At 42.1% G+C, this 52,225-nt stretch overlaps 1 protein-coding gene across 1 annotated transcript; it reads right to left on the bottom strand.

Annotated features, from left to right (window-relative positions):
* Positions 1–1,471: 1,471 nt before the first annotated feature.
* On the bottom strand, positions 1,472–38,040 carry LOC120025916 (endothelial differentiation-related factor 1 homolog). Its single transcript, XM_038970634.1, has 5 exons — positions 37,783–38,040; positions 3,289–3,340; positions 2,990–3,150; positions 2,201–2,294; positions 1,472–2,043 (listed from the first exon to the last, which is right to left on the bottom strand). The coding sequence occupies exons 1-5, from the start codon at positions 37,858–37,860 to the stop codon at positions 1,982–1,984; spliced, it is 447 nt and encodes a 148-aa protein (XP_038826562.1). The 5' UTR covers positions 37,861–38,040; the 3' UTR covers positions 1,472–1,981.
* Positions 38,041–52,225: the final 14,185 nt, after the last annotated feature.

Below are 52,225 nucleotides of genomic sequence, written 5' to 3'. Positions count from 1 at the left end.
ACATAATATAGAACATTAACAGACAACAGTTCAAGGACAAAGCTACATACATTTAAAAACGGCACACATAGCCAACATATCAATACATACATAAAAATATCTAGGTCAAATAGGGGAGAGGTGTTATGCTGTGAGGTTTGCTTTATGTTGTTTTAAACCAGGTTTGCTGTTCATTTGAGCAATATGAGATGGGAGTTCCATGCAATAATGGCTCTATATAATACTGTACGCTTTCTTGAATTTGGGGACTATGAAAAGACCCCTGGTGGCATGTCTGGTGGGGAAATTGTGTGTGAGCTATTTGTTAATTGACTTTGCAAACAATTTAGAATTTTCAACACGTTTCTTATAAAAATAAGTGATGCAGTCAGTCAGTCAAAACATTATTACGGACAGATCTCTTCCCCATCTTTACAACCATTGAATCTATATTTCTTGCCATGACAGTTTACAATCTAAGGTAACACGGAGTAAACTCATATCTTGGAACAGCACCTTCAATGGGAAGTATTGAACAAGTATTGAGAACCTTTGATGTTGGATGTGTTGAACACTGGTTGACCCCAACCCACACAACTCATGGTTACAAGAGAAACGTATGGCCCTACTCATAATTCACCCACAGAACCCACATTTAGGGCTGGATTAAATCCGTAACGCTAAAGTTCAGCGCTCTTGCGCAATTTACATTTAAAGGTCATTTCCAATTGAGCCAACATATACAGCGTTTACCATGAATGCGTCTCCGCAAACACAGGAAAATTGCCTTTAAAATCAGCGCTGCGGATTGAATCCAGCCCTTTGTTTCATTTCCCTTTACTTGGCATAATGCTTTCTTTGCAGAAAAAAAGCATAGAAAATCATGGTTGTTTTAAATACATTGTACATCAGGGGTAGGCAACTAGATAGGACCTTTCCAACAAGTCCGTTTGTAAAATTTCTGCCCTGCTAGATCTGCCCCGGTCAACTGTAAGTGCTGTTATTGTGACGTGGAAACATCTAGGATCAACAACGGCTCAGCTGCGAAGTGGTAGGCCACACAAGCTCACAAACTGCCTCTGGAAGCAACGTCAGCACAAGAAATGTAGAGGCTGTTATAGCAAAGGGAGGACCAAGTCCATATTAATGGCCATCATTTCCGAATGAGATGTTCGACGAGCAGGTGTCCACATACACTACATGACCAAAAGCATATTTTTCTTCCCATTTGTGGGAATATTTGGAACAAATTTCCTAAATTAAACTAATCTTTAGTTGAATTCCTGGTGATTTTTGTCTTTAAAAAAAAAAACGAAAATCACCTCCTCAATTATTTTTCGACCTTCGTCTCTCCCGAGCCCGTACGGGAGTTGTAGCGATGAGACAAGACAGTAACTACTAACAATTGGATACAACGAAATTGGGGAGAAAAAGGGGGTAAAAAAAGAATGTGTTATGTTTTCTTCAAAATTACCAACAGATGACACACAAGTAAACTGTCAAACTTTATTTGAAGATCAAAACCAAGCTACAGCAGTAGGACATGTCCATATCATAGTGACGCAAAGTGTGTGAAAAGGCTGCAATCAAGCACTTTCAAAATGGATAAAAAGAACATGTTCCGAAATTTTTTTATGTTAGAGTCAATGCACATGGCCACGGTAAAATTCACCTTGTCTTTCAACCATCCCCCAAAAAAGTTAAAGAAATTTTTTCATTTCAGAGCACTTTTGGTTAGCAAGTTTTGCAATGCATTCAGTCGTTTATTCATTGATTATAAGAAGTAATTTGTGATGATTTGTCAGTATATGCAGCTTGCAACGTGGTGGATCACCAGGTCCTGTAGCAGGACACAGGTGGAGATCAGCCCAGGTAGAGGAGGGTGATAGGGGAGAGAGGGGGGTTTGGAGAGTTAAGGGAGGCAGGGTCATAGCGGGAGTAGGAAGGTGGGGATAGAGATGGGGGACAGGGGGAAGGGGGGGCTGATTTCGAGGCTTTGTCCTCATTTCTTCTTGGGTTTTGCCTCCAGAGGCAGTCCAATATCTTTCCCGCGCAGCTTCAAACCTGAGAACAAAAATGTTTGACGTCAGACAAACAAGGACCAATGATAAAATGAAAAGTACTGATGAATAAGGTGGCATTATGCTACTCGGAAACATGATAAAACATAGGGGTTGATTATTAACAATGTCAGTGACAGTCTGTCCCAGATTCCACTCACCGATTGCCCTCTCAATTTTGCCCATGACCTGATTGTTGGGAATTGCTTTTCCACACTCATAGTCTGCAATGACCTGAGGCTTCTCATTAATTTTCTGAAAGTCAAAGCCAAAAGAGACATCAGAAGAAATCAGTAACCTAAAAACATAATATTTAGACCTACAGTCAAAAACTGTTGAAGTGTCAGTCATCAGAGGCAATCTCATTTAAGCTACATATACACATGATTAGATACATCTAGAAAGTGTCCTCCTCTCCTCATCTACAGCTGTACAGATGTGAATGTATTGGACATTGTTTTCACCTACCCTGTGTTTTCAGATAAGTACAGATGTAGAGGAGACGAGGAGAGTAAGCCACAGAAATTCTGACTACAGAAATGCAATGTCCTTATGCTGTGGTATTCAAAGTCGAGGGGAACTGCAGTGGGCCCCCCCCCCCCAAAATAAAAAATGAATACATATGAATAGTACGGATTATTGTATGGGGTAATATACAAAAGTTTTTGAGAAAGATCATAAAAAATATGAGCAAATATATTTATTGGTTTCTTTTCACTTTGATAAGGGATTAAAATGTAATGAATTGAGGGTTATTTGTTAATGAAAAAATCTAAAATGTACCAATTTTAAGGTTGTGTCATAATATTTGGGGTGGGGTGGTCACAAAACGTTATTGCTAAAAACATTGGGTCCCCAGAATTTCTGGCCGAAAAATTGAGATCCTCACTGAAAAAAGTTTAATACCACTGTCCTAATGAGTCATGTGGGTCTGCAGCAGCTTTACTCACAGTGGCCAGATCTTTCTGGGTGAGGCCGCTGTTCTGGCGGCCCTGCTGGATAACCTTTCCCACCTCCAGGGAGACCCTCAGGTGCTGCAGCTCCTCTGTCTCCCGGTCCAGCTTGGCGGTGTTCTTGGTCACCAGGTGCTGCTTGTTCTGCCCTGCAGACCCTGTGGACACAGATGAATTGGCGTGGTTAGTAAACAAGCCATAGCATAATTTCATTCAGAAATCAATGCATCATGTTCCAGACCAAGTAGGGGAGATGGTGGATTGCACTTGAATTGCTATTTATAATAAAGGCTTACATTTCTTGGTAGTATCGAGGTCTTCTCCACGTCTCTGTGCAGCTGTGATAGCCTAGATATAACATAGTACATTATTCAACACTTTACTATACCATTCCATAACAAAGGGATACATTTAGCTAGTATAGATGAGTAGTCCAGGCCAGGAGGCGGATACAACACAGAATCCAAACACAGGCCAGCTACAAAAACAAACGTTTTTAAATGGTGTTAATTAACAAAAATTCAGGAGAGAACTTTGAGGATCTGGGGACACATGCCAAATCTTTTCAGTCTCGTGAGGGGGAAAAGGTGTTGCAGTGCCCTCTTCACAACTGTCTTGGTGTGTTTGGACCATGATGGTGTCCACATCACCAAGGAACTTGAAACTCTCGACCCGCTCCACTACAGCCTCGTCGATGTTAATGGGGGCCTGTTTGGCCCGCCTTTTCCTGTAGTCCACGATCATCTCCAATGTCTTGCTCACGTTGAGGGAGAGGTTGTTATCCTGGCACCACACTGCCAGGTCTCTGACCTCCTCCCTATAGGCTCTCTCATCATTGTCAGTGATCAGTGACACTGTTGTGTCGTCCGCAAACTTAATGATGGTGCTGGGGTCGTGCTTGGCCACGCAGTCCAGTTGCAGACGGAGGTGTTTAGTCCCAGGGACCTTAGCTTAGTGATGAGCTTTGTGGGCACTATGGTGTTGAACGCTGAGCTGTAGTCAATGAACAGCATTCTCACATACAGTTGAAGTCGGAAGTTTACGTACACTTAGGTTGGAGTCATTAAAACTCGTTTTTCAATCACTCCACAAATTTCTTGTTAACAAACTATAGTTTTGGTAAGTCGGTTAGGACATCTACTTTGTGCATGACACACGTAATTCTTCCAACAATCGTTTACAGACAGATTATTTCAATGTTTCACAAATCCAGTGGATCAGAAGTTTACATACACTAAGTTGACTGTGCCTTTAAACAGCTTGGAAATTCCAGAAAATGATGTCATGGCTTTAGAAGCTTCTGATAGGCTAATTGACATCATTTGAGTCAATTGGAGGTGTACCTGTGGATGTATTTCAAGGCCTACCTTCAAACTCAGTGCCTCTTCCCTTGACATCATGGGAAAATCAAAAGAAATCAGCCAAGACCTCAGAAAAAAAATTGTAGACCTCCACAAGTCTGGTTCATCCTTGGGAGCAATTTCCAAATGCGTGAAGGTACCACGTTCATCTGTACAAACAATAGTACGTACGTATGAACACCATGGGACCACGCAGCCATCATACCGCTCAGGAAGGAGATGCGTTCTGTCTCCTAGAGATGAACGTACTTTGGTGCGAAAAGTGCAAATCAATCCCGGAACAGCAGCAAAGGACCATATGAAGATGCTGGAGGAAACAGTTACAAAAGTATATATATCCACAGTAAAACAAGTCCTATAACGACATAACCTGAAAGGCCGCTCAGCAAGGAAGAAGCCACTGCTCCAAAACCGCCATAAAAAAGCCAGACTACGGTTTGCAACTGCACATTGGGACAAAGATCGTACTTTTTGGAGAAATGTCCTCTGGTCTGATGAAACAAAAAAATAACTGTTTGGCCATAATGACCATCGTTATGTTTGGAGGAAAAAGTGGGAGGCTTGCAAGCCGATGAACACCGTCCCAACCGTGAAGCATGGGGGTGGCAGCATCATGTTCTGGGGGTGCTTTGCTGCAGGAGGGACTGATGCACTTCACAAAATAGATGAGGCAACATGAGGAAAATTATGTGGATATATTGAAGCAACATCTCAAGACATCAGTCAGGAAGTTTAAGCTTGGTCGCAAATGGGTCTTCCAAATGGACAATGACCCCAAGCATACTTCCAAAGTTGTGGCAAAATAGCTTAACTTTTTATGGCTGCAGGGGCAGTATTGAGTAGCTCTGTTTAAGGTGCCCATTTCAAACGGCCTCGTACTCAATTCTTGCTCGTACAATATGCATATTATTGTTATTATTGGATAGAAAACACTCTCTAGTTTCTATAGCCGTTTGAATTATGTCTCTGAGTGGAACAGAACTCATTCTACAGCACTTTTCCTGATATGGAGTGAGATTTCAGAAATCTTGGCCCCTGCTCCCAGGTCAGTTCATAAGTCCCTGTGAAAGCTATGATGCTACAAACACTGCCTACGCCTTCCTCTAGATGTCAGTAAGAGGTGACAATTTGAATGGAGTCGATTGCGCAATCAGGGCCTGTATAAAAGGCCAAAGACCGGATGTACCGTTCTTTTCCTGCTGCGCCTGACGCACGATGTACGTCGGACCTGCTCTCTTTCCAAGCTTGGGTTTAGCCAGTAATATTTCGCCGGTCATGTTTTTACTCGTTATAGGTGTTAAAAACATCATAAGGTAGTTAATTTAAACCGTTTTATAGCAATTTATATCCGTTTAGTGCGATTTTGAGGCATTGCTTTGTGTTGCACTTTGAAGCGCCGGGCACATTTCGGGGTCCCGGTCGAACGTTAGTGGGCATTTCGACGGACAAGAGGACATCTTTCGACCAAAAGAAGATTAGACCCAAGAAAGGATACATTGCCCAAGATTCTGATGGAAGATCACCTCATAGTAAGAAATATTTAAGATGATAAATCGTTGTTCTGTCGAAATTTTTTAAACGCATATTCCGCCATTTTCTTTGGTATAGCTTCGCTTGGCGAACCCTGTATTGCACAGTAAGGATAATTTTAGAAATGTAATTCAGCGATTGCATTAAGAACTAATTTGTCTTTCGATAGCTGTCCAACTTATATTTTTTTAGTCAAGTTTATGAATAGTTATGCATGAGACAAGATCACTGTTAAAGATGGCGCCCGACATTTTCAGGCTAGTTTTGCTAGTATTGTCATTGTATAACCACGTTTTTTTGTGGCTAAATATGCACATTTTCGAACAAACTCTATATGTATGTTGTAATATGATGTTACAGGAGTGTCATCGGAAGAATTCTGAGAAGGTTAGTGAAAAATTTTATATATTTTGGCGATGATTACGTTATCGCTCTCTTTGGCTTGAATCAATGCTCGGGTAACGTTTGCACATGTGGTATGCTAATATAACGATTTATTGTGTTTTCGCTGTAAAACACTTAGAACATCTGAAATATTGTCTGAATTCACAAGATCTGTGTCTTTCCATTGCTGTGAGCTGTGTATTTTTAAGAAATGTTTTATGATTAGTAATTAGGTAATTCTCGTTGCTCTCTGTATTTATTCTAGTCGAGTTGTGATGGTGGGTGCAATTGTAAACTATGATTTATACCTGAAATATGCACATTTTTCTAACAAAACCTATCCTATACAATAAATATGTTATCAGACTGTCATCTGATGAGGTTTTTTCTTGGTTAGTGGCTATCAATATCTTTATTTGGCCGAATTGGTGATAGCACCTGATGGAGTAAGAAACTGATGGAGTTAGAAAAGTGGTGTCTTTTGCTAACGTGGTTAGCTAATAGATTTACATATTTTGTCTTCCCTGTAAAACATTTTAAAAATCTGAAATGGTGGCTTTATTCACAAGATCTGTATCTTTCATTTGGTGTCTTGGACTTGTTAATGTGTGAAAGTTAAATATTTAAAAAAAAAAATTTTTTTGAATTTCGCGCCCTGCACTTTGAGCTGGATGTTGTCATAGGTGTACCGACCTCGGGCTTGCAGCCATAAGAGGTTATTAAGGACAACAAAGTCAAGGTATTGGAGTGGCCATCACAAAGTCCTGACCTCAATCCTATAGAACATTAGTGGGCAGAACTGAAGAAGCGTGTGCGAGCAAGGAGGCACACAAACCTGACTCAGTTACACCAGCTCTGTCAGGAGGAATGGGCCAAAATTCACCCAGCTGATTGTGGGAAGCTTGTGGAAGGCTACCCAAAATGTTAGACCCAAGTTTAAATTGTTTAAGGCAATGCTACCAAATACTAATTGAGTGTATGTAAACGTCTGACCCACTGGGAATGTGATGAAAGAAATAGAAGCTGAAATAAATCACTCTACTATTATTCTGACATTTCATATTCTTAAAATAAAGTGGTGATTCTAACTGACCTAAAACTGGGATTTTTTTTACAAGGATTAAATGTCAGGAATTGTGAAAAACTGAGTTTAAATGTATTTGGCAAGATGTATGTAAACTTCCGACTTCAACTGTAGGTGTTGCTTTTGTCCAGGTGGGAAAGGGCAGTGTGGAGTGCGATTGAGATTGCCTCATATGTGGATCTGTTGGGGCAGTATGCAAATTAGAGTGGGTCTAAGGTTTCCGGGATGATGGTGTTGATGTGAGCCATGACCAGCCTTATTAAAGCACTTCATGGCTACTGACATGAGTGCTACGGTGCAATAGTCATTTAGGCAGGTTACCTTTACCTTCTTGGGCACACTCGTAACAACCTAAGCATTACGAAACTTCTCTTCAATCAATAAACCTCACGTCATCAATAACCATTATTCTTTGTTGTTGACCAAATTAGTCATTGACCTCCATCCAAAAGCCTTTGCTTTGTGGGCAAAAAAAAACAGCACCTGCTGTAGGGAGACAGATGGGCCTCTCTTACCTCTTCCTGTCAGCTTGAATGCAACCACTAACTAGTTGTCTTGAACACAGCTCCCTAGCAACCCAACACACACCAGCTGCTACTAATTCAGCCTCCACACCTGTTTGCAACACTTACACTAGCTGCCTTGAACGCAGGTCCTCAACAAGTATCAGCTGCAACTCATTGCTATTCAGCCTCCACACACCTGTCACTTTCCTTAAATCGCCACTGCCATCCTACTTCAAATATGACCGAACTAACATTCCTCTTTGTTCTGCAGTGCATGTTGCGTGACACTGTGCAATGCTAGCCTTATAAAGTTTTGCTGAGCAAGTTAATTGTAATGATGGGGAAACTAAGCTTCCTGACGCATTGAGCATTTCCAGCCAATTGTCACAAATAGGTTCATTACTTGAGGCTTTGATCCACAGTGTACAGTGCCAACTTATAGATGTTGCACAGGCCGTAGTGCGTGCGCAGGGTAGCCCATCTTCTACTGAAACCAATACCAAACCAGTCAGGTGGAAGTTAGACAAAATAAAGCTGCTTCTGATAGTGATACAAGCATCGGCACACTGCTTCAAAGTAAACTGCTTAGGAATTTCGACGCATGCCTTGGCTTGCCGGTATCAAAGGTAACATCACTAATCTTTTGTTGAATCTCTCACCTGCTCCCATCAAGTCTCATTCACTAACCTCTACTCAGTGGTAAAGTACTTAAGTAAAAATACTTGAAAGTACTACATATCTGTACTTTACTATTTATATTTGACAAATTGTACTAAAGAAAATTTAACTTTACTTATTCTGAATGCTTAGCAGGACAATAAAATGGTACCATCCCTACAGCCTTATCTGGTGGACTCACTAAATGCATGCTTTGTTTGTAAATTATGTCCGAGTGTTGGAGCATGCCCCTGGCTATCTGTAAATGTAAAAAAAAAAAAAAAAAAAAAAAAAAAATGTTTTTGCTTTAATACTTTGAATTACTTTGCTTTAATACTTTAAAATTATTTACACTTTTGATACTATAGCATGGAATCAATTACTTTGATACTTAAGTCTATTTAAAAACAGACCTCCCAAGTGGTGCAGCGGTCTAAGGCACTGCATCACAGTGCTAGCGGCATCACTACAGATCTGGGTTTGATACCGGGCTGTGTCGCAGCCGGCCGCGACCGGGAGACCCATGAGGCGGCGCACAATTGGCCCAGCATACTGCTTCCTCTACCCCATCCTCTCACCAGCGCTGCAACTGATTTTTTTTGCCTGCTCTGGCCTCCAGGCTACCTTGCCTGTGCTCGCTCCCCGCCTCAGGTTTCACTGGCCCCGTGACCACTGCTCCAACAGCAGCTCACCCGCTATCTGCCAGTGTTGACCTCTTTTCCCTCAGATTTCGCTAACCTCCCATCTCACAGACCTTGCCTGCGATATTGTCAGACTCTGGTTCCCCTTCCCAGCTGCGACCCTGTCCCAGTTCAGTGAACCGACTGCCTCTGTTCAGTATTCAATGCTGGCCACTCTTACTCTGGCCTCCTAGCCTGCGCTTCCTCCCCTTCAGGTCCCGCTTGCCCCATGTCCGCTGCTATTGCAGCGGCTCACCCCCTCTCTCTACCAGTGACGTCCCCCTCCTCCCCTTAGGTCTCACTGGCCCTGTGACCACTGCAGCGGCTCACCCCTCTGCCAGTGACGACCTCGCTCCTCACCTCGGGCCCAGTGCAGCGGCTCACCCTCTACCACTGCCGTCCTCTCGCCCCACCTCAGGCCCCGCTGGCCCGTGACCACTGCTCTCATGGTGACACACCCACCCTCTCCACCAGTGACAACCTCCATCTTCGCCACTGGTCCTGTGACAGTCATCCCTGCAGTGCCTCACATTCTATTGTCGGCAACATCCGCTCAGCCAGCTATATGTGCCTGCTGCGGATCGGCCTGTTACTCACAGCTGTGACCTTCGCTCAAATCAGTGAGCCGATTGCCTGTCTCAGTTTCTTCTTCTACCCAACTGTGACGTAGAAGTCCGTCACTGGCCGCGGGCAGCATTTGGTACTTTAACGCACGCACACATTCATCACTCCTCCCTGCTCCGTTATCAGATAACTTAACAATGTGGGTCGACACACAAGTTAACTTCTCTGTCTTACTACATACATTTCACACTTATGTCAGTGTTCATAGTTAATATAAGCAATATTTATTATACTTATCGATGTTGTGGATGAGCGCGTTTGTTTGTTCTGTTCCTCTCTCTCCATCTCTGTAGCTTCCGGGTATGCTGGATAAGGACCCGAGCTAAGGGAATTGGGCTGACTTTGTAGTGCCTGTCCCAAATGGCTCATTAATGTAAAATGGGCATATTGAAAGACAGTCAGTAGTGATGTAATTTTGTAAATGTTATATTGTGATATTGTTTCATAAAACATGTTGCAATGTATATACTTTAGTATGTTTAGTTAAATGGAAAATGTAGGTTTGTATAGGTAATTGCTCAATTAATTAGGGTTAATTGTTCTGAGGGGAGGGGCTAGCCCTACAAAAGGAGCCTCTCTTTCAGTTCATGGGAAGGCATTTTGGATTGAGCTGTGGATGGGGTAGCATTGTTTTTAGCTGGCCCATAAGGTATATGTTTGGCAGTACTGTTGTTTTTGTTCCGGAATCACTTTGTAAATAAACACCCTTGCACAGAATAACTTTTGCGGCTTCGCCATCTTTTTTATTTTGATAGAGGTTAGGTTTTCCAGTTTAGCCTTCTGGCCTACTCTAAGTGATATATGGTGGCAGTGGTGGGATGGCGCACCGCAAATCAGTTAATTCCAACAAGAGAGTTAAAGGAATGCGTACAGGATTACGTTCTCAGCAGCAGCATCAACTGCCAGAAAAAGTACCTGAAGTTGAAACGGGGTGGAATACCATGGAATCGTCTGGTGAAGAAGAGGTCAAGTATGAGAAACTAGGAGCCCGACCAAGGGGCCAAACACAACCAGAACCATTTGAGCTACCGGTTGAACCAGCAGATACAGCCATAAAAGACCAGCTGACTGAAGGAGCAGTTCGGGGACCAGAACCACACCCAACCATGGTAGCCCTTTTCCAGCAACTTTTCACCTGCCTTGAGAGGGACGAAGACCTCAAGCAGGAGTTACGGGGCCTACGCCAATCTATCCTCACAGCTCCTCAACAAGCGGAACTCGTCAGTGAGAGCCCAAGATTGGGTCTGCCAACACTAGGACGACAAAGGCTCGACGCAGCAGGCTCCCCAAGCAGTAATGAGGCCAGCACCAGGAGACCAGTCCAGCAGTGTTAACATCCATCTTCCAGCATTCCTGAGGAAGAAGCCAAAGATGCCCTCATACCAGCAGGGGGAGGACATTGAAAACTACCTGCTGAGGTTTGAGCGCATGGCCAAGACGTGGCAGTGGCCGGAGGTAGAGTGGGCCTGCAGGCTTGTCCCATTGCTAACGGGCAAGGCCTTAGAGGCTTACACAGCAATGGATGAGGGGCTGTCCAACGTCTACAAGGCCTTGAAGGAGGCGCTGCTGGTGAAGTTCGACATCTCCCCAGAGACCTACCGTCAACGCTTCAGAGCTGCATCGACGCCACCGGGTGAGTCGCCGACAGAGACGTACCACCGCCTCAAGGGTCTCTACCGACGATGGGTTCGACCGGAGAAGACACAGGACGAAATCGGTGAGGTCATCATCCGAGCAACTTCTACAAGTTCTACCACACGATATTCGAACCTGGGTCCGAGAGCACGAGCCCAAGGATGGGCTTATGGCGGCCAAGCTTGCACTGCAGTACCTTAAATGCACGTAAAGGGGCCCACCACGACCTGCAGCACCCGCTCCAAGGAGTCTCAGAGACACAAGGGACATCAGAGACGCCAGAGATGGAGGTAACTCTGGGGGTTGTGTCTGGGAGAAGGGAGGTAAGGGATCATGCAGTTCGCTCTGATGGGAGGGGTCTGACCTGTTTTTACTGCCGACAGCAGGGGCACATAGCTTCAATGTGTCCGCTACGTAAATCCAAGCTCTCAGGTTACTGTTATGTACCCAGAGAGGGGGATGGTGTTCAGAATAGACAGAGTGGGGAAGGATCAGGCTTGGTACCTGTAAAAGTGAATGGTAAAAGTCTTACTGCAATGATTGACACCGGCGGTTCCCTGTCGTTGATCAAAAAAGGTAATGTACCTGTTAATGACATTGATTATGGTCACCAGACACTGATCCAATGTGTCCATGGTGACCAGTCACAGCAGCCCACAGCTGAGCTCACGGTTGAGATTCAGGGTCAGAAATACCTCCTCAAAGTTGGGGTAATGGAGAAGCTACCTTTTGAGATGATTTTGGGGAGGGATGTGCCTGTACTCTCTGATCTGTTGGGAAGTATGGGGGGGGGGGGGGGTCAGCTATATGAGCAGTCAGTTTGCCAGTCTGATGTTCAGGTGTCATGTTCAGTTATCACTCGTGCCCAGGCCAAAGCTGGTTTACAACCTCTGCCTGACTTGTGTGATAGTCTGTGCGAGGGGGGAACCAAAGGGCCCAGAAAGTCACGCCGCCAGCGGCGTCTTGAGAAGTATGTGGGAACCCCTGTACCTGTTGCTTATGTGTCTGGGTTAGAGGTGCAATGGGATGTTCCACAAAATTTTGCTACACTGCAGAAGTCTGATGCAACATTGAAAGGTTTATTTGACAAGGTCTTAGCTGGGGACAGTCAATCTTCATGTGGGGGAATTTACACAGTAGACAACCACATACTCTACCTTGGGTCAGGGGCAGGAAGTTGGTGGTGCCATCTATCTGTAGACCACTTGTTCTCAACCTTGCACATGCAGGTCATCTAGGGCAACATAAGACCTATCTTAGGCTAGGCTCCCGTTTCTTTTGGCCCTCCATGTATACTGATGTACAAACATACTGCAAATCATGCCCCACGTGCCAGAAAACCAGTGCTGTCTGTAGGTCTGACCGGGCTCCTCTATGTTCACTGCCAGTTATCTCTACCCCATTCAAGAGAATTGCAATGGACATTTTAGGACCCTTGGAGAAGAGTAGCGCAGGTTACAAGTATATATTGGTGATCTGTGACTATGCCACCCGGTTCCCAGAAGCCTTCCCACTTTGTTCCATAACCACTCCAAAAATAATCAGTGCTCTTGTTCAGCTCTTCTCTCGTGTAGGAATCCCAGATGAAATCCTGACGGACCAAGGGACAAACTTCACCTCGCGACTGATGGTTCAACTCCACCAACAGCTGGGCATTAAAGGCTTGAGGACCACTCCCTACCATCCCCAAACGGATGGGCTCGTAGAGAGATTCAATCAAACACTCAAGAACATGCTGAGGAAGTTTGTGGCAGACACTGGTAAAGACTGGGATAAGTGGTTACCCTTGCTGCTTTTTGCTTACAGGGAGGTGCCTCAGGCATTGACAGGTTTCTCGCCATTCAAACTCCTCTATGGATGGCCTGTGCAGGGACCACTGGACCTGCTGAAGAAGTGCTGGGAAGGTTCCCCAGTAGCTACCTCAGGACAGGGGATTGTCCAGTATGTCCTCCAGATGCGAGACAGGTTGGAGCGGTACCGAGAGGAAGCTAGGGCAAACCTTCAGCAAGCCCAGAAGAGAGAGTATGACCAGCACACTCGCCACAAAGAGTTTGAGCCAGGACAGAAAGTCCTGCTCGTCCTTCGCTCTACCAGCAAGCTCCTGGCGCAGTGGCAAGGGCCGTACCTAATCGGGAGGAAGATGGGCCCGGTGACCTACGAGGTGAAAAAACGATCAGCTTGGCAGAACCACACCAGTCTACCTGTTCCAGCTACATTCTACCCCGAGCCCTTACGAATCACTCGCCTACATCCCAGACAATCTTAACATGCCGCTCCTTCCGAGCCATTATTAATCAGGTTCCATCGCCTCGGCAATGGTTCCAATCTGAGACGAACCATCCCTGTATGGCTATCCTGCTGACCAATTCATTGGACACTCCTAATGCATCGGAGCTGCATCCATGGCATCTCAACACCATACAACTCCCTGGACGCTGGTCCTCTCAAGCCTATCATTCCTACATCTGCTGACCTCAACAGCCCATAACATGCTCATCTCTCAGAACCTGCATTAACTCAAGTCTTACTGCCTCATTTCACAGACAGTCTACCTCACGCACAGAATCCTACCCAACCAGCCAAAAGCAGATTGGCTCGCCAACTGAGCCTGAATCACCAAGGTCTTTTTTCTCCTTGTGACCGTCGCTTCTGCTTGCTCACATGATGTTCAAGGTTGGGTCCCTGTGGGCATCTCATCCATACGCATGTACTACCTCAACTATAAATCGCCAAGTGACACGGCACCTGCGGTCCAGAAAAGCTCATTTCCTCTCAATGGTCTGACTACCTTGGAGTTATTTTTGGGGATTGCCATCACCACAGCAGCCTAACTACCATGGCTTGATGACGATGACATCTGAGACTCCAAGCAAAACTCTACATAGTAGGGTTGGGCTGATGAGATTCATTCGAATATCATGATATTTGACATTGACGATATTGTGAAGTGAAAGACTACTTTCAAATCAAAATCGCAGTTATTAGGCTGCATCTACAATGCATTTATAAATTATTCAGACCCCTTGACCTTTTCCACATTTTCTTACAGCCCTATTTTTTTTATTTTTTTATTTAATCAATTTACAATCTACACATCTTATCAAATATATTAAACAACGTATTTACATATCTATTCAGACCCTTTGCCGTGAGACTCAATTGAGCTCAGGTGCATCCTGTTTCCATTGATCATCCTTGATGTTTCTACAACTTGTCAATTGAATGGGACATAATTTGGAAAGGCACACTTGTCTATATAAATCACATTTATTTATATAGCCCTTCTTACATCAGCTGATATCTCAAAGAGCTGTACAGAAACCCAGCCTAAAACCCCAAACAGCAAGCAATGCAGGTGTAGAAGCATGGTGGCTAGGAAAAACTCCCTAGGAAGGCCAGAACCTAGGAAGAAACCTAGAGGAACCAGGCTATGAGGGGTGGCCAGTCCTCTTCTGGCTGTGCCATATATAAGGTCCCACATTTGAAATTGTTCTTTTGAATTCTGTAAAGTGAGAGTGGAAGAAGTGAAAATATTGTCTATCAACAATGACAAGCCACCGGGGTCTGACAACTTGAATGGAAAATTACCTAGGATAATAGGAATGGCAATATTGTCTGCTATTTGCCACATCTTCAATTTAAGCCTACTAGAAAGTGTGTGCCCTCAGGCCTGGAGGGAATTCGTCATTCCACTTCCTAAGAATAGTAAAGCCCACTTTACTGGCTCAAATAGCCGACCACTGAGCCTGTTACAACCCTTAGTAAACTTCTGGGGGGGAAAAAAGTGTTTGACCAGATACAATGCTATTTTACAGTAAACAAATTGACTTTCAGCACACTTATAGGGAAGGACATTCAACAAGCACAGCACTTACACAAATGACTGATTGGCTAAGAGAAAATGATTAAAAAGATTGAAGTCTAAAACATCTGCTGCTGGAAAGTTTTACACCCCCTGCTATGTTGTGGATAGAGTTACCTGTAATAGAACAGGGTGTTCTTTAATGGAAGCCTCCAACATAATCCAGGTAGAATTAGGAATTCCCCAGGGCAGCTGTCCAGGTCCCTTTTTCAATCTGATGACATGCCACTGGCTTTGAGAAAACACTATACATGTCAGCTACTACAGAGACCGAAATGACTGCAACACTTAACTTCTTTGATATAGGGGGCAGCATTTTCACTTTTGGATGAATTGCGTGCCCATAGTGAACTGCCTCCTACTCTGTCCCAGATGCTAATATATGCATATTATTATTAGTATTGGATAGAAAACACTCTGAAGTTTCTAAAAGTGTTTGAATGATGTCTGTGAGTATAACAGAACTCATATGGCAGGCAAAAACCTGAGAAAAAATCCAAACAGGAAGTAAGAATTCTGTGGCTGGTCGATGTTAAACTCATCGCCTATTCAATTCCCTGTAATATATGGATCTGTTTGCACTTCCTACGCCTTCCACTAGAAGTCAACAGTCGGTAGAACGTTGAATGTAGTTTATACTGTGTTGTGGGACCGGATGAGAGGGGAATGAGTCAGTGGTCTGGCAGATTGCCCGTTCCTGGTCACGCGCTTTCCTCATGATATCGCCTTGCGTTCCATAACTTCTACAGACACGAAGGAATGCTCCGGTTGGAACGTTATTGGATATATATGATAACAACATCCTGAAGATTGATTCTCTACTTACTTTGACCAGTTTATTCGACTTGTAATATACATTTTTGAAGTTTTCGTCCGTTTGCCTGCATCTGCGCGAGCGTTTGGACACGTGTACTACACATGCTAGCAAAAGTAGCTACTTGGACATAAGTATCGAACAAAATAACAATTTATTGTGGAACTAGGATTCCTTGGAGTGCATTCTGATGATCAAAGGTAAGGGAATATTTATGATGTAATTTCGTATTTCTGTTCACTCCAACATGGCGGAGAAATGTTGTTAAATCTGAGCGCCGTCTCAGATTATTGCATGGTGTGCTTTTTACGTAAAGTTTTTTTGAAATCTGACACAGCGGTTGCATTAAAACTTCTTATGGCTGCAATCCCGCTACCGGGATCGATATGACAACAGCCAGTGAAAGTGCAGGGCGCCAAATTCAAACAACAGAAATCTCATAATTAAAATTCCTCAAACATACATGTGTCTTATATCATTTTAAAGGTAATCTTGTTGTTAATCCCACCAAAGTGTCCGATTTCAAATATGCTTTTCAGCGAAAGCACTACAAACGATTGTTAGGTCACCACCAAACCACAATAAGCACAGCCATTTTTCCAGTGAAAGATAGCAGTCAGAAAAAGCAGAAAGAGATAAAATTAATCACTAACCTTTGATGATCTTCATCAGATGACACTTATAGGACTTCATGTTACACAAAACATGTATGTTTTGTTTGATAAAGTTCATATTTATAACAAACAATCGGAGTTTACATTGGCGCGTTACATTCACTAGTTCCAAAAACATCAAGTGATTTTGCATAGCCACATCGTTTCAACAGAAATACTCATCAGAAATTTAGATGATAATACAAGTTATACGCATGGAATTATAGATATACCTCTCCTTAATGCAACCGCTGTGTCAGATTTCAAAAAATGTTTACGGAAAAAGCAAACCATGCAATAATCTGAGACGGAGCTCAGAACAATAGTAAAATTAGCCGCCATGTTGGAGTCAACAGAAACCAGAAAATACATGATAAATGTTTCCTTACCTTTGATGAACTTCATCAGAATGCCGTCCTAGGAATTCCAGGTCCAAAATAAATGCTTGATTTGTTCGATAATGTCCGTTATTTATGTCCAATTAGCTACTTTGGTTAGCGCGTTTGGTAAATAATTCCAAAGTCACAAAGCGCGTCCACTATGACGTGACGAAATGTCCAAAAGTTCCGTACCAGTCAGTAGAAACATGTCAAACGATGTATTGAATCAATCTTCAGAATGTTGTTAACCTGTCTAGGATTGGGGTGCCGCTAGCGGCACGTTTCAAAAAAAAAAAAAAAAATGGCGAAATGTCATAATTATAAATATTTAGCTTCAATTAAATCAGAAGTGTTATACACCATATCAAAACTATACCTCTTGTTAATCTAGCCAATATGTCCGATTTCGAAAAGCTTCACTGCAAAAGCGATTATCGATCAGTAAACAACACATTAGGTACAGTTACAACAAAGTACATTAGTCACGAAAGTCAGAAATAGCAATAAAAATCATCAATTACCTTAGGAAATTTTCTTCTTTTGGCAATCCTAAAGGTCACGACGAAACAATCAAGTGGCTTTTTGTTCGATATAATCCATTTTTATAGCCTAAAACGAAACATTTTGTGAACGGCTTGTGTGGAAAATTCAGCGTCGTTCAACTTTGGACGTAACATTCATTGTAATTACTCACTCTAAAGGGACGTTTATCAAGTCAAGTTCGGTTTCATTAGAATCCTCTGTTTGTTAGTAAAACAACCAAACTTCATGGTTCTTTTCCCGGGACATATTGACCGAAAAAAATTGATTTGAACAGACCAAACAACGACTTCCTGATGCGCCAATCGAATGACCTGTCCTTCGTTGATTGACTGTATTTCGGACCAATGACCACGGATCTTCTTGAAATCTAGCTGGATAGATAGCCAATGAACAGAGGTACATGGGCATATGCAATGGTTCTACCTGGAAATAATAGGCTTCGTTGTAAAGCCATGCGTACACAGCTATTCGCCATTGAAAATTCTACCAGAAGGATCCCTGCCGTTTTACGCGCCGCAAACGTTTTGTTCTGAGCATTTTCAAGTTACAATAATGGCTAATAAATCAGCAAAATCAAAGACCAAGACCAGGTATACAGATATGCACGATATCATTGATGAAATAGAGAGATCTAGTGATAGTGAACAGCTAAATGAATCCAGTGAGATTGAATCCGTGGATTCAGAATTCGAAGACATGTTCCTCCACGGTGAAGACGCAGTTTTGGATCGGTGAGTAACGTTGTTTGAAATTAGTAATATCAAATATAATTCATTTGAGTTGTTTGAGATATTGTATTTTATTTGCCTTATATAAAAATATGACTAGGACATGAAATATAAAAGTACACAAGTATATTGAAATGTAGAAAGTACATATTGCTCTACATTGTGGGTGTATGTCTGTGTGTCTGGACAAAACCTCACCATGGTCACAAATTGTGCTTCTATAATATGTGTCTGTATAATTATTACCTAATTGTTTCCATGTATTTTATCTCTAAAATGAAATGGACAAAACCATCACCATGGTCACAAATTGTGCTTCTATAATGTGTGTCTGTATAATTATTACCTAATTGTTTCCATGTATTTTATCTCTAAAATGAAATGGACAAAACCATCACCATGGTCACAAATTGTGCTTCTATAATGTGTGTCTGTATAATTATTACCTAATTGTTTCCATGTATTTTATCTCTAAAATGAAATGGACAAAACCATCACCATGGTCACAAATTGTGCTTCTATAATATGTGTCTGTATAATTATTACCTAATTGTTTCCATGTATTTTATCTCTAAAATGAAATGGACAAAACCATCACCATGGTCACAAATTGTGCTTCTATAATGTGTGTCTGTATAATTATTACCTAATTGTTTCCATGTATTTTATCTCTAAAATGAAATGGACAAAACCATCACCATGGTCACAAATTGTGCTTCTATAATATGTGTCTGTATAATTATTACCTAATTGTTTCCATGTATTTTATCTCTAAAATGAAATGGACAAAACCATCACCATGGTCACAAATTGTGCTTCTATAATGTGTGTCTGTATAATTATTACCTAATTGTTTCCATGTATTTTATCTCTAAAATGAAATGGACAAAACCATCACCATGGTCACAAATTGTGCTTCTATAATATGTGTCTGTATAATTATTACCTAATTGTTTCCATGTATTTTATCTCTAAAATGAAATGGACAAAACCATCACCATGGTCACAAATTGTGCTTCTATAATGTGTGTCTGTATAATTATTACCTAATTGTTTCCATGTATTTTATCTCTAAAATGAAATGGACAAAACCATCACCATGGTCACAAATTGTGCTTCTATAATATGTGTCTGTATAATTATTACCTAATTGTTTCCATGTATTTTATCTCTAAAATGAAATGGACAAAACCATCACCATGGTCACAAATTGTGCTTCTATAATGTGTGTCTGTATAATTATTACCTAATTGTTTCCATGTATTTTATCTCTAAAATGAAATGGACAAAACCATCACCATGGTCACAAATTGTGCTTCTATAATGTGTGTCTGTATAATTATTACCTAATTGTTTCCATGTATTTTATCTCTAAAATGAAATGGACAAAACCATCACCATGGTCACAAATTGTGCTTCTATAATATGTGTCTGTATAATTATTACCTAATTGTTTCCATGTATTTTATCTCTAAAATGAAATGGACAAAACCATCACCATGGTCACAAATTGTGCTTCTATAATGTGTGTCTGTATAATTATTACCTAATTGTTTCCATGTATTTTATCTCTAAAATGAAATGGACAAAACCATCACCATGGTCACAAATTGTGCTTCTATAATATGTGTCTGTATAATTATTACCTAATTGTTTCCATGTATTTTATCTCTAAAATGAAATGGACAAAACCATCACCATGGTCACAAATTGTGCTTCTATAATGTGTGTCTGTATAATTATTACCTAATTGTTTCCATGTATTTTATCTCTAAAATGAAATGGACAAAACCATCACCATGGTCACAAATTGTGCTTCTATAATATGTGTCTGTATAATTATTACCTAATTGTTTCCATGTATTTTATCTCTAAAATGAAATGGACAAAACCATCACCATGGTCACAAATTGTGCTTCTATAATGTGTGTCTGTATAATTATTACCTAATTGTTTCCATGTATTTTATCTCTAAAATGAAATGGACAAAACCATCACCATGGTCACAAATTGTGCTTCTATAATATGTGTCTGTATAATTATTACCTAATTGTTTCCATGTATTTTATCTCTAAAATGAAATGGACAAAACCATCACCATGGTCACAAATTGTGCTTCTATAATGTGTGTCTGTATAATTATTACCTAATTGTTTCCATGTATTTTATCTCTAAAATGAAATGGACAAAACCATCACCATGGTCACAAATTGTGCTTCTATAATGTGTGTCTGTATAATTTTTACCTAATTGTTTCCATGTATTTTATCTCTAAAATGAAATGGACAAAACCATCACCATGGTCACAAATTGTGTATATATAATATGTGTCTTTGTGTCTGTGTCTTTATTTCACAGTCCCAGCGATTCTGATTGGGAGCCAAGGAGAAAATCCCCCACTGAAGCTGGTCCATCCAGCTGGACCCCGGCTGTATCCGGCACCACACCTACCCCCGCCCGGCCATCAAGGGGTGGTAAGCCGGCGGCAAAGAAGCGGAGGAAGGGCAGCGTGGAACCGTCCAGCGTGGAACCTGACAGAGCGGAGGAGGACCGTTGGCACTCTGTTCTTGAGGAGGATGTGGCCCCACCATCTCCACTTTTCCGCCCAAAACGCCCAGTAGGCCCTCAATTGGACACAACCTCTAAATACAGCCCCATGCAACTTTTCCAGTTGTTCTTCACCTCGGCAGTTGTTGATACCCTGGTGATGAACACTAATAAATATGGGGCTAAGAAGCAGGAAGGCAAGACAGAGGCATGGAAGGACATTTCCATTTCAGATCTGTTTTGCTACCTGTCTATGGTCATTTACATGGGGGTGGTGAAGCTGAAGAACCTCAAACACTACTGGAAAACTGCACCACTCTATCAACTGCCTTTCCCCTCAACGGTCATGTCTTGTAAGAGGTTTCTGACAATTTCACGGGCACTTCACATTAGTGACCCAGAGGTTGATAAGGACAACGAGGCGAAACGAGGCACAGCAGGCTTTGACAAACTATGCAAGATTAAACCTCTCTACCATGATATCGTTGAGGCATGCAAGACATATTTTCAGCCCGCCCAGAACCTTTCCATAGATGAGAGAATGGTAGCCTCAAAGGCCAGAATTGGCCTAAAACAGTACATGCGCAACAAACCCACAAAATGGGGTTACAAGCTGTTTGTTTTGGCCGATTCTGCGTGTGCATACACGTGCAATTTTTTTGTCTATGAGGGGAAGAACACTTGTGCGAGCGGTAAGGGACTCAGTTATGATTCTGTGATGCAGTTATTAGATTTCCAGCTGCTGGGGAAGGGCTACAAACTATTTGTAGACAACTTCTACACAAGCCCTACCCTGTTCACAGACCTGAGGAAGCTGGAGATGTGGGCCTGTGGCACCATTCGGACCAACCGAGTGGGTTTTCCAAAAACCAGGGTAAACGACATGCCTAAGCGGGCTGAGCGGGGTACCATGAGATGGATCCGTGAAGATGGTTTGCTGTTTGTGAAGTGGATGGACACTCGAGAGGTAGTCATGTGTTCCACTATTCACAAGTCGTTCGGTGGGGATCACGTTGTTCGACGTTTGAAAGGTCCTACAGGCGCTTGGACTGCCAGAAATGTCCCCATTCCAGATGCTGTGAGGGATTACAACAAGAGCATGGGGGGTGTAGACCTATCGGATGCGCTGATAGGCTATTATAATGTACTTCACAAGACCATGAAATGGTACAAAACTCTATTCTATCATTTTATTGACATTGCTGTGGTGAATTCCTTCATCCTCCAGAAGGAAATGGCCAAGAACTGTGGACAGCCCCCCATCTCACAGCTACCCTTTAGGGAGCAGCTCATCCAGGAGCTTGCTAACTACAGCAAGAACACTGTAGCACCTTCTGTCCCCTCTACCTCTGTCCCTTCTGCTCCAACCAGCGGTACGCACATGGTGAAGTTCATCATTGCAGGCAGGGATGTGCCTCAGGGAAAAAGGGGCACAGTAGGGCGGCTTCGTTGTGCCCTGTGCCACAAGAAGTCCCCTGTCACCTGCACCACCTGTGCTGTGACCCTCTGTTTCACACCAGAGAGACTGCTATGGGATATGGCATCAGGAGCGCAACATTGTTTAGAGGACAGAGAGTCTTCACATGATTGAACATTTGAAGTGTAAATAGTTCCCCTTGTTATTTTTTTATTTTTTTGAAATATTCATTTTTTTTTCTTGAATTTTTCAAATATATATTTTTTGGGGTATGTTAGAATAATTGTTTTGTATTTTGTATATAGGTTTTGTATCATTGTATCATTGTACCAATTCGGCCACTTGGGTACATTTGGGAAACTTGTGAGGGACACCTGGTTGACCTCATGCTCAATGGCATGTACCTCACTCATTCCTGAATGTATCCATCTGAAACTTTGGTAAAATACTGTTGCCTACCTATGTTCTCATTTGAAATGATCCCCAGTATCATAACTGAATGTTTGGCCTTTCTTGTTGATTTTTAAAGATGCAACAACAGTAAAAGAACAAAAAACGTCTGTTGATTTCCTTGTATTTTCTTCTACCAGATCTATTGTGTTATATTCTCCTACATTCAATTCACATTTACACAAACTTCAGAATATTTCCTTTCAAATGATACCAAGAATATGCATATCCTTCCTTCTAGGCCTGAGCTACAAGCAGTTAGATTAGGGTATGTTTTCAGGCGGAAATTGAGAAAAAGGGGGGCTATCCCAAACAGGTTAACATACATCTTGAATAACGTTCCAACCGGAGAATTACATTGACTTCAGTTGAGCGATGGAACGGAGCTGCCTCTCACGTGAACGCGCGTGTTCAATGCGTGGTCACCTCATGGCAGTGGTGACTAATTCCTGTCTCCTTCGGCCCCCCTTCACATTAGAGTCATCAGACAAAGTTCTATTGACTGTTGACATCTAGTGGAAGCCGTAGGAAGTGAAAACTCATCCATATCTCGCTGTAATTTCAATGGGAGCTTGGTTAAATCTAGCAGCCTCAGAAAAAATCCAAACAGGAAGTGGAACTTCAGGTTTTTGCCTGCCATATGAGTTCTGTTATACTCACAGACATATTTCAAACAGTTTTAGAAACTTCAGAGTGTTTTCTATCCAATACTAATAATAATATGCATATATTAGCAACTCTGACTGAGGAGCAGGCCGTTTACTCTGGGCACCTCTGTGCACCTTTCATCCAAGCTACTCAATACTGCCCCTGCAGCCATAAGTTAAGAACAAGTGTATCTTTAACTATATGTAAAACATGCATCTTTCAAAGTTTATGAGTATTTCTGTTATTTGACGTGGCTCTCTGCAATTTCTCCGGATATGAGGCATTTCTGAACATGGCGCCAATGTAAACCGATATTTGTGGATATAAATATGCACATAAATGTATTGCGTAACATGATGTCCTATGAGTGTCATCTGATGAAGATCAAAGGTTAGCGATTCATTTTCTCTCTTTCTGCGACTACTATCTTTTGCTGGGAAAATGGCTGTGTTTTTCTGTGGCTATGTACTGAGCTAACATAATCGTTTGGTGTGCTTTCCCCGTAAATCATTTTTGAAATCAGACACGTTGGCTGGATTCACAACATGTGTAGCTTTAATTTGGTGTCTTTCATGTGTGATTTCATGAAAGATTGATTTTTATAGTAATATATTTGAATTTGGCGCGCTACATTTTTTCTGGCTTTTGGCCAAGTGGGACACTACCTTCCCACATATCCCAGAGAGGTTAAAGAGCTGCAGTTAGTTTCAGAATGGGTGGCATGGAATAAGTTTGTCCTAAATAAAATTAAAAGCATTGTATTTGGGACAAGTCATTCACTAAACCCTTAACCAAATCTTGTAATGAATAATGTGGAAGTTGAGGTGACTAAACTGCTTGGAGTAACCCTGGATTGTAAAATGTCATAAAAACATACTGATACAAAAATAGCTAAAATGGGAAGAGGTCTGTCCATAATAAAGCGCTATGCCTTAACAAGGCAGGTCCTACAGGCCCTAGTTTTGTCGCCATAGAGGGACTTAGGAAAATTACAACTGGCTCAGAACAGGGCAGCACGGCTGGCCCTTGGACGTACAGAGAGGGCTAACATTAAGTATATGCATGTCAATCTCATGGCTCAAAGTGGAACGTACAGAGCTGTCTGTTTAAACTACTAGCACACTGCTCGGACACCCATGCATATCCCACAAGACATGCCACCAGAGGTCTCTTCACAACCCCCAGGTCCAGAATAGACTATGGTAGGCACAGTACTAAACTCAACAAAAAATAAATATCCTTTCTTCAGGACCCTGTCTTTCAAAGAATTCGTAAAAATCCAAATAGGTTTGTAGATCTTCTTTGTAAAGGGTTTAAACACCGTTTCCCATGCTTGTTCAATGAACCATAAACAATTAATGAACATGCACCTGTGGAACTGTCGTTAACCTCTCTAGGGTACGTGAGACGGTAGAGTCCCACCTCTTCAACAGCCAGTGAAACTGCAGGGCGCCAAATTCAAAACAGAAATCCCATAATTGAAATTCCTCAAACATACATGTATTTTACATCATTTTAAAGATAAACTTGTTGTAAATCCAGCCAGTGTCCGATTTCAAAAAGGCTTTACGACGAAAGCAAACCAAACGATTATGTTAGGTGAGTCCCTATTCACAGAATAACACAGCCATTTTTCCAGCCAAAGAGAGGATTCACAAAAACCAGAAATATAGATCAAATTAATTACTAACCTTTGATGATCTTCTTCAGATGACACTCATAGGACTTCATGTATGTTTTGTTCATATTTATATCCAAAAATCTGAGTTTACATTGGCACGTTCAGAAGTTCCAAAACATCCTTTGATTTTGCAGAGAGCCACATCAATTTACAGGAATACTCATAATAAACATTGCTAAAAGATACAACTGTTGTGCATGGAATTTTAGATGCACTTCTTCTTAATGCAACCGCTGTGTGAGATTTCAAAAAAGCTTTACGGACAAAGCAAACCATGCAATAATCTGAGTCGGCGCTCAGAGCCCAATCAAGACACAAATATATCCGCCATATTGTGCATTCAACAGAAGTCAGAAATAACATTCTAAACATTCACTTACCTTTGATGATCTTCATCAGAATTCACTCCCAGGAATCCCAGTTCCACAATAAATATTTGTTTTGTTCGATAATGTCAATCATTTATGTCCAAATTCCTCCTTGTTGTTCTAGCATTCAGTACACTTTCCAAACTCACGACGCGCGGGCAAGTCCAGCGGAAAGTACGGATGAAAAGTTAGAAAAGTTATTACAGTCCGTAAAAACATGACAAACAAAGTATTGAATCAATCTTTAGGTTGTTTTTAACATAATTCTTCAATAATGTTCCAACCGGAGAATTCCTTTGTCTTCAGAAGTGTGATGGAACAGAGCTCGCTCTCACATGAACGCGCATGGTCAGCGCATGTTCAGGTCATTGGTAGACCTTACTCAATCCCCTCTCATTTCGGCCCCACTTCACAGTAGAAGCATCAGACAAGGTTCTAAAGAATGTTGACATCTAGTGGAAGCCTTAGGAAGTGCAACATTACCAATATCCCACTGTCTTCAATAGGAGCTGAGTTGAAAATCGACCAACCTCAGATTTCCCACTTCCTGGTTGGATTTTTTCTCCGGTTTTTGCCTACCATATGAGTTCTGTTATACTCACAGACATCATTCAAACAGTTTTAGAAACTTCAGAGTGTTATCTATCCAATAAAATGCATATTCTAGCTTTTATGGCTTTGTAGCAGGCCGTTTACTCTGGGCATGCTTTTCATCCGGACGTGGAAATACTGCCCCCTACCCCAAAGAAGTTAAGACACTAACAACTTACAGACGGTAGGCAATTAAGGTCACAGTTATGAAAACTTAGAACACTAAGAGGCCTTTCTACTGACTCTGAAAAACACAAAGAAAGATGCTCAGGGTCCCTGCTCATCTGCGTGAACGTGCCTTAGGCATGCTGCGAGGAGGCATGGGGACTGCAGATGTGGCCAGGGCAATAAATTGCAATGTCCGTACTGTGAGAAGCCTAAGACAGCGCTACAGGGAGGCAGGACACACAGCTGATCGTCCTCGCAGTGGCAGACTACGTGTAACAAGATCAGTACATCCGAACATCACACCTGCGGGACAGGTACAGGATGGCAACAACAACTGCCCGAGTTACACCAGGAACGCACAATCCCTCCAGTAGTGCTCAGACTGTACGCAATAGGCTGAGAGAGGCTGGACTCAGGGCTTGTAGGCCTGTTGCAAGGCAGATCCTCACAAGACATCACCGGCAACAACGTCGCCTATGGGCACAAACCCACCGTCACTGGACCAGACAGGACTGGCAAAAAGTGCTCTTCACTGAAGAGTTGCGGTTTTGTCTCACCAGGGGTGATGGTCGGATTCGCGTTTATCGTCGAAAGAATGAGCGTTACACCGAGGCCTGTACTCTGGCACGGGATCAAGGTGGAGGGTCCGTCGTGGTCTGGGGCGGTATGTCACATCATCGGACTGAGCTTGTTGTCATTGCAAACAATCTCAACGCAGTGCTTTACAGGGAAGACATCCTCCTCCCTCATGTGGTACCCTTCCTGCAGGCTCATCCTGACATGACCCTCCAGCATGACAATGCCACCAGCCACACTGCTCTTTCTGTGCGTGATTTCCTGCAAGACAAGAATGTCAGTGTTCTGCCATGGTCAGCGAAGAGCCCGGATCTCAATCACACTGAGCACGTCTGGGACCTGTCGGATCGGAGGGTGAGGGCTAGAGCCAGGGCCATTCCCCCAAAAAATGTCCAGAAACTTGCAGGTGCCTTGGTGGAAGAGTGGGGTAAAACCTCACAGCACAAACTGGCAAATCTGGTAGTTAATGCAGCTGGTGGCCACACCAGATACTGACTGTTACTCTTGATTTTGACCCCCCCTTTGTTCAGGGACACATTCAATTTGTTAGTCACATGTCTGTGGAACTTGTTCAGTTTATGTCTCAGTTGTTGAATCTTGTTATGTTCATACACATGTTAAGTTTGCTGAAAATAAACGCAGTTGACAGTGAGGACGTTTCTATTTTTTGCTGAGTTTACATGGAACTATACCACATCAGGTAACTGATGCAAGCAATCAGATTATTTTTTAAATTGATAAAAATGTACCTTATGGGTGCAGCGGAGATTGAAGAGACAAAGGTACAGACACTCATACAAGCACAAGCCCTAGCACACACATAATATTATACATTTTGTATTGTAGATAAGTAGTGGTGTAATAAAAGTATGATGTAGCGTTATCTTTTGTTTTATATGTAATATAAAGTGCCTTAACGTGTTTGGACCCCAGGAAGAGTAGCTGCTGCCAAGGAAGCCGCTGATGGGGAACCCTAATAAATACAAATACAGTGCACGTCAGAGCAAAAACCAAGCCGTGAGATCAAAGGAATTGTCCGTAGCGCTCCAAGACGGGATTGTGACGAGGCACAGATCTGGGGAAGGATGCCAAACAATTTCTGCAGCATTTCAGGTCCCCAGGAACACAGTGGCTTCCATCATTCTTAAATGGAAGAAGTTTGGAACCACCAAGACTCTTCCTAGAGCTCGCCGCCCAGCCAAACTGAGCAATCGGGGGAGAAATGCTTTTGTCAAGGAGGTGACCAAGAACCCAATGGTTAGTCTGACAGAGCTATCGAGTTCCATCTGTGGAGATGGGAGAACCTTCCAGAAGGACAACCATCTCTGCAGCACTCCACCAATCAGGCCTTTATGGTAGAGTGGCCAGACAAAAGCCACTCAGTAGAAGGCACATGACAGTCCGCTTGGAGTATGCCAAAAGGCACCTAAAGGACTCTGACCATGAGAAACAAGATTATCTGGTCAAGCCAAGATTGAACTCTTTTGCATGAATGCCAAGCATTACGTCGGGAGAAAACCTGGCACTATCCCCATGGTGAAGCATGGCGGTGGCAGCATCATGCTGTGGGGATGTTTTTCAGGGGCAGGGACTGGGAAACTAGTCAGGATCGAGGGAAAGATGAACAGAGCAAAGTACAGAGAGATCCTTGATGAAGTCCTGAGAGCTCTGGAGCAGATTCTCAGACTGGGGCGAAGTCTCACCTTCCAACAGGACAACAACACTAAGCACACAGCCAAGACAACACAGGAGTTGCTTTAGGACGTCTCTGAATGTCCTTGAGTGGCCCAGCCAGAGCCCGGACTAGAACCTGATCGAACTTCTCTGGAGAGACCTGAAAATAGCTGTGCAGCGACGCTCCCCATCCAACTAGACAGTGCTTGAGAGGATCTGCAGAGAAGAATGGGAGAAACTCTCCAAATACAGGTGTGCCAAGCTTGTAGCGTCTAAATGAATTAACTAAGCCCTTTTCACTATACTAAGATTATTAAATGAGAATGTGACTATCATAAATAAGCAGAAATTGCAGTCTGGAATGATCTAATCATTAACAGTGCAAAATGATTATTTGGGGGGGGGGGGGGGGCAATTGGAAGCTTGGGATGATTAGTTGGCCATGATGGTATGTGTGCCAGATTTGGAATTTGCATATCGTAGATGGGGTCTCCCCAAATATCGCTCAACCCTACTCTAGGATCAAACTCTGGATCCTTCATCTGCAGCCCTCGGCATCATCCGGTCCATTCTCATTCCCCTCATTCTCACATCCATTTCAGTTCCTCATTCTAAACCAATTTCAATGTCTGGTCCTTAAACTCATTAAATGTTTTTTAAGGCCATGTTGCCAAAATAAATAGAATATAGCCCCCTTGTAGATGGCACTATAAAATAAGCTTTTTTGGGGGGGCCTGCCAAAGAATAAAGTGTGAAGCACGTGCGCTAGTAAGCATGATGCAGCCTGTGACGCTCATTCGAGGTAAAAAAAAAAATAAAAAAAACTCGAGCTGACTGGGGACAACATCTGGTGAAGATGCTGGTTCTACAAACAAGTAGCTATTACTCCCCGGCCTGAAGTCTCGAATAAAACAAATGATCTGCTTAAAAGGTAATTGTCTCTTATATGTGTACATGATTTGTGTTGGTAAAAGGCATGAACTTGGCATTGCTAGCTGGCTTCTGACTTATTCATCCTACTTTACTAGAAACTAGCAAGCTGTATTAGGCAGCTTTAGATGTGAGGAGAAAACAAATGGATAGCTATCCATTTGATTAAAAATGCTGCTAGCTAGATTGAAACTGCTGGGGGAAAGTCATGTAACGTTAGCCAACTCCCATCAGTCAGAGTTCGCTACCTTAGCTAGCTAAGTGGACTGTTCCTAGGTTTCTAGAAAATAACAATATATTTGCTAGCTATATGACTGACTATTGTGAACACTGACGGTTTTGATGCACTGGTGACAAAGTTGGCAAGAAAAATTACCCTTTTTTCCCCCACTGGCAACAGGTTGTGTTTTGGTATAATTTGGCAAATTTACATGAGTGTTTCATTAGTTAACTAAGTTACTGTACTGACTGGGTTAATTCATGTTGGTGTTGCATTTCAGATGAGGGCTATAGATCACTAGAAAGAAGCATGCTAACAGACCAGGGCCCTATATAAAGCATCTGAGTAGGAGCACTGATTTAGGATCAGTTTTGCCTTTTAGATCACAATGAATGTTTACATTAACAAGCGGGAGCTGGTCCTAGATCACTATTCGGAAGACCCTTTGTGAATATGGGTCAGGTAAGAAAGTGGTCGCCCAATACCTTGCACAGCAGTCGTTCACCACAGGACTCAAGGTATTAGTGTCAATGCTTACGAACTGAATATTTGTATGTGAATTTTCATCTATCAGACACTAACAAAAGGGTTGAATTGTTCAGCAACATGTGCAGTGAATGCGGACATGGCTTTGGTGATGAAAGCTACAATGCATTTTGTCATCTCTCTATCAGGCCCCTGCATGCTGTGACATGGGCTTGGATGGTGACATCTTCTTCAAGCTTTCTGACTGAATACGGGGGTCTTCAGTGGTTCCGGAAGCAAGGGCCTAGTGCTGAGCGATTAGTGCTTTTTGAAGTTGTTTAAATTTATTTGGGTTGAATGCTGTAACAGAATAAAGCAAAAGTCCCATGATGGTAGTGACTGCCCACTACTGCTTATCACTTAGTAACATTAAAATATTTAAGTTGTGTAGAGTACATTTGTTTTACATTTCAATCCAAGTCATCTCTATAGAGTTGCTGGCTATGCTGTCTGACAAAATCACTTTTGTAGTTCTTAAAAAAGTAAAGTATACTTTTAAGACTGCTGAATACCAACTATCACTTAAATAATGTATTTTCAGGAAGAGATAATTTGCAAAGCAACCGCGGCTCTCTATATCCCCTCACGATCACGCATTTTTCTTTCTTCCGTAGCAGGAGTAAAAGAAAGACCGGACAAGTAGATGCGCAATGGATTATAGTCATTGTAGGCAATTACCACATTTTATGTGCTAAACTATGAAGAATATTGGCCTGTTATTGGGGGGGGCCTAATGAGTTCCGTGTTTGTGGCCCCCACCAAAGTTGCCCATCCCTGATGTTTAAGTTATCAGTTAGTAAAAATTTGAAGACCAACATGCTATGAAAAAGTTATTGTTTTGTAACCTTAGAATAAATTGAATGTTTATTAAAAAACTTAATTACATGGCAAGTCACCAAGTCCTAGAGAGATGTACACTTATCAAAATGCTAGGGTAAGCCTACACTACACAGCCCTTATTTTAAGTTTCTAAAATCCCTTATGGGAAAAGCGGTTGGAAAAATATCCCTGTGTGACCGCTAGGTGTTATGGGAATTGAGACTCCTACTGTGGTACTCTAAGAGCAGAAAAAATTAAATGTCATACCCGTGGTATGTGGTCTGATATACCACGGCTGTCAGTCAATCAGAATTCAGGGCTCAAAACACCCAGTTTATAAAATCGATTATATTTACAATGTTGGATAAAAAAAAAAAAGGTGACAGATTCATACATATGCACTAGGGCTGTCCCTGCCATATTGGCCTGTTATTGGGGGGGGCCTCATGAGTTCCGTGTTTGTGGCCCCCACCAAAGTTGCCCATCCCTGATGTTTAAGTTATCAGTTAGTAAAAATTTGAAGACCAACATGCTATGAAAAAGTTATTGTTTTGTAACCTTAGAATAAATTGAATGTTTATTAAAAAACTTAATTACATGGCAAGTCACCAAGTCCTAGAGAGATGTACACTTATCAAAATGCTAGGGTAAGCCTACACTACACAGCCCTTATTTTAAGTTTCTAAAATCCCTTATGGGAAAAGCGGTTGGAAAAATATCCCTGTGTGACCGCTAGGTGTTATGGGAATTGAGACTCCTACTGTGGTACTCTAAGAGCAGAAAAAATTAAATGTCATACCCGTGGTATGTGGTCTGATATACCACGGCTGTCAGTCAATCAGAATTCAGGGCTCAAAACACCCAGTTTATAAAATCGATTATATTTACAATGTTGGATAAAAAAAAAAAAGGTGACAGATTCATACATATGCACTAGGGCTGTCCCTGCCAAAAAAAAAACTAAAGTAGTCTGTTCGTTTGACCATTTTATTTTTTACATGTATTTTTCCATATATAGTCACACCCTATGTGACTAAATAAAATCAACTACAGTGGGGCAAAAAAGTATTTAGTCAGCCACCAATTGTGCAAGTTCTCCCACTTAAAAAGATTAGAGAGGCCTGTAATTTTCATCATAGGTACACTTCAACTATGACAGACAAAATGAGGGGAAAAAATCCAGAAGATCACATTGTAGGATTTTTTATGAATTTATTTGCAAATTATGGTGGAAAATAAGTATTTGGTCACCTACAAACAAGCAAGATTTCTGGCTCTCACAGACCTGTAACTTCTTCTTTAAGAGGCTCCTCTGTCCTCTACTCGTTACCTGTATTAATGGCACCTGTTTGAACTTGTTATCTTATCAGTATAAAAGACACCTGTCCACAACCTCAAACAGTCACACTCCAAACTCCACTATGGCCAAGACCAAAGAGCTGTCAAAGGACACCAGAAACAAAATTGTAGACCTGCACCAGGCTGGGAAGACTGAATCTGCAATAGGTAAGCAGCTTGGTTTGAAGAAATCAACTGTGGGAGCAATTATTAGGAAATGGAAGACATACAAGACCACTGATAATCTCCCTCGATCTGGGGCTCCACGCAAGATCTCACCCCGTGGGGTCAAAATGATCACAAGAACGGTGAGCAAAAATCCCAGAACCACACGGGGGGACCTAGTGAATGACCTGCAGAGAGCTGGGACCAAAGTAACAAAGCCTACCATCAGTAACACACTACGCCGCCAGGGACTCAAATCCTGCAGTGCCAGACGTGTCCCCCTGCTTAAGCCAGTACATGTCCAGGCCCGTCTGAAGTTTGCTAGAGAGCATTTGGATGATCCAGAAGAAGATTGGGAGAATGTCATATGGTCAGATGAAACCAAAATATAACTTTTTGGTAAAAACTCAACTCGTCGTGTTTGGAGGACAAAGAATGCTGAGTTGCATCCAAAGAACACCATACCTACTGTGAAGCATGGGGGTGGAAACATCATGCTTTGGGGCTGTTTTTCTGCAAAGGTACCAGGACGACTGATCCGTGTAAAGGAAAGAATGAATGGGGCCATGTATCGTGAGATTTTGAGTGAAAACCTCCTTCCATCAGCAAGGGCATTGAAGATGAAATGTGGCTGGGTCTTTCAGCATGACAATGATCCCAAACACACCTCCCGGGCAACGAAGGAGTGGCTTCGTAAGAAGCATTTCAAGGTCCTGGAGTGGCCTAGCCAGTCTCCAGATCTCAACCCTATAGAAAATCTTTGGAGGGTGTTGAAAGTCCGTGTTGCCCAGCAACAGCCCCAAAACATCACTGCTCTAGAGGAGATCTGCATGGAGGAATGGGCCAAAATACCAGCAACAGTGTGTGAAAACCTTGTGAAGACTTACAGAAAACGTTTGACCTCTGTCATTGTTATATACCCTTTGTTGGCAAAGTATTGAGATAAATAAGTATTTGGTCAATAACGAAAGTTTTCCACCATAATTTGCAAATAAATTCATTAAAAGTCCTACAATGTGATTTTCTGATTTTTTTTCCTTCTCATTTTGTCTGTCATAGTTGAAGTGTACCCATGATGAAAATTACAGGCCTCTCTCATCTTTTTAAGTGGGAGAACTTGCACAATTGGTGGCTGACTAAATACTTTTTTGCCCCACTGTATATGCATTGAGTTTGCCTGATGCTGTAAGCTTACAGTTTTGATGAAATAAGACAAAGGCCTCGAGGGCCACAGAGATCTAGATAACCAACAAAAAACAATCTGACCCAACTATTCTCCTCCTCCTGTCGCAGTCTGCCATTACTCTCCTGAAGTAGGCGGTAATAGGCTACACGAGTCTGCCACCTTTCATGTGGAATGCCAATTTATCTTACCATTTCTACCCGATCTGTGTGCCAGTTAAGGTTTAAATATGCACATTTTTGTGAAAGTTATTTAATTTATAATAATGTCTTCATATCTCAATCATTGCCATGTGGTTAATCAATTCTATCCAAATGAAAAATAAACCTAAAAAGTAACTTTAATTGCCAACCATGTAAAAACAGCCTACATAGCTGCAAGTAGAAAATATAAATATTCTATAAATCACATTGTTGCAGACAGGCCATGTGTAGTCAAACTTCAAACATTGTATCAACTATTATCTTGGGTCCGGCTGAAGCTTGTGCTAGCGAATTTGCAGCATTGCATAAAATATTCTGGGCCCTCAGTTTCCATCGTGACACACCCAGCTGTAGGTTATTTGCGCAAGGTATAAGAAGCAGTCCTTGACTAGGTCAGGAGTTCACAGTAGCTGAGTACCGGCACCTCAAAATGTTCTAATGCTTCAGCTCAAGAGTATTGTGGAGCACCTGCACCTAAATATAAACAGCACCAGCACCCAAAATGAGTACCGGAACCTATTTCAGTTAAGCATTGATAAGTAATCAGGTAGGCCGATTTTATGATGTTTCCACTGGATCAGAGCATGACATTTTTCCCTTTCACGCTGAGTGCTTGTCAAAAGGGAGAGAGCTAGAAAGACTTTTCTAATACATTGAAGAACTATTGTAATCCTCAATGGATGTAACAAATTCTTATTTACAATGACAGCCTACACCGGCCAAAGCTGGACGACGCTGGGCTATTTGTGAGCCGCCATATGGGACTCCCAGTCACGGCCGGTTGTGATACAGCCTGGAATCGAACCAGGGTGTCTGTAGTGACGCCTCAAGCACTGAGATGCAGTGCCTTAGACCGCTGCGCCACTCGGGAGTCCAAACCAGAGTTCAAGTAACAGACACATCTCAACATCAACTGTTCAGAGGAGACTGCATGAATCAGGCCTTCATGGTCAAATTGCTGCAAAGGAACCACTACTAAAGGACACCAATAAGAAGAGACTTGCTTGGGCCAAGAAACACACGCAATGGACAGACCGGTGGAAATCTGTCCTATGGTCTGATGAGTCCAAATTAGAGATATTTGGTTTCAACCGCCGTGTCTTTGTGAGACGCAGATTAGGTGAACGGATGATCTCCGCATGTGTGGTTTCCACCGTGAAGCATGGAGGTGGTGGTATGGTGCTTTGCTGATTTATTTAGAATTTGACCAAGGAGATATGGAGTGCTGCATCAGATGACCTGGCCTCCACAAGCACCCGACCTCAGCCCAGTTAAGATGGTTTGGGATGAGTTGGACCACAGAGTGAAGGAAAAGCAGCCACAAGTGCTCAGCATGTGTGGGAACTCCTTCAAGACTGTTGGAAAAGCATTCCTCAAAGCTGGTTGAGAGAATGCTTAGCGTGTGCAAAGCTGTCATCAAGGCAAAGGGTGGCTACTTTGAAGAATCTCAAATATAAAATATATTTTGATTTGTTTAACACTTTGGTTACTACAAGATTCCATATCAGTTATTTAATTGTTGATGTCTTCACTATTATTCTACAATGTAGAAAATTGTACAAATAAAGAAATACCCTTGAATGAGTAGGTGTCCAAACTTTGACTGGTACTGTGTGTGCGCGAGCGTTACTGCTCGACTCAAAACAACCTCCGTCAATTTTTAAAGTGAAAGAAATAACAAATTCAGAAGACGACTAGTCTTGAATGCATCCGCTAACTAATTGCCTTGAAAGCAGCTCCCTAATGTAGCAACTCAACAAACACCAGCTGTTTCTAATTGCCAATCAGCTTCCATGCCCATTTTTAACACTAACTCAAATATGTTGTTAACTAGTTGCCTTGAATGCAACACCTCAACAGGGGGGGGGGGGGAAATTGCCATCACCACAGCAGCCAAACTACCACGGCCTAGCCAAACTCATACTAACATTCCATCCATTAAACTCTCAGATGTAAAGTCCCCTTTTTAGAGGACCTGCGTGGTTCTGGCCGACTTTTTTGCTTATAAAATCGATCTGTGGACACCGTAGATTGTAATGGCTTGCAGTGAGAAATAGCTCTGGTTTCCACCAAGACAGTATATTTTCAGAGCCTGTGTGACTTAGGATGTAAAATCTGAAACCACATTACGCTGGAATGTTACTCCCATTTCATTTGCTTTCCCGACTGACTGTCCATAAACTCCTGGCTGAACCCTACATCACAGCCACTGACAAAGCACATGCCTGCAATCATTACATCATAGCGCAGCAGGAGAGAGTGGTTTCTTCACGGTTACACGTTCAGAGATCGATTAATAGCCATTCACCTAAAATATTTTTCATTTTAAAACAGAAAACACTCAGACGAACAAAATTAATATGAGATGAAGTGCGAGTTCCTAACGACTTCAGGAAGCCAAGCTAGAGTAATTAGACATTCACAGCAATGGGGGCAGACGTTTTGATCAAGAGTGACCTTCGGAAAAGATGCACCTTTTCTCTAACACCAAACATACAACTGTATTTTACAGTTGTGGAATCTTAGTTTTTATAAATTTGATTATACTACACTGAACAAAAATATAAACGCTACATGCAACAATTTCAAAGATTGTACTGAGTTACAGTTCATATAAGGAAATGTTTTAATTAGGCCCTAATCTATGGATTTCACATGGATGGGCGGGCCTGGGAGGGTATAGGCCTACCCACTTGGGACCCAGACCCACCCACTGCGGAGCCAGGCCCAGCCAATCAGAATGAGTTTTCCCCCACAAAAGGACTTTATTGCAGACATAAATACACCCCCCCCCCCCGATTCTGCAGGTGACGCCGGATGGAGGTCCTGGCGTGGTTTGCGACTGAGGCAAGTTGGAGGTAGTGCCAATTCTCTAAAATGACATTGAGACGAATTATGGTAGAGAAATTAACCTTCAATTCTCTGGCAACAGCTCTGGTAGACATTCCTGCAGTCAGCATGCCAATTGCACACTCCCTCAATTTGAGACATCGTGTTGTGTGACAACTACATATTTGAGTGGCCTTTTATTGTCCCCAGCACAAGCTGCACTTGTGTAATGATCATGCTGTTTAATCAGTTCCTTGATATGCCATACCTGTCAAGTGGATGGATTATTTTAGCAAAGGAGGAATGCTCACTAACAGGGATGTAAAAAAATGTGCACAAAATCTGAGAAATGTGTGGGATCTTATTTCAGCTCATTAAAACATGAGAACTCTTCATGTTGCATTTATATTTTTGTTTAGTATATATTTGAAAGCATATTTCAAGCCTTATTCATACAGTTTTGTTGTAGGAAATACACAAGATATTACTTATCAAATTTGTACTGTGTAACGTTACTTGGTTGTGTGCGCAAGTGAGTACACCTCGGCAATAACCTTTTTTTTTTTTTACCAGAAAGGTGAGATTACCCTTTGAGTATGCAGCATTACTAGTTATTATGGCCCTGAGTGTAGCTAAATCCTTATTTTGGGGGATTATGCAGATTCACATTTCGATTGCATTTAGTTACATTTAACTGGTTAACTCAAAATTAAACCGATTTCAATGTTTGGTCCTTAACTAAAGTGAATAAAAATATAATTAATCGACGTTAGACAAATGATTAGCTAGATGAAAACAGTCGTTTTCTGTCTACGTCAATCGTTTTACCGACCAGGAAATTCCAAAGATGAGCGAGAAGGTTGTCCCCCGAGATGTATAATATTAGTAAGGTTGCCTGCAGGCAGTGACCGTGTGTAGCCAACATGGGCTCGCTCAGAGGTTGGATTCAACCGCATGTTCACATGTTGGCTAATGTTAGCTGCTATAGCTAACGCTAGCTGACTAACCGTACTGTACCTGCTTAGATTTGGCCTGGGAAGCAGTCGGACCCTTCTTCCTCAACACAGTTACAGTGTCCCAGTCGCTTTCTGCCATTTTTCCCAGGAATTATTACCTTAACGTTACGACAATAACTGTATATACAAATATAACCCTATCAGCCGGGGATATTGAAACGATAGCTGACAATGTAGGGCGACGTAAGGCTTACTTTGCTACGCTTGCGCTGACAAACGACGGAGTCATTTAGAGGGTTCGTTTATGGTTTTACTCCGGTGGGAGGAGTTTAACTGGGTGAAAGTAGTTTGCATTCGTTTTGGAACCGGACTGCCCCGGGCGTGAGCCGAGTGCCGTTCAAAGCCCACGACGAAGTCTGTTCAAAACATAAGTGACGTAATTAATCACTTGGAGTAATGAGTAGTATTCTGCGTTTTCACATGCAAAATTGATTGCTTTTGATAACTCTATCTGCCTTTCCAATGAAAACTAGTTTGACAATTCAAATATATATTTTATGGAAAAAAATATGTGTTTCTGAACGATGCACCTTGTTGACAACATTAACGAGCGGCGCAGACTACGGTTCGATTTGAGAAGGGCGCTCTTCCCTTACAGCTTTTGACCGTCCACGTCATGGGTCATAGACCGGTGCCCCGCGTCTCAGCATAATCGAATACGCCCACTATAGTAAAGACTCACCCGTCAGTGACCCACCGACGCGTCTTCCAATTCCAAAACTTTATTGAAAACAACCTCGTTAACAGGCAAATACCATAGAGCTACAGCGACCTCTTCTGTTGGAAAGAAAGTGCCTGAGAACCAAGGAAATGTCCATGTTCCAGTCAATGATGTGTGTATATATACAGTAACTCATTGCATATAGCTTGATACTACAAAATATCCCTCATTCATAATGTATAGGGGTTGATGTTACTAAATTTCCATACAATGTCATATAAACAGGGGTTGAAGTGGGAATTCAGAGATGGAGTGGAGGAGCCCCTATTTGCAACATTGTCTCAGAGCATTTCGTATTATTATGTATGTAAACCCGAGACATCGCTTTTAGTGTCATATGTTACGTTTTGTTTGGTATGTCATATTTTTGAATGTCCATCATCCATTTCGTGTGATATGTTACGAATTGTAATTCGTACAATATGTTATGAATTGCAAAATGTACAATATGTTACAAATTTGCTAAATGTATATATTAGTAAATCCTATTTGTTGTGGCTATTATTAGCTAGGTGGCTAATGCTAACGTTAGCTAGCTCTAGGGATTAGGGTTGAGGTTAGGAGTTAGGTTGAAAAAAAACTAAAGTCTTTGTCCACGCAGAAATCAAATTAGCACAGCTGGATTGTACAATATTTACCCATTTATTATTTAAAAAATTATTCTACTCTGTCAAATTTGTTGTTGATCATTGCTAGACGACCATTTTCAAGTCTTGCCATAGATTTTCAAGCAGATTTAAGTCAAAACTGCAACTCATGAACATTCACTGTCTTCTTGGTAAGCAACTCCAGTGTAGATTTTGCCTTATGTTTTAGGTTATTCTACTGCTGTGGGTAAAATCACTAAGGAAGCCAAGCCAGTAAAAAAGCCATATTACAACCTATGTTGTGATAATTGTGTGGTTTGCTCTTTAACCCATTTGTTCATATGCCACAGTGATATACAATAAAGCTGTGACAACAAAAAGACAACAGTCACACAATGCCGGAATGAATTCAAGTACAAATACAGTGCATTCGGAAAGCCTTCAGACCCCTTGACTTTTTCTACATTTTGTTGTTATTTCTATTCTAAAAATGATTAAATGTGTTTATTTCCACCATCAATTTACACACAATACCCCATAATTACAAAGCAAAAACAGGATTTTAGAAAATTCTGCACTAAAAATAATCCCTGAAATATCACATTTACATACAGTTGAAGTTGGAAGTTTACATACACTTAGGTTGGAGTCATTAAAACTAATTTTTCAACCACACAACCAACAAACTATAGTTTTGGCAAGTCGGTTAGGACATCTACTTTGTGCATGACACAAGGAATTTTTCCAACAATTGTTTACAGATTATTTCATTTATAATTCACTGTATCACAATTCCAGTGCGTCAGAAGTTTACATACACTAAGTTGACTGTGCCTTTAAACAGCTTGGAAATTTTCAGAAAATTATGTTATGGCTTTAGAAGCTTCTGATAGGCTAATTTACATTATTTGAGTCAATTGGAGGTGTACCTATGGATGTGTTTCAAGGCCTACCTTCAAACTCAGTGCCTCTTGGCTTGACATCATGGGAAAATCAAAAGAAATCAGCCAAGACCTCGGGAAAAAATTGCAGACCTCCATAATCACTTGGAGTAATGAGTAGTATTCTGCATTTTCACATGCAAAATTGATTGCTTTTGATAACTATCTGCCTTTCCAATGAAAACTAGTTTGACAATTCAAATATATATTTTATGGAAAAAATATGTGTTTCTGAACGATGCACCTTGTTGACAACATTAACAAGGGGCGCAGACTACGGTTCGATTTGAGAAGGGCGCTCTTCCCTTACAGCTTTTGACCGTCCACGTCATGGGTCATAGACCGGTGCCCCGCGTCTCAGCATAATCGAATACGCCCACTATAGTAAAGACTCACCCGTCAGTGACCCACCGACGCGTCTTCCAATTCCAAAACTTTATTGAAAACAACCTCGTTAACAGGCAAATACCATAGAGCTACAGCGACCTCTTCTGTTGGAAAGAAAGTGCCTGAGAACCAAGGAAATGTCCATGTTCCAGTCAATGATGTGTGTATATATACAGTAACTCATTGCATATAGCTTGATACTACAAAATATCCCTCATTCATAATGTATAGGGGTTGATGTTACTAAATTTCCATACAATGTCATATAAACAGGGGTTGAAGTGGGAATTCAGAGATGGAGTGGAGGAGCCCCTATTTGCAACATTGTCTCAGAGCATTTCGTATTATTATGTATGTAAACCCGAGACATCGCTTTTAGTGTCATATGTTACGTTTTGTTTGGTATGTCATATTTTTGAATGTCCATCATCCATTTCGTGTGATATGTTACGAATTGTAATTCGTACAATATGTTATGAATTGCAAAATGTACAATATGTTACAAATTTGCTAAATGTATATATTAGTAAATCCTATTTGTTGTGGCTATTATTAGCTAGGTGGCTAATGCTAACGTTAGCTAGCTCTAGGGATTAGGGTTGAGGTTAGGAGTTAGGTTGAAAAAAAACTAAAGTCTTTGTCCACGCAGAAATCAAATTAGCACAGCTGGATTGTACAATATTTACCCATTTATTATTTAAAAAATTATTCTACTCTGTCAAATTTGTTGTTGATCATTGCTAGACGACCATTTTCAAGTCTTGCCATAGATTTTCAAGCAGATTTAAGTCAAAACTGCAACTCATGAACATTCACTGTCTTCTTGGTAAGCAACTCCAGTGTAGATTTTGCCTTATGTTTTAGGTTATTCTACTGCTGTGGGTAAAATCACTAAGGAAGCCAAGCCAGTAAAAAAGCCATATTACAACCTATGTTGTGATAATTGTGTGGTTTGCTCTTTAACCCATTTGTTCATATGCCACAGTGATATACAATAAAGCTGTGACAACAAAAAGACAACAGTCACACAATGCCGGAATGAATTCAAGTACAAATACAGTGCATTCGGAAAGCCTTCAGACCCCTTGACTTTTTCTACATTTTGTTGTTATTTCTATTCTAAAAATGATTAAATGTGTTTATTTCCACCATCAATTTACACACAATACCCCATAATTACAAAGCAAAAACAGGATTTTAGAAAATTCTGCACTAAAAATAATCCCTGAAATATCACATTTACATACAGTTGAAGTTGGAAGTTTACATACACTTAGGTTGGAGTCATTAAAACTAATTTTTCAACCACACAACCAACAAACTATAGTTTTGGCAAGTCGGTTAGGACATCTACTTTGTGCATGACACAAGGAATTTTTCCAACAATTGTTTACAGATTATTTCATTTATAATTCACTGTATCACAATTCCAGTGCGTCAGAAGTTTACATACACTAAGTTGACTGTGCCTTTAAACAGCTTGGAAATTTTCAGAAAATTATGTTATGGCTTTAGAAGCTTCTGATAGGCTAATTTACATTATTTGAGTCAATTGGAGGTGTACCTATGGATGTGTTTCAAGGCCTACCTTCAAACTCAGTGCCTCTTGGCTTGACATCATGGGAAAATCAAAAGAAATCAGCCAAGACCTCGGGAAAAAATTGCAGACCTCCATAATCACTTGGAGTAATGAGTAGTATTCTGCATTTTCACATGCAAAATTGATTGCTTTTGATAACTATCTGCCTTTCCAATGAAAACTAGTTTGACAATTCAAATATATATTTTATGGAAAAAATATGTGTTTCTGAACGATGCACCTTGTTGACAACATTAACAAGGGGCGCAGACTACGGTTCGATTTGAGAAGGGCGCTCTTCCCTTACAGCTTTTGACCGTCCACGTCATGGGTCATAGACCGGTGCCCCGCGTCTCAGCATAATCGAATACGCCCACTATAGTAAAGACTCACCCGTCAGTGACCCACCGACGCGTCTTCCAATTCCAAAACTTTATTGAAAACAACCTCGTTAACAGGCAAATACCATAGAGCTACAGCGACCTCTTCTGTTGGAAAGAAAGTGCCTGAGAACCAAGGAAATGTCCATGTTCCAGTCAATGATGTGTGTATATATACAGTAACTCATTGCATATAGCTTGATACTACAAAATATCCCTCATTCATAATGTATAGGGGTTGATGTTACTAAATTTCCATACAATGTCATATAAACAGGGGTTGAAGTGGGAATTCAGAGATGGAGTGGAGGAGCCCCTATTTGCAACATTGTCTCAGAGCATTTCGTATTATTATGTATGTAAACCCGAGACATCGCTTTTAGTGTCATATGTTACGTTTTGTTTGGTATGTCATATTTTTGAATGTCCATCATCCATTTCGTGTGATATGTTACGAATTGTAATTCGTACAATATGTTATGAATTGCAAAATGTACAATATGTTACAAATTTGCTAAATGTATATATTAGTAAATCCTATTTGTTGTGGCTATTATTAGCTAGGTGGCTAATGCTAACGTTAGCTAGCTCTAGGGATTAGGGTTGAGGTTAGGAGTTAGGTTGAAAAAAAACTAAAGTCTTTGTCCACGCAGAAATCAAATTAGCACAGCTGGATTGTACAATATTTACCCATTTATTATTTAAAAAATTATTCTACTCTGTCAAATTTGTTGTTGATCATTGCTAGACGACCATTTTCAAGTCTTGCCATAGATTTTCAAGCAGATTTAAGTCAAAACTGCAACTCATGAACATTCACTGTCTTCTTGGTAAGCCACTCCAGTGTAGATTTTGCCTTATGTTTTAGGTTATTCTACTGCTGTGGGTAAAATCACTAAGGAAGCCAAGCCAGTAAAAAAGCCATATTACAACCTATGTTGTGATAATTGTGTGGTTTGCTCTTTAACCCATTTGTTCATATGCCACAGTGATATACAATAAAGCTGTGACAACAAAAAGACAACAGTCACACAATGCCGGAATGAATTCAAGTACAAATACAGTGCATTCGGAAAGCCTTCAGACCCCTTGACTTTTTCTACATTTTGTTGTTATTTCTATTCTAAAAATGATTAAATGTGTTTATTTCCACCATCAATTTACACACAATACCCCATAATTACAAAGCAAAAACAGGATTTTAGAAAATTCTGCACTAAAAATAATCCCTGAAATATCACATTTACATACAGTTGAAGTTGGAAGTTTACATACACTTAGGTTGGAGTCATTAAAACTAATTTTTCAACCACACAACCAACAAACTATAGTTTTGGCAAGTCGGTTAGGACATCTACTTTGTGCATGACACAAGGAATTTTTCCAACAATTGTTTACAGATTATTTCATTTATAATTCACTGTATCACAATTCCAGTGCGTCAGAAGTTTACATACACTAAGTTGACTGTGCCTTTAAACAGCTTGGAAATTTTCAGAAAATTATGTTATGGCTTTAGAAGCTTCTGATAGGCTAATTTACATTATTTGAGTCAATTGGAGGTGTACCTATGGATGTGTTTCAAGGCCTACCTTCAAACTCAGTGCCTCTTGGCTTGACATCATGGGAAAATCAAAAGAAATCAGCCAAGACCTCGGGAAAAAATTGCAGACCTCCATAATCACTTGGAGTAATGAGTAGTATTCTGCATTTTCACATGCAAAATTGATTGCTTTTGATAACTATCTGCCTTTCCAATGAAAACTAGTTTGACAATTCAAATATATATTTTATGGAAAAAATATGTGTTTCTGAACGATGCACCTTGTTGACAACATTAACAAGGGGCGCAGACTACGGTTCGATTTGAGAAGGGCGCTCTTCCCTTACAGCTTTTGACCGTCCACGTCATGGGTCATAGACCGGTGCCCCGCGTCTCAGCATAATCGAATACGCCCACTATAGTAAAGACTCACCCGTCAGTGACCCACCGACGCGTCTTCCAATTCCAAAACTTTATTGAAAACAACCTCGTTAACAGGCAAATACCATAGAGCTACAGCGACCTCTTCTGTTGGAAAGAAAGTGCCTGAGAACCAAGGAAATGTCCATGTTCCAGTCAATGATGTGTGTATATATACAGTAACTCATTGCATATAGCTTGATACTACAAAATATCCCTCATTCATAATGTATAGGGGTTGATGTTACTAAATTTCCATACAATGTCATATAAACAGGGGTTGAAGTGGGAATTCAGAGATGGAGTGGAGGAGCCCCTATTTGCAACATTGTCTCAGAGCATTTCGTATTATTATGTATGTAAACCCGAGACATCGCTTTTAGTGTCATATGTTACGTTTTGTTTGGTATGTCATATTTTTGAATGTCCATCATCCATTTCGTGTGATATGTTACGAATTGTAATTCGTACAATATGTTATGAATTGCAAAATGTACAATATGTTACAAATTTGCTAAATGTATATATTAGTAAATCCTATTTGTTGTGGCTATTATTAGCTAGGTGGCTAATGCTAACGTTAGCTAGCTCTAGGGATTAGGGTTGAGGTTAGGAGTTAGGTTGAAAAAAAACTAAAGTCTTTGTCCACGCAGAAATCAAATTAGCACAGCTGGATTGTACAATATTTACCCATTTATTATTTAAAAAATTATTCTACTCTGTCAAATTTGTTGTTGATCATTGCTAGACGACCATTTTCAAGTCTTGCCATAGATTTTCAAGCAGATTTAAGTCAAAACTGCAACTCATGAACATTCACTGTCTTCTTGGTAAGCCACTCCAGTGTAGATTTTGCCTTATGTTTTAGGTTATTCTACTGCTGTGGGTAAAATCACTAAGGAAGCCAAGCCAGTAAAAAAGCCATATTACAACCTATGTTGTGATAATTGTGTGGTTTGCTCTTTAACCCATTTGTTCATATGCCACAGTGATATACAATAAAGCTGTGACAACAAAAAGACAACAGTCACACAATGCCGGAATGAATTCAAGTACAAATACAGTGCATTCGGAAAGCCTTCAGACCCCTTGACTTTTTCTACATTTTGTTGTTATTTCTATTCTAAAAATGATTAAATGTGTTTATTTCCACCATCAATTTACACACAATACCCCATAATTACAAAGCAAAAACAGGATTTTAGAAAATTCTGCACTAAAAATAATCCCTGAAATATCACATTTACATACAGTTGAAGTTGGAAGTTTACATACACTTAGGTTGGAGTCATTAAAACTAATTTTTCAACCACACAACCAACAAACTATAGTTTTGGCAAGTCGGTTAGGACATCTACTTTGTGCATGACACAAGGAATTTTTCCAACAATTGTTTACAGATTATTTCATTTATAATTCACTGTATCACAATTCCAGTGCGTCAGAAGTTTACATACACTAAGTTGACTGTGCCTTTAAACAGCTTGGAAATTTTCAGAAAATTATGTTATGGCTTTAGAAGCTTCTGATAGGCTAATTTACATTATTTGAGTCAATTGGAGGTGTACCTATGGATGTGTTTCAAGGCCTACCTTCAAACTCAGTGCCTCTTGGCTTGACATCATGGGAAAATCAAAAGAAATCAGCCAAGACCTCGGGAAAAAATTGCAGACCTCCATAATCACTTGGAGTAATGAGTAGTATTCTGCATTTTCACATGCAAAATTGATTGCTTTTGATAACTATCTGCCTTTCCAATGAAAACTAGTTTGACAATTCAAATATATATTTTATGGAAAAAATGTGTTTCTGAACGATGCACCTTGTTGACAACATTAACAAGGGGCGCAGACTACGGTTCGATTTGAGAAGGGCACTCTTCCCTTACAGCTTTTGACCGTCCACGTCATGGGTCATAGACCGGTGCCCCGCGTCTCAGCATAATCGAATACGCTCACTATAGTAAAGACTATTTGAGACATTATTTGAGTCAATTGGAGGTGTACCTAGGAATGTGTTTCAAGGCCTACCTTCAAACTCAGTGCCTCTTGGCTTGACATCATGGGAAAATCAAAAGAAATCAGCTAAGACCACGGGAAAAAAATTGCAGACCTCCACAAGTCTGGTTCATCCTTGGGAGCAATTTCGAAACGCCTGAAGGTACCACGTTCATCTGTACAAACAATAGTACGCAAGTATAAACACCATGGGACAACGCAGCCGTCATAACGCTCAGGAAAACCGGTCCACTGCTCCAAAACCGCCATAAAAAAAGCCAGACTACGGTTTGCAACTTTTTGGAGAAATGTCCTCTGGTCTGATGAAACAAAAATAGAACTGTTTGGCCATAATGACCATCGTTATGTTTGGAGGAAAAAGGGGGATGCTTGCAAGCTGAAGAACACCATCCCAACCTTGAAGCACGGGGTGGCAGCAACATGTTGTGGGGGTGCTTTGCTGCAGGATGGACTGGTGCGCTTCACAAAATAGATGGCATCACGAGGAAGGAAAATTATGTGGATATATTGAAGCGACATCTAAAGACATCAGTCAGGAAGTTAAAGCTTGGTCGCAAATGGGTCTTCTAAATGGACAATGACCCCAAGCATACTTCCAAAGTTGTGGCAAAATGGCTTAAGGACAACAAAGTCAAGGTATTGGAGTGGCCATCACAAAGCCATGACCTCAATCCTATAGAAAATTTTGTGGGCAGAACTGAAAAAGCGTGTGCGAGCAAGGCCTACAAACCTGATTCAATTACAACAGCTCTGTCAGGAGGAATGGGTCAAAATTCACCTAACTTATTGAGGGAAGCTTGTGGACGACTACCTGAAACGGTTGACTCAAGTTAAACAATTTCAAGGCAATGCTACCAAATACTAATTGAGTGTATCTAAACTTCTGACCCACTGAGAATGTGATGAAAGAAATAAAAGCTGAAATAAATCATATTCTACTATTATTCTGACATTTCACATTATTAAAATAAAGTGGTGATCCTAACTGACATAAGACAGGGCAATTTTACTAGGATTAAATGTCAGGAATTGTGATACACTTTAGCCAAATACATTTCAATTCAGTTTATGTAAACTTCCAACTTCAACTGTAAGTATTCAGAACCTTTTTTCAGTTCTTTGTTGAAGCACCTTTGGCAGCAATTACAGCCTCGAGTCTTCTTGGGTATGACGCTATAAGCTTGGCACACCTGTATTTGGGGAGTTTCTCCCATTCTTCTCTGCAGATCATCTCAAGTTCTGTCAGGTTGGATGGAGAGCGTCGCTGTACAGCTATTTTCAGGTCTCTCCAGAGATGTTAGATCGGGTTCAAGTCCGGGCTCTGGCTGGGCCACTCAAGGACATTCAGAGACTTGTCCCGAAGCAACTTCTGCATTGTCTTTGCTGTGTGCTTAGGTTCATTGTCCTGTTGGAAGGTGAACCTTCTCCACAGTCTGAGGTCCTGAGCACCCTGGAGCAGGTTTTTGTCAAGGACCTTTCTGTACTTTATTCCGTTCATCTTTCCCTCGATCCTGACTAGTCTCCCAGTCCCTGCTGCTGAAAAACACCCCCACAGCATGGTGCTGCCACCACCATGTTTCACCGTAGGGATGGTACCAGGTTTCCTCCAGATGTGATACTTGGCATTCAGGCCAAAGAGTTCAATCTTGGTTTCATCAGACCAGAGAATCTTGTTTCTCATGGTTTGAGAGTCTTTACGTGCCTTTTGGCAAACTCCAAGCGGGCTGTCATGTACCCTTTACTGAGGAGTGGCTTCAGGCTGGCCACTCTACCATAAAGGCCTGATTGGTGGAGTGCTGCAGAGATGGTTGTCCTTCTGGAAGTTTCTCCCATCTCCACAGAGGAACTCTGGAACTCTGTCAGAGTGACCATCGGGTTTCTTTGTCACCTCCCTGACCAAGGCCCTTCTCCCCCGATTTCTCAGTTTGGCCGGGCGGCCAGCTCTAGGAAGAGTCTTGGTGGTTCCAAACTTCTTCCATTTAAGAATGATGAAGGCCACTAACTTCTTGGGGACCGTCAATGCTGCAGACATTTTTTGGTACCTTTCCACAGATCTGTGCCTCAACACAATCCTGTTTCGGAGCTCTATGGACAATTCCTTCGACCTCATGGCATGGTTTTTGCACTGACATGCACTGTCAACAGTGGGATGTTATATAGACAGTTGTGTGCCTTTCCTAATCATGTCCAATTAATTTAATTTACCACAGGTGGAATCCGTGACTGTACCACCCCCCTGAAGCACTGCACCAGCAGCGGGACGACACCGGCCTCTGGGACGACCACAGGGACGCAGTGCGGGTCGATCAAGGCACTGACGGTGAAAATCCCTGGTCAGCAAAGCGTCCAGGATGTCCACCGCAGGAACCCAACACCGCCCTTCTGGGCCATACTCCTCCCAGTCGATGAGGTACTGGAGACTCCCCGCCCATCACCTCAAATCCAGGACTTCACGGACCGAGTACGCCGGACCTCCCTCGATGTCCAGAGGAGGAGGCGGGGCGTCTCTGGGTCCAGCCTCAGCGAGGGGACCAGGCACCACTGGCCTGAGGAGAGACGCATGAATAGTTGGGTTAATGCGATAATCAGCAGGGAGTTGCAAATGGTACATTAATTCATTAACCCTCCTCAGGACTTTAAACGGCCCCACAAACCGCGGGCTCAGCTCCCGGCAGGGCAGGCGGAGGGGCAGGTTCTGGTTGGAGAGCCAGATCCGGTCACCTGGAGAGAAAACAGGCGCCTCACTGCGGTGGCGGTCAGCCTGTTCCTTGTGCCGACGCACGGCCCGCTGGAGACGAGTGTGCGCAGCGTTCCAGATCTCCTCAGCACGCCAAAAACACTCGTCTACCGCAGGGGCCTCGGTCTGGCTCGGATGCCAAGGTGCCAGGGCCGGCTGGTACCCCAACACGCACTGGAAAGGAGTGAGGTTAGTGGAGGAGTGGCGAAAGGAATTCTGCCCAGGGTAGAAAATCCACCCACTCCCCCGAACGGGCCTGACAGTAACACCTCAGGAACCTGCCCACTTCCTGATTGACCCTCTCCACCTTCCCATTTGCTTGAGGACGGTACCCGGAGGTGAGACTGACCATGACCCCAGGCGTTCCATGAGGTGAACTGAGGGCCACGGTCTGACAATGTCCTCCGGGATCCCGTAGTGCCGGAAGACGTGCATAAAAATAGCCTCCGCGGTTTACATGGCCGACGGGAGTCCATTCAGAGGAAGGAGGCGACATTACGAGATATTCGTAATGCCCCGTGGTCGTGGAAAAGACCGTTTTCCATTCGTCGCTTGCACGAATGCGCACCAGATTGTAGGCGCTCCTCAAGTCCAGTTTCGTGAAGTACTTTGCCCCGTGCTATTGTTCGATGATGGTTGGGATGAGGGGTAAAGGATAGCTGAACGTAATGGTGGCTTTATTCAGTGTTCGATAATCAATGCAGGGGTGCAGTCCCCCATCTTTCTTCTCAACAAAAAAAGCTTGAGGAGGCTGGTGACGTAGAGGGGCAGATAAAACCCTGCAGGAGGCTCTCCTGTACGTAGGTCTCCATGGCTTCGGTCTCCACATAGGAGAGGGGGTAGACATGTCCTCTTGGGAGTGCTGCGTCAGACAGCAGGCGATGAGGAGACAGGTGTGTAGCCTGGATCTTAGAGCAAACCCGGTGCAGATCCTGGTATTCCTCCGGTAAATCCATTTGAGGGGCATGGTCCGGACTTTCCACCGTAGTGGTGTTGACAGACAATGCGAGACACCTCCCCTGACACTTCTGCGACCAACCCAGCAGTCTCCTCTCGGGCCAGGAAATAGCAGGGTTATGCCAACTCAACCAGGGGAGACCTAAAACAACGGGGTGCGTGGGGGTGTTTATAATCAAAAAGGTGATCTGTTTTAAATGATTGTCATTGGTCAGCAGAGAAACGGGAACAGTGATGTGATGTATGAGCCCTATCCCTATTGGACGATTATCCAGGGCTTGAAACGGAATGGGTGACTGTAAGGGAACCAAAGGAATGCGTAATGCAGAGGCCAGTGAGCTATCTAAAAGATTCCCGGCAGCTCCGGAATCAATCAGAGCTAACGGGAGTGAGGGGCTAGGATATTCAGGGAATTTAATGGGAAAACACACTGGTTGAGTTGACAGAAAAGGAGAGGAGATCTTGCATCCTCCCTGGGTTGGAGCAGGGGAACTCCCTGGCTTGTCACCTCCTCGCCTATTAGTGGATAGAGGGCAGGTCGGGGAGAAATGACCCCTTTCTCCACAGTAAGAGCAGAGGCCCAGATTCCTTCTTCTCCTACGTGCTGCCTCGGGCAAAAGTGCAGAGCCCACCTCCATCGGCTCTGGCCACAGAGCAGGTGTAGCCATGGGCTCCGGATTCCACGCAGGTCGTCGGGACCACAGGAGGTTGTCCAACCGGATCGCCATGCTGATGAGCTGGTCGAGTGCCGCTGCGGAAAACGGTGACCAAAGTTGACTCGTTCCATCCGGTGGAGGCCGCTATGGTCCGGAACTCCAGGGCAAACTCCGAAGTGGTCCTAGATCCCTGGCGTAGTCGGAGTAGGCACTCACCCCCCTCTCGGCCATCCACAGGATGATCAAACAGCGAGCGGAAGAGGAGGGTGAAGTGCTCGTAGGACTCGACCTCGGGTCCACCCGTTTCCCGCTGTCTCCATTAGATGGGTTGAATATTCTGTCCCGTTGTATAATGATAAGAGACAGGCACAGGAATACAAAAGTTTTTTTTATTTCACTACCCAAAATGGCGTATGTGATGAACATGACGGGATGAGGCCCAAAACAAACCCGTATATATATATATAACACTGAGCTGTAACCCAAACAAAGAGCGAGGTGTAAACCTCTAATAAATAGACGGGACGAGACCCGTAATAATAAGTGCACGCTAACACAGTAACACGTAAGCCAATACAACAGAGCACAGGTACTCACAAGACCAACAAACATGGAACAGAGGGCACATATATACACATACTAATCAGGAGGAATGGGAACCAGGTGTGCGTAATGAGACAAGACAGTCCTGGGTTGGTGGTAATGAATCCAGTTCAGTGACGCCTAGAAGGCCGGTGGCGTAGACCTCCGGAGCTGATGAAAGGACTGATGCAGCAGTACCAGGGGGATCCGTGACAATTATGGGGTATTGTGTGTAGATTGCTGAGGATTTGTATTTATTTAATCCATTTTAGAATAAGGCTGTAACGTAACAAAATGTGGAAAAAGTCAAGGGGTCTGAATACTTTCCAAAGGCACTGTATATATATATATATATATATATATATAGACTTCACAGAAAAGGAGAAATCTTCGGTTCATCACGCAGTTTTTGTACGTCGTCGATTAGGCGAAAGGATGATTCCTCAGTATGTGATATCAACTGTCAAACATGTAGGAGGAAGCGTGATGGTCTGGGGCTCTCTTGCTGGATCCAGAGTCGGCGACTTGCAGAGTGAGTGGCACCCTGAACCACAACAGCTACCACAGCATTTTGCAGCGCCATGCAATACCCTCTGGTGTACGCCTACTTGGTCAGGGGTTCATCCTACAGCAAGATAATGACCCAGAACATACCTCCAGGCTATGGGGTTTATCCTACAGCAAGATAATGACCCAGAACATACCTGCAGACTATGTCAGAACTACCTAGAAGACAGTAGGCTTCAAATCATGGCATGACCAGCAATCTCCTGACAAACACCATTGAGCTGGTTTAGGATGAACTGGGCAGAAGTGTGGAAGCAAAGCAACCTACAAGTACAACACATTTGTGGGAACTTCTGCTACAGTGTTGGGAAGAACTTTCCGAACAATATTTGATTTACATTGTAGAAAGAATGCCACGAGTGTGCTTGG

This window comes from Salvelinus namaycush, chromosome 31 (assembly GCF_016432855.1).
Source record: "Salvelinus namaycush isolate Seneca chromosome 31, SaNama_1.0, whole genome shotgun sequence".
Lineage (NCBI taxonomy): Eukaryota > Metazoa > Chordata > Actinopteri > Salmoniformes > Salmonidae > Salvelinus > Salvelinus namaycush.
This window is presented reverse-complemented; position numbering and strand designations above follow the sequence as displayed.

Coding starts and splice junctions, on each gene's coding strand:
- LOC120025916 (XM_038970634.1), bottom strand. CDS start 37,860: ATGGCAGAAAGCGACTGGGACACTGTAACTGTGTTGAGGAAGAAGGGT. Junction 3,151..3,288: donor CCTCGATACTACCAAGAAAT/GTAAGCCTTTAT, acceptor CTGTGTCCACAG/GGTCTGCAGGGCAGAACAAG. Junction 2,295..2,989: donor CCCAGAAAGATCTGGCCACT/GTGAGTAAAGCT, acceptor TTTGACTTTCAG/AAAATTAATGAGAAGCCTCA.